Consider the following 54,670-nt stretch of genomic DNA (forward strand, 5'->3'; position numbering starts at 1 on the left):
CACGCACAATTCAGTTGCCGCACACGTGTCGCGCCTGCCGCGCCCTGCTTCCACGGTCGTTGCCGGCCGGGCCGCGTCCCCGCCCCCTACCCGATCGCCCACGCCCCTTACACTGCGCCGGCGCCACCCACGCTTGCCCGCGCGCGCCGCCGCACGCCAAAGCCCGCGACTGTCAGCACCCGCGCGCGCGCGCGCGACGGCCAATCCGCCCGCTTTACACAGGCTTATGGTGGGAGGGGCCGGGCGGGAGGAGGAAGGAGTTGATGGGTTGGACTGGTGTGATTAATTGCGCAGTTTTCATTTTTGATTATTTGGGGTTATTTGGTTCATGGGCCAGGCCGTACAGTGGCGCTCGCTGTCGCGGTGGGGCTGCGACTGTTTGCAGGCGGGAATCTGGATTCGTGCGTCGGATCGCGATTCGTTGGCTGACGACGGCTCTCGCCTGCAGTACCGGCCTGTCCCGCCGGAGCCTCGAAGCGATGACCGGCTTTTTTCAGTAAAGGCACTACAGTACACTAGTTACGAACGACTATAGTACATTGTTGTCTCCGCCCCTCGCTGCATTTCTGCATTGCATTCAGGTAAAGACACTACGGGAGTTCTGTACCGCAGTGTAATTTACGACGACCTTGTTGTTGTGCTCCGTCCTTCGCCCCCGCTTCCTCGGCTCACCTTCCTCGGCACCGCTTCCTCGGCACACCTTCCTTACCACCTCTTCCGTCGTTGAACGCGGTTTGTAGACTGAGGCGAGCTACACGCTAGCACAGTCTGGCGTGGCGCCAACCTTGCCTTCTAGAGGCGTGCCCGAGTAGGATGGGAAGGGTGTTCTCAAGGGGAAAGGAATAGCGACAACGAATAGAAAGGAGGGCTAGGCGGAGCACCTTAGCGGGCGGAGAGGCCACCAGCTTGCTGCTTTACTGTACCATTGCTACCATTGGTACAGTACTTGTCTCTCCTATTCTACCCTCATGCGATATGCTGTGCTGGGACGGCCTCTCAGAGCCCACACACACGGCTCTCACACATTTATCCTCCTCCTGTGGCAATTCTCCCACAAAAATTCAAGGAAATAGTTTAAACAGTTTAAACAGTTTATTAATGTCTAGAAGAGCCTACGGCCGGCTCTTCAAACCCAACGGAACCTCCGCGTAATCGGAGCCCTGTTCTTGGAGCGTTCTGCGTAGACACGTCTGTTCAAATCTGCCTCCGGGGCAGACCCACGCGCTGGTCGCATGCGGCTGTCCGTCATACACTGTAGCCATCGACTTTGTGGTAGCATCCGCCGACGTATCCCGTGAATAAAATGAGATAAGCCATCGACATCTATTTTGTCACCGCGCTTCCTCGGCACACCCTCCGCGGCACAGCAGCCGCCTTTGTCATCCGCTGCCAGAGTAACGATAGAACCACGCTCCTAATTATTCAAACGTTGCAGCTTGACGTTCCGGCGAAGCTCACCGCTACTGTACCAGAGATGAACGGCCGCCTCATGGTTTTTTGATGACTACAGTACCCTTGGGTACCTTCCTGATCGTGACGTGCCTCGCTCGACCAGTGAAAAACATAATGAAAAAGTAAAGGAATCCCTTGGCGACGTGTCGACGAACCGGAACGTGTTGCGTGAGGCAGCTCGACGACCGATCCTTTGCGGCAGTGGGCGTCCGCCGCCAACGGCCTTCGCTGTAAGCGGCGGCGGCCCTACACCCGCCCCCACCGTTTACGGCATGCCTTTTACAGCAAGCACCGTCTCACCATTGCAGTCGCGATCGGCAGAGCCTGTCGCCATGCCGGCGCGGCATGCATGGCGCCAGGTGCTGGTCCCAGGACCAGCTGTTGACAGCTGATGATGAACCTTACAACGGTACGCGTAGCACACGTGTACAGCATGTACACCCATCACCTGCTGTCGGAGGACAGGCGACAGTGCAAGTAAGAGAGTACACGTACTGTAGAGCAGAGGCGATCCTAGAGGGAAGAGAGGGGGATGAAAAAGGAGTACCCTTGGGTACTGTAGCTGCTCTGACCCGTTCCAGAGTCCGGGATGATTCATGCACGAATCTCCCTATCATACCACTCATAACTTGTACCTTGTTTATTGGACAGTTCGATGTTAATCTTTGAAGGAGACTCCATTTTCAACCAAACGGCTCGTTCTGTTCGGCTCGTTCTGTTCTTTCTGTTCTGTACACCAGCGACCGGTTCCCAGCGACCGCAGCCGCCCCCCGCGTCCGCGCATCACCGCCGCGTGCCTGCCTGCCCCGTCACGACGCCCGCCTGGCATCCGCCAAGGCCCAAGCCCGCGCGGATGATGCGGAGGAGGTAAACTTTCCGTGCCGTGCCGCGCCGCGCCGCAAAGCAGAAAGCCCTCGCCCCCGGCACCACGCAAGCCTAATTTACTGTAAATTACATCACTCTTGAATTTGTTCAAACTTTGAACAAATTCAAGGGTGATGTAATTTCAACTTCAAACGCCCCTTACAGTATCTCAAAGTTTGCCGCACAGCCCCAACAAACGCGAACAAACGCGAACACACGCGCCCGCCTCGCCCGCTTGCGTTTGCGCATGACGTCGCCGGTGCAGGCTGCATGCCGCCTCCCGCCGCCCGCCGCGCGCGCCCCGCCTGTGCGCGCAATACAGTACATACAACGGTACCACTCGAGGGGTGCAGCACACGGGCCGCGTGCGCGCGCGCCACGCCCGGCAATCACCTTCGCCTGCCCCCCCCCCGTCACGCGCGCGCGCGCGCGCCACGCCCGCAAGCGCCGCCGTAAGCGCGGTCATTGTAAAAAAGGTCATTGTAATCGTGATCGCGCTTCGGAGCGCGGCCGCCAGGCAGCCGTTTCGAAACTGCGACGTTCGCGCGCGCGCGCGAAGGGTGGCGCCCGCCCCCTCGCCTGGCGACTTGTGGCCCGCCGCGTAGAGCTGCGTACATACAGTGCACCCCACCACCGCATCCACAAGGCGCCGCCCGCTCGCGACAAACACCCCCACCCCAACCCCCACCCCCCCAGCTCTCGTCCACGTCAAGCGCGCGTGCTCTTGCCACACGCACCAGGCACGCCCGGCCCGCACGCATGGCCCGCTCAGCCTCGCAAGAGAAACCATACGTGACCGAATATAGAAACTGCCCACAGCCGCCACCGCTTGCCGGTGCCCCAAACATTCAGATCACTTGGCGCTCCGCCTGCGAGCAAAACGCCGCACAAGAAAATATTTATATATATATATCCCCTCAAACAGTTGCATCCCATCCCCTCAACAATTGCGTCCCATCCCTCCCCGCCCCCCTCCGCACCGCATTGCTGCACCACAACACGCCCGACGTTCTGTACCCGTGGTCCTGTACGCAACTTGCGCACAGTTGCCTGACAGTGCCGTATCGTACACCGCGGGGCAGTGCGCACGGCAAGAATACATACGTGGACAGGAGAGGGATGCGCGGTGTCAGATGCGCGGTGTGAGAGATGCGAGGGGAGAGATGCAAGGGGAGAGATGCAAGGGGAGAGATGGAGGGTGTGAAAGTCTCGGACCGACAGAGACGCATGCCTTGCGGGACTGGTGACAGTCACTGTTTGTTGAAGGGCAGGTTGCTTTTTTGCGGTGTGTGCACCAGTTTGAATTTTCTTATTGCGGCGGCGTTGCCCTTAACAGCAGGCCGCCTCCAGTCAAAAAAAGATGGGGACACTCGAGAGAGTGGGGTGGGCGGGAAAGATTGATGATTTCATTGTCTGTTGCTTGCAGGTGAGGGGACGTGTTTGGGCTCTTGAAAGTGTGGATGGGGTGTATCTTTGAAGGAGGTGTGCAGGTGAATGAAAGCCATCGTTGCCTTTATTCTTATACTTGCTTGTACCCTTGGGTACCGTATATGTGAATGTGACTGTGTGTACAGTAGTGTACCCTTTACTGAATATATACGGTGTTATTGTTAGTAGAGTACTGTACAGGGGCAGGTAAGGGTTGTCTGTGGCAGCAGTGTACACGTAGAAGAAAGGAATTAAGTGTACTGTTAAGGTGGACAAGGTGAAGGTGGTGGAACGGGAAGGTTGAATTTTTTTAAATTTCCACTGCACAACGCTTGAATGTCTATTTCAATAATGGTGGTTTGTACTGCACGCAGTAATGTTTAACCGACCGGTGGGTCTCGGTGCTTCTATTTTTTTTTTTTTTTTTTTTTTTGCGTCAGCACCCGTGAACCTCGGAGCGATCTGTGCAACCCTGTCTCACCGTCCTGCGATGGCACCGTTGGGGCGAACAGGTGGACTCATTCACTTGTGCAAGTGCAGCAAGTGTGGTAAAGTCCACTGTCTCGCGACGCGAAGGACCATTTTAAACTAATATCGTGGTAGCACGGTAGCTAGTGGCGAGGTTTAATTTTATTCGCAAAAGTCAAACACCTCTTGAGAGGTGGCCTTGTGTTTATAATGCTTGCTGAGATTTGCAAACATTATTATAAATAAACACAAGGCCACGGGTTGTCCTTTTGGAATTCTTCCGCAACTCTCGCCTTCCCAAGTGCTGTACAGACATATATCATTGCTTGCTACAGTATTTTGTTTTTGTGAATCCAGCTGTACGCCGTACGAATACTTGATTTACGCAGAGTTGTTTGTAAGCAAATTTTGGCCTGGGGCAACAACACTCGCCAGACACAAGGCAGTTTTGCAGCCCCACTCATGATTCGTCAAGTTGATTTCAAGGATGCGGAAGAAAAGGACAGTCGTGGTGAAGGGGGGGATACCGGTATCCTACACAGTGGGGAAAGTGTAACGACATTTGACATGTATTCCGTTATTATCTGGCGTTGCAAGCAGAGAAAGCGTTACAGGGTTAGAAAAAGTGTAGAAAGCGGACATGAACCGAGCACTCCGGGCGCGAACACGTGTTCTATACTGTAGGGGGCGTCATACTGATGAATGATTGTTTTGACATGAGAAGGTCGTGGTTTGAGAACGTAGTGCTTCGAGAAGGTAGAGGGCCTGCTGGTGCTGATGCATGAGAGGGATACCGTAAATGTTGACTTTTGACTTTACGGCGACCGTCGCAACGTCAGCGTAAAGGGTCAAGGTGCTAAAAAGCGGTAATTTTTGGGGGCGGTACATGGCGGTACATGCCCCCGCCCCATTACGATTGTGAGACGGAGGCACAAAGTGCCCGCCATTGGACAATTTAAATTTTGTTTTCCACAGGGGAACATGCCTCCACGCCACTCTCTCCACGCCACTCTCTACACGCATCACTGTACAGCACAGCAACAACACGAAAACCGCACACCGACAAGGCCACCTTCGACAAGAGGGAAAACAACACACACACAATCACACCCACACACACTTCACCTTCATCGCTCCTCACTTCTATACACACCACACAACCAACCTCACCTACAATACGCGCTCGCCGCCGCCGCCGCCGCCGCCGCCGCCGCCGCCGCAGCCTCCAGCGCCTTCTTCTTGGCCCCGCGCTTGCTCTCCCTCTTGGAATTCACCCTGGAATAAATAAAGCACTGGCTCCTTCCCTCGGGGCACACGCCCCTGCAATGCACGCACACCCACTCCGCCTGCCGCATCGCCTCGTCCCAGTCCCACCCAAACTTCTGGAAGCACTTGTAGCACGTCACCTTGCGGCACAGGCCCTCGCCGATCCGCGCGCACACCGCAAACTTCACCGCCTTCGACGTCCGCGCGCACACGTGGCAGTGCGAAGACGGCGTCGGGTTCGAGTAGTACTTCTTGTACGGCCGCCGCCCGCGCCCCTTCGACAACATCCTCCCGCTCTGCCGCGACTCTGTCGACACCCCCATCTGCCCGCCGAGCCCCGCATACTCCTGCCTTGCGCCCTCCTGCGAGTCCTGAGCCTGCCTCACCCCCACCATCCCCACCGTCCCGCTCGTCATCACCGTCGTCGCCGCACCCGCCGTCCCACCGTTTCCGACCATCGCGTGTCCCATTATCCCTCCCCAGCTGCGGTTCCTGTCTCCCTCGCTTGGTCTGCAATTTCCCGACCGAAACCCATTCACAGACCCCAGCGCCGGCAGCAGCGCCGGGCTGAATGGCGGCGTCAGCGGCTCCGTCATCGGCAGCGCTTGGCACTCCACCCCCAGTTTCAAGCTGGGCATTCGCTCCCACTGCGCCTGCATCACGCCCGGAAGCCGCCGCGGCGGCGACGAGCTCAGCGGCGGCAGCGGGTCCACGTTCTCCGAGAGGAGCTCACTCACGCGCATCGCGAACGGCCGTTGTCGTCGCGACGCTTCGCATGCGCTGCTGCTCGGGGGGGAGACACTGGCGCTCGCACTAGCCGATGAGCCAGAGAACTGGTCGGAGCGCCGCCCGGAAGAGTCTTCTTCGCGGTAGCGCGGGGGGAGGGCGTACATTGGAGGGGACGAGCGGGTGGTGGAGGTAAGCGTGTGTACGGGAGGGAGAATCGGTTGTGGTTGTTGCGAGTAGAAGGTTGAAGAGGAGGGCGCCCCAGGGCGGGATAAATGCAACATGGCTTCTACTGCGCCTTTTTCGACAACGTTCATCGAAGGCGGGGACAAGGTGAAGGGGAAAGCAGGGAGGAGGGGTGGAAGGGAGGGGAAGGGGGTAGTTGTAGAGAAGGGGGGATGGGAGGACGTGGTGAAGATCTAAGACTGTGACAAGAGTTGAGGAGAGGGGAGGTGGGTGGTAACGGGGGTCGGTTGCGGCGCAGCGGATGGATAAGAGAAGAAATAAATGCCGCTCACTCGGACAGGAGAGATAGAGGGGCCAGTGATGAGAAAACTCGTGACTAGTGGGCTGAGAGGGTGAGGAGGGAGTGGGGATGGTGGAATTTGTGCGAACGGGTCGGAAGGTTATGGGTGATGTGGGTGCGGTATGTATGCAGGTGACTGAATCGGTGATGGAAACGGGTTAATTGATGGAGTGGATGGACAGGGAGGGAACGTGAGGGAGGGTCACCTCTCTACAGGGCACAGGTGTAGAGTACAGTAACAGTACAGGTGGGTCGGAAGGTGCTTACGGCAAAATCAATGTAGAGCCGGGAATGAGTGCAGAGGGTGATGCGGGTTGGCGAGACGGGTTTGCTTGCGGGCGACGTGACACGTCAGTAAAAGGAGTTGCCTGTCGAAGATGCGGGAAAAATAGGAGCAGATCGACGTCTGAGGAGGGGGGTGAGCAGCAGTGAGCGGTGTGGATGTGAGGGTTTTAGCAAATTGTGAAGGTGGGGGTTTAGTTGTGTGTGTGCAGGGGCCAAATTTGTTACGAGAAAGGCAAGGGAGTGCAAGTGTGAACCCTCGATAGCGTGATTGGTAAGCAAGGATGATGATGATAAAGATGGCACAGTAGTGGTGTGTATATTTCTCTGACAGTCGCATGCACATAAAAGTATCGCAAGGTATGAGGAGAAGGATGGGCGTGGATTGTGGTCTAAGATTTAAACTAGACGAAAAAGAGCAGAGAAAGGAAGGGCGGTGGGGAAACGTGAGAAAGTCGCCAGGTGAATTCAGATATGAATACGGGAGAAGGGGGGTTGTTTTAAAAGTTGAGATCTTTGCTGCCTGGACTGCGTGGAATTGCAACGGATAAATATGGAGGCGGGGAAACGGGCAAGTTTGTAAGGCGAGGTTCAAGTTTGCTAGTCCGGATGCATCAAGCAAATGGCCACGTTTGGGACATCAAGCAAGGCGAGTTATGAGAGATGCTGAACGGAGGATGCAAATTGTTCCCCGTCTTGATGCCTCATCAAATCAATTTCCTCGAGTTGCAACCACTGACACTCACTGACACCATTCATACTTTGCCTTTTTGATATCCTTGCTCAACTTTGCTTACGGCTTTTCCACGTAAACTATCCCACCCTGCTTGATCTCTTTTGTTTTTGTCCGTTTTCCCTCTTCAAAATTTCAATCCACCCCGGATCATTTCTCCTCTCTCCTCTCCCTATTTGCCCTCACGACCTCCCCCCCCACCCCCACGACATCCATGTGATCTCCTCCACACTTTCCTCGTGTTTCATATGAGAAACTCTCCTTCCGCGGGTCCCCTCCCGACGTCATCCTACGGGATCACCCTGCCCCCTTTCTCTATTGTTCAACTACTGTACCCTTGGTACTACTGTACCCTTGGTACTGTACAAGGTGTTCTTCGCATCCTCCTCAGAGGGGGCCTCAAACACTTCGCCACAGAAGAATGAGGAATACCGCCAAGCACAATATTACCACGTATATTTTTTTATCCTTCCGCAATAACATAATCTTTTTTTTCACGGCTCGTTGAAAGTCTCTCAATAATATGCACATTGCCATCATACTCGAGTATGAGTACAAATCGTTTGGGGTACAATGGGTAAGTACTGCAGCAATTCATCCCTTCAACATTTTGCCAGCAAATGCAACGTGGAGCACACGCGCTATTGTCAGGCCATCGTCGTTTTGAATTATTCTACGCTTCCATCTTTAAACCTTCCCAACAATAATATTGTCAAAGTTCCGATTCCATGCCATGCCATCACATGAATCAAGACAGAAATGAAGATTTCCATCCCAATTCACTCCGCCCACTCGCTTCCTCCCACTCGCTTCCTCCCACTGCGGAAGAGTTGGAGCCTCACAGCCATGGGGAACATCTCGTCCATCTGCTGGAACTCATTCACAATCGCGCCCAAAGGAAGAACACTGGTGTTGACAAAATCTTAGTTCGTTAATCCGAGTCTCGCGGTTTCTGGGCTTGCTGCGTTCATCTAACGTTGTTTTCATCTATTACTGCGCTTGCCGTTCCCCTAATGCAAAAACAGAAACGTGCCGTTGTGTCAATTCACTCACCTGCTCGTGCCCCTCCGTGCGAAGTGAGGGTTTCCCGCCGACTCTTTCCATAATGCCGATTTTTTATTCTCTCGGCACAGTACAATAATACTGTACAGAACAATATGTGCAACCCTGCATGTTGGTTGAGGACAAACAATCCATTGCCGCGCCAGAACTGACGTCGTCATACTTCACTCGCAGGCCGCACTTGCGTGAATAAGGAGCCCTAGGCTAGGCTTCGAAGCAGAAACGTAGACCAGCATGCTACCGTTTCACCATACGTGCCCCTGCACCACCTACACTGCCTTGCCCTTCAGCAAACGACACCGCCTCAATGACGTCAACGTTCATTCTTGTGAATTTTCTGAGCGATGACCGCCTTGGATAGGGCGCAAGCTAAAGCTTTACTCGTCCGTTTGTCAATGCCCATCAAATGAGAGGTCGTCCACCCGGCGCACGCTCTCAGATAGACGAATCTCAACAGATCACAATCCCAGGCGAAAACCGTCTGACAGTCGCGAACAATTCCAAACCATCATTTCCTTCCGTTGCATGCCCTATCAAAAAGTAATAACCGCTTCGCGAAGGGTATGCTGCTGCTCCCCTAACGATAACAAAACTTCTGCTGCTTGGGAGCTCGCAGAGACATGGCGACCAGACACAATCTCTTCGCTTACCAATCACAATAAACAGTGACTCGGCCAGATATAAGTGGTGATCAGCTGATCGAAAAAAAAAAAGAACGTCAAACAGGGAAATTCCGACCATGCTTCGTCGTAATGTCGTTTCAGCACCATAACACCAATTCAACTAAGTCGGCAGGACACAAGCCAGGCCCTCGCCTACATGACCAATACAATCTGCCGTGCTGTGTTGCCACAATGAATCTGGTCGTCGAGGATGGTGGAATTCTATTGCCACAGTCCACCGCTTGATGCGCGTTGTCCCCCAACAGCATCATTCAATCGCTGCGACCCAGTTCCATCATCTCACGTCAGTTCCTGACCACAGACGAGGACGGACGGATATACTTTGCAACATCATTCACTCCAGCAATCGGCCATGCAGCCTTGCGAACGAGCCGGACAATCAGCCTGTAGAATGAGAAACCACGCAATGACACATGGATCGCCCTCGTGGTCTCTCTTCGCCATCGTCGTAGTCAGGTGTATCGCGATGAAGATACCTTGACGACTGCGTATCCTTTAGCCTCGTCGGGCCACAGTAGTCGAGAATTCCGACCCGGCACTATCCTTCGGTAATTCCCCCCCCGGATACGCACTGTGTCATGCCCTCGTATCATGATCAACCGAGAGGTTTGCAAACATGTGTTCACGTTGGCAGCTTACCCATTGCCACGTCCCCCGCGCTACGCTCCTTCGTAACTTACCTTGAATTGTACAATATCCCCAGGCGCGCCGGTCACATCTACAGTCAGTATTGTTGATACTATAGTTGCTGTACCTTTTAGTTTTTCATCACTTGAGCAAGGGTGAAAATCGAGCTGCTGTACAGTGCTTCTCCAATCCACCTCGCAGCCCGGACGCTCCATACGATGTCTGCCAGTCCAGTACAACTTGTACGCAGTCGCCAGAATGCTGTCATCAGGAATAGCCCTTATGTTTAAGGTTGTATGCTGTCTTGGGAGAGAAGACCGAAACTGAAGTATGTTTTTAAGTCGTCAATAAATCTGAATGCAAAAGAATACAGCGAGAGCATAACTGTTGTCTACGTTCTTTTTTTAAAAGTGCGGCGAGCGCGTACTGTATGAAGTCAGCCGCCTTCTGGTCACCGTCGATCAACATCAGGCGGAGTTACTGCCACTGCCACTGCATCCAACCAGTTTCAACCAGTTTCATCAAGCAGCGTCGGGCGCATGCGCGTGCGACGGTAAAAACCAAAACACGAGGGTACTGTCCTAGCAGTCTGGCGCTTCGCACTTGTCCGTGCCCAATCGGTTACATGACCTTTTAGACTTGATGCCAACATTAAGAAGCCTGCGCTACCGCCACCCGCCGCCCGCCCAATGCTCAGTCTTTTGAGTCTGTTGCCTATCTGCAAAGGACACGAAAGCTTGTAGTGATACTGCCTTGCACCCTGGTGTACGTAAGGGAGCGCAAGACTTGTGTGAGGTTGGGGCCCCTAGCACGAGCAACGAGGTAAGAATATTTGTGGGCTGCCAAGTTGCGAAAACTGTTCCACTCAAGTCAATGTGCCAGATCTCCTGCGTCTGTTAGTGCTCCATGCTGTACCAAACATGCAATGTCATTTCCCAAGCAAAATGGGCTCACGAAAAGTTGCTGAACACCTTTCTCTCGAGGGACACAGGCGTGCCACCTGAGCGGGAGGGCGACGTTTGTAATTAGCCAATGTCGCGAGGCACAGAATCGAAGTTGAGCCGCTCTCGAGAGTTGGTGCTGACCACTGACCAGATTGCAATCCTGTGCAGTGCAATGCAGTGTAGTGCGCAGTGGTCGAAACGTTGCTCCACCGCACATTAGAATTCTGCCGTCGCGCCTGCTGATCTGATTCATACCCACAGTATTCACCACATTTCCACATAAGCAACACTCTTACAGTACAGTATTGCGCGACTTCATGGAGGAGACTCCAGAAAGGGTTTTGCGATGAAGGTTCATGAAAGAGCATGTCTTGCTGTCTCTCTGCCTGGTGAGATCGCAGGACGCTTTATCGTAAGAAACATGCGTAGCGTGTGGTGCGGCGACTATGTTCGGTATGGATTCAATGCGTGGACCTCAGATGTACGTGCAGCAATGTGCCAGGCGATCTCCATGTTCGTCCGTTCCTAACGACGAGCACGGTGAGCAACTCGCACGCAAGGCACTGCTACAGAATTTTGCGCCGGGCCGCGGTGCGTATCACGGGGTACAAAAAGTCGCACGTGTACAGCAGGTACGGTATATTCTTCACCCCCAAACTGCGTCAGCTTGCAAAACCTCTAAACACGATAGACCCGGCGCAGATAGAGCCGCAACCCCTGCGCAGGAAGGCTAGTGGTTGACCACTGACCTCAGCTGTTATGCGGTGTTAGTTCTTTAACAGTCTTCATGAATGCAGCTATGACTGTCTGGTCATAGCGTCGCTTGGATTCACCAGTCATAATCAAGGATGCGGAGCTAGATATGCGTTCCACCTCAGCAGAGCTCATTAGCTCAGTTTGTTTGAAGTTGCTGTACAGTATGTGGAATTTACGTCTGCCACAAAAGTCCTCTTCAGCTGACCGCTTCTCCCACTTGAGCGAAGGGTAAGTAAACGTCTGTGCGTTACAATTTTCCTCCATTCAGTACAGTAGTTTTGGGCACAACTGACCTCAGTTGAGACTGTGGAAACAGGTCTATCAGCCCTCTACTGTCGAGAGATGGACTCGGAGATGAGTACAGTTCATGTTTGTCGTGAAGTGCTCTGTGGCTGGAGGACGTGTGGTGATGCAACGACATCCTGTGTGAATAAAGTAAGGGGAAAGGTAAGCGGTGGCTGTGTACCGCAGATCATAAATGTGGTAGGAAGGAGTCTTAGTCACATGTGGGAGCGAACGAAGTTGTTCACACTCTATATCCTCACACCTTGCAATATGTGGGTTCTGTCTGATCAACTGAACGCTCGTTGGCACAGTACAATGTGGTACAGTGACCTCGGCGCCACGCCGAGGTCAGCCTCGGGCCGTACTGGTGCGTTGGTGCGTTGGTGCGATGGACACTGCTCTGAGAATGTGTGGGATTTTAGCAAAATGGGCTCCGTGCCGCAAGCTTTGTGCGCACCGTATGACAGTAGACGCGTTGTGAGCATGCCCCTCTAACATGCTCACAGCTACATATCTCGGGGAAGTCAGTATTATTTATGGGTGGGCACGTGGACAGGCGACTGTTCGCTGCCCCCTTGCAAGTAAGTGAGGCAAGCCGTCTGAAAGCGACTAATCACGGCGGATTGGGCAGTGTGCTTTGGAAGTGAGAAATGAGGAGCAATAGCGTATAACATAGGGGGAGAATCTCGAGTACAGAGTGGCATGCATACACACGTCAGGCGATGGATAGGCGCTGTTTCTACTGTGGGTATCAAAAATGAGCGGGACGACTGTCGATTCGCGCGTCAAGTCGTCCGATAGCGGCGCTCGCTACGGTGTCGGAGCAAATTACATGTTAATACTGGACCAGCGCTGCATGATACACTGTAGGCGGACGAGTCGAGGGGGGGGGGGGGGGGGGGGTGGCGGGCGGGGGAACGGTACACGGGGATACCACGAGATGGGACGTTACCGCGTGGTGATACAGTAGACTGAGCAATCTGTTGGCATGGGTATCTGGGTGGGTAGCGAAAAGAGATGGAAGGTTTAGGGTTATGCCGCCTGTCCTGCTTCTGGGGAGGCCCTTCGAAATGCAATCAGTCGTTGAGAGAGAGTAGGTTGCCAGGATAGCGAGAGCATGGCAAAGGTGGCGAAACCAAGGAGTGAAGAGGTGCTGTGCACCCCCTATGCATGTGGAGTGTCTCTAGTAACTATTGGACCTTTGTCCTCATATGAGGACATTATTCGACCTATTTTTATTCTTTACTTCCACCTCCTCTTCGACAAAAAAAAAGATACCCCCGCCACCGTATTTGACTTCTGACTTGGGAACAGAACTATTTTGTGAGAATTGCATGTTCTTCGTGGTCGTTTTTAGATACGTCTGGAACCAAAAACGCCATTTTAAAAATGGAACTATGTACTCAATCTGCATTACATTCTTAATTGTTCTGCATATTCAAAGCGTGTTTCATGTGTGTGGTTTTGCGAGATGTTATTGGCGAAAACAAGTGCGTTAGGGAAATAGTGTCCAAAATAGCTTTTTTAATATACAATTTAAGTTATGAATTTTTGCAAAAAAAAGAGCTGTCCTCATAATATGAGGACAGCTCTTTCTCATATTATGAGAACAAGCCCCCCGTCGGATGCCCTTCGAAGGGGGGTAGACAATAGTACGGTAGTAGACGACAAGCGATTTGCCTCATATGGAACCACCTGTTTCTTTTTGCAAAAATATTTACATTAAATCACAAATCCAGAAGTGATTTTGAACAGCTACCGTACATGCCCTCGGCAGTAACATATTGCAAAAAAATGGGATAGCGGTTGTGAATACAAAGAAAGACAGATTCTAATGAAGTTTTAGTCCCGGTTGACATTTTAAACAGGCATTTCGGATTCGAAGATATCAACGCATAACGTTTTGAGGTTGGTCAAAAAGGCTTCTTTTTAGGCATTCTAAAAATGGCTGGGAAAGACGTGCAGATCTCGCCTAACTCGATCCTTCCGCAACGTACAAGTCAACTACTGTGGCGAGAGTATCTTTTTCCTTCTTGTTGGGCAAGCACAAGTCGAGGAAAAATAAGTTGAAAAGTAGCCTCACATGAGGACACGAGTCGTCTAAACACTACTCTCAAAAATGGTCGAGAGAGCAAAAGGAAAATGCCGACCCCCAGGATCGAACTGGGGACCTCAAGAACTTCAGTCTTGCGCTCTCCCAACTGAGCTAAGTCGGCGACACACTTCTGTCATGAAGCGGAAAATACTGAGAATTTAAACACATTTTTATAATGGAACTCGGGCCTTACAGTGGAGCGTTTTTTTAATTGAAAATAAGCGATGCGTTTAAGTGATAAATAGAGGTTATGTGGCGGGCTTAGATTAGAGACGCGCTCGATCCAGCAAGGGCAAGTTTCGTAATGTGGCCTAGTACACGTACACAACTCGCTGCTATACCCGCCAGCATACCGTCCCATCTCCCCGACTTTTTGATCGCCTGCTGATGTGGCGAGTAGTCCAGAAAAAGCGTCATTGAATAAAAATTAAGCAGCGAGTGGAACTGCAAGTGCGCATTGGTGTCGCTCGTGCTCACCCGCTTTGTGGCTGTTATTCAAACTGCATTTCAGACTCCTTGTGGCTGAGATTCAACTCGCCCGGACGCCTCAACCCTGATTCCCGCTTCTTTTTTCCATTAATTCACAAACCGCGAGCACTCGATCCGAATCTTAACAATCCCACTCTCGAATCCGTTTACCCCCGTCTCCCTCTCCCGCATCCTCAACTGCTCCCATGCCCGCCATGGCTTTTGTCCCCTCCTTGCACGCGCGTCTCCCAACGCAAACCTCGACCCTCTCCCCCCGCCGCTGCGCCCACCCCCAGCGCTGCGCCCACCCCCAGCGCCGCGCCCACGCCCCCGCCCCCGCCGTCACCATGTCCATCGCATCCTCCAAAGCCCTGATCTTCGACTGCGACGGCGTCATCGTCGAGTCCGAGGAGCTGCACCGCCTGACCTACAACCAGACCTGGAAGTCCGAGGGCCTGGACTTCGAGTGGGACTACGCCTTGTACGGCGTCATGCAGAACTCCATCGGCGGCGGTCGCGAGAAGATGCGCTGGTACTTCGACCAGAACGGCTGGCCCGACGGCTCCCCCGTCGACTCCCCGCAGCTCGCCACCCCGCGGGAGGAGCTGCTCAACCATCTCGTCAAGCGCAAGTACGAGCACTACCGTGACGCCGTCATCAACGGTGAGGCCTTGCTCCGCCCGGGCATCCACCGCCTGGTCGACGAGGCCCACGCGCGCGGCGTGCGCCTCGCCATCTGTTCCGCAGCCAACAAGAACTCGTGCGAAATCGTCCTGGACAACCTCATGGGCAAGGAGCGTCTCAAGAAGTTTGAGTTTGTTCTGGCCGGAGATGTCGTCAAGCGAAAGAAGCCCGACCCCATGATTTACAACCTGGCTCTGGAGAAGCTCGGCGTGCGCGTAGGGGACTGCGTCATCATCGAGGACTCGGAGATTGGCCTGCAAGCAGGCATCCAGGCCGGCATGAAGGTCGTCGTCACACACACCCCGTACACTGCCGACCAAGACTTCAAGGGCGCCGCCGCCGTCTTCCCCAGCCTGGGCGAAAAGGAGGGTGACACCTTCGTCGACGTCGACCTTCTGTTTCCGGATCTCGTCGGCGTCCCAGCCTCCGTATAGCCGTCCGTCGTAGCCTCAGTTTTTGCATACCTACTAGTTGTTTTGAAACCGTGCTTGTCCCTAGGTCATCGGCAGCACTTGCTGCAACACCTCCTCCACGCGCTCCTCCCCTCCAAGCCTCCCCCTCTCCCGCGCCACCTGCACCGCTTCTGCCGCCAGCATCGTCACAAGATTCTCGTTCTCCTCCCTTTCCGCGGTGGCCGTTGACACGACCACCCGGATCCCGTCCGCCCCCACGTTGCGCCGAATCGCCTCCCAGTGGTAGCGGCGTCCATGCCGCTCCCCCGCAAAGTACTCGTCGCCCGAAGGCAGCACGAGCACAACCCCCTGCGCACGGCCCTCCTCCAAAAAGCGCAGCACCACGTCGGCGCCGGAGCCGTGGCCCAGAAGCACGTCGCCCGGGGACGTTACCTCGCGCAGCGTAGACAGCCACACGCGCTCCCAGCGTTTGGAGTTGGACGCATACGGATTGGGGACGGACGCGATGGACACCGGGACGGGAAGACATGAAGACAGCCAGGCGTACCAGGGGGGGCGGTGCGGGGTGAGATGGTCGGGGACTAGCACTACGCCCGAGGCTTTGCAGGTCCAGGGAGGACGGAGGTGGGCAGGACGGAGGTGGGCAGGACGGAGGTGGGCAGGTCGGAGGTGGGGGGCGAGGGAGAAAGCCGACGACATTGCTCGGAAACGTCAATAGCCGTTTCGGGGGGTGGATGGGGGGCCGGGATTCGGCTGAACTGCAAATACTGTAGTAGGCCTTCTGTTTCTTCCTTGATTCAAAACTTGCAGGCGAGATCACAGCCCGTGGCCAGTGGCCAATGGCGTCTCTACAGCGACGTGCTGGGACCAATGGGAAGCGGCCATATTCGCCAAGTGGAAGATGTCTCGTAGTGATGTTCTGTGCCACAGGCGCCCCCCAAAGCGCTGCACAGGTGGCTTGTATGTGCGTTGTGCGGGACCCATCCGGCCGTACGCATCTCAACGCACTTTTGAACACAGACCTCTTCCCTCCCGAATCGCGCCGCAGCCACCACCCCCCCCCCCCCTCTCAGGCCATGCCCCGGAGCCTCCGCACGCCGCCCTAACGTCTGCCGCCCTCCTCTCCCGCCGCCATGGCGCTCACGTCGAACCGGTTCGTGCACCCGTACTACGCGCTAAACGGGCTGCTGTTCCTCGCCTACGCAACTCTGCGCGTGCAGCGCCTCTCCGGCGGGGAGCTGTCCGCGACGGACATGTTCGGCATCACGCGCGAGGCGCAGATCTACTTCTCGCTGGGGCTGATGCTGTTCACGCGCGCGCTCTCCGCGCCGACGCTGGACGCGTACCTGTCGTCGGCGTTTATGTTTTCGCGCGTGGCCGTGCTGGTCTGCCTGTGGTTCATGGACTCTCGGCTCGCGGTGATGTTCGCCGCGCTGTGGACGCTTCTGTACGCCGTGTGCCCGCAGCCACGGTACCGGCTGCCGGACTCAATCGCGACTCTCAACAACGTGACGTTCGAGCAGCGCATCGCGAAGAACAAGCACCAGACGATCCACGTGCTGTGGTGCCACGCGACGTGGTCGGCGCGGTGCTCGCAGCTGGCGCCTGTGCTGGCCGCGCTGGCGAAAAGCTATAGCCATACGAGGGTCAGGTTTGGCAGGGTGGACGTATCCAAGTTTCCGGGCGTCGCGGAGGGGCTCGAAGTTAGCATGAGCGCCGCGAGCAAGCAGCTGCCGACGATTATCTGCTTCAAGATGGGAAAGGAGGTGGCTAGGATCCCGCAGGTTGACGGCGAGGGGAAGGTGGATGCAAAGTGGAGTAAGGGTTTTACCGCGGCGCATGTGGCGCAGGAGTTAAGGCTGAACGAACAGTTGCAGACGGCTAAGCGGTGGGAGAAAGAGGCGCAGGAGAGGTATAAGAAGAGCAAGAAGAGGGAATAGGTGTTGTTTCGTGGTGCTAAAAAGGACAGCCCTCTACCATGCGCATTTCCGAAGCGAGAAGCGAGAAGCGAGAAGCAAGAAGCAAGAAGCGAAGCGATGACGCACCCGTGGCGCGAGTCCTGACGGGGGCGGGCACAACTCACACCTGCCCCTCACCCTTTCGCTCACGGTACAGAAAAGATGGTGCGCCGCACGCGTTGCACGTATCACATGGGTCAGCACGTTACAAGTCGTGGACTTTGTTGTATTATTCAGAGCAGAACACGGCACAAGGCACATGGCACGAACAGTGCATATTCGGGGAAATAGGAAAAAATGATGGATTAAGACGAAAGAGATTTTGCAACGTTTCCTCTCACTGCCTCGCAAATGCCGGCTACGGTTTCTCCTCCTTTCCTCCTACCCTTCGAAGGGTAGTTGCGGTACCCTTCCCTACTCGCGTAATATCCCAAAAGTGTCACACGACGAGGAGTGGCAGTAAGGACGAAGCCCGTGGCTTTACGTAAACCAGCTTGAAAGTGTGGGCGCTGCAAGATTGCAACCACCGCGCGCCACTGCCGCACGCACGCCGCACGCACGCGGCCGCTTGGCGGTGCGTGATTGGGCGATGTTTTTGCAAGCAAGGACGATTCAGCCAACGACACGTCGCCCTGCCTTCTCGCCTGTTTCATCCCTGCTGGCCCCTCACTGCTGGTCCTCACTGCTGTCGCGCAGTGACAGGCCCATCCCTCATGGAAAACGCCCCCGCTTCCCGGATGTCCCCTGCCTCAACCTCTTCAACCTCCACACTGAAGTAAGGAGTAAACATACGTTTACCCCTTCAGTGTGCAACGCGCTCACGCTCCGCCGCAGTAAACATACGTTTACCGCGGAGCGTGAGCGCGTTGAGCATCACGCTCATGTGGGAACACAGCGACATGGGGGAAGCCAAGCTTTCCACACGCCCTCCCCTCCTGATGTCGACGCCCCGCCCACCGCGCCGCACCCACCGCACCCCGCCCTCCTCATAACTCCATACGCGCCTTCGTATGCGCACCCCCTCCCTAAACTTCGCCCCCAGTGCCGCACCCCTCCCCCGAGTCACCGCCCCCGCCGTCTCCAGCCCCGCACATGGAAACCAGGGAGCGCACAGGCACACGCTGGTCTGCTGCGCGCCGCGCGCTACGCGACCTTCCCGCCGCCGTGCGCGCCCTCTTCCCGCGCTTCCGCGACGACCCAGACCCGCCGCGAGCGCCCCCAGACGTCGACGTGGACGCGGCCAGCGTCGCCGCGGACCTCGATGCCGAAGAAGCCGCCTTCCCCGATAAATCCGCCGAAGACCGCTTCGTGTACCAACCGAGCACCGTGTGGGAACGCCTTCTCGTAGGAGGGCGCGTCAAAAACCGCCTGAGTAGCAGTAAGTGCGTCCGCATACCCTACCGCGCGTGGTGTAAGTACCTGCTTATTCTTTTCCTTGTACTGCTCGGCGCGTTTTTTACCCCGCACTTGATGCCGAAGTGGTTCGGCTTTGAGTGGGCGACGCCGAAGGACTTGTGCCAGAATGCGGACGAGAAGATTGCCGCACTGAAGCAGCGCATTGAAAACCTCACCGATTTGCCGAAGCTGAAGAATTATTACGCGAGGCAAAAGTTCGATTTAGCGTGCATGAACTCGTCGGCGGACACGTTTTATCAAGCCCCAGACAGGTTCCAATGGCCGCACGAGTGCACGCCGGAGAAAGCCTCGGATAGCCTGGAGGACGAGGTTTGCGTCGGGCCGACCACGAAGAGCGTGTGCGACGACATCGGCGGCATCCGTAAGATCTTTGCAAGCCTTGCGCAGACGTGCAAAAGCATCACCGTGCCGAAAAAGTGCGTACAGACCGTCGACAGCGAGCGCACTGAGGAGCTTCTGAGACTGGAGCGCGAAGAGAACGCCCAGGTCTTCAACAAGACCGCCACGGAAACGCAACCCATCGTGCAGACGGCCAACGACAAGGTCACGGAAATCCTTAACCGCATCCTCGTCCAGGTGGACATCGCCTCTGATATCTACATCGCGTACAGCATCGTCGCGCTCATCATCGGCATGCCGCTCATCATCTACAAGCGCGAAAAGGGCTCGCGCATTCTCGGCGCCACTTTCGGTATGACTAAACTCACCTTCATCATCGTCGTCGTCGTGTTCTTGTCCATGTACGAGTCCTTCTTTCTCATCATGAAGGAGACAGACTTTGTGCGCATCTTTCGCAATTTTCGCAACGATCCTTGCTACGTCGACGGCGACTTTTCGCGCCGCCGCGTCAACCTCATCATCCACACATGCAACAACGTTACCCAACTGGCCACTAATAGTACTTATACACTTCAAGACATGGACGGAGTTTACTTTACGACGCGTCGCTTCGCACTCTGCAAAGACGCCACGCGTGAGCCAAGTGCGCATCCGCGCCAGGGCGACATGGACTCGCTCCGACACAGCTACCGAGATGGCGATAAAAAGTTTCCTGGCTCGTGCAACGCCACGTATCTCGACTCCGAAACGTCGACGGCTCCAGAAGACCCTGGTTTCTCCAAGTTGCAGGCACTGCTGGGTAGCGGGGTCGTGGCGCAACTGTTTCTCAAGTTTATCGTCACGTCGTGGCTTGTGCACATAATGGCGTACTGCGAGCCGATGATCATGCACAATGGAAAGGTGGAGATCTGGGACACCAATAGAAAGCCAACGGAGGAGAAGGGTGGGGAAGAAAAGGATGCGCAGGAGATGCCACTGAACGAAAGGGAAGCTGCTTCGGCGACACGGTTTGCCAGGGATAAGCATTTGCTGCCGGCGATTTTTATGAGTATACTGATGGTGGGGGAGGTGGTGTTGATCGCGTATAGCATGGTGGTGACGCACTCGGGGAGGAGCGACATGCTGACTACAGCAGGGAATACCGGTATGTCGACGGCGTTCACTTGCCCGTTTCCGGCGACGTAGAGCCAGAGTTGTGTGATGCTTCATGTAAATATAAATGAAAACAGGTCACCTCGTAGACTCTTATCCGTTCCTGACCAGCAATTACGCTGGTAAGGAACGGATTACGCTGGTCAGGAACGGATTACGCTGGTCAGGAACGGATTACGCTGGTCAGGAACGGATAAGAGTCTACGAGGTGACCTGTTTTCATTTATTATATCCGTGGGAGTCGGCCGATGCATTTGCAGGATCCTACTGCTTTTCAATAAGCCCCTCACCTTGGCCGTTCCGCCACGATTCAACCTCCAATACCAGGCATCCCGTTCCGCCCGCTCATTCCCAACATTTTCCGCAATCTCTACCTCTCCCAGTTCGGGCTCTTTGCATTGTCTAAAGGGCCGCAACACCCTACCGACCCGACTGTCACATCCGACGCATAAAGGCCGACTCCACCATGCCATTTTTGTCACTATCTACATCAGTACACTCACATCTCCTGTCGCCATGCACCTACCCAGCTTTCGTAGCCATGCCTCCCCGCCTCCGCCCGTATCCTCTATCGCCACCCCAGACCTCGAATCACAGACATCCCCGTCCCATACCCCGCGATTCGAATATGCGCCTGACAACTTACTTCAGCGCCTTCTTGTCAGTGTGCGTATTAAGAACAAACTCGACTCCAGCAAGATCATCCGTCTTCCCTACCGCGTCTCCTGCAAATACTTTCTCATTCTTCTCCTTTTCCTCATCGCAATTTTCTTTACGCCACAGCTCCTACCCCGGTGGATCGGCTTCGAGTGGGCCTCGCCGAAAGATCTCTGCCAAAACTCAGACAAGAAGCTCACGTCTATCCATGCGAAGATATTAAATCTTTCAAAGTTGAATGAAGGTGCTATCTTTCTCAAGGAACAAAAGGTTCATCTCTACTGTATGGAGACTAGCGCCGGGCAATTTTACCACGGGCCGAAAAAAAGCCCCCCACGCTTCCAATGGCCCGATGAATGTACTAGCGAGATCGCCCAGGTGTCTCTTATGGAGACAACCTGCGTCTCACAGGACGTCAACGTGTGCAAAACGGTGGGGGGCTTCACTGGCTTCCTACTCTCTGTAGGCGGCTCATGCGAGCAAACGCTGGGACCGGACCTATGCACCAATACGACTAACGCTGACCGCGCCAGCGCGCTGCTGCAACTGGAGCAACAGCGGGACAAAGACATGTTGCAGAACACTTCGCAGGTGGCTGAGGAGCCCATCGTGTCCACGGCCAATGACAAGGTAAACGAGCTTGTGGCGAGGCTTATGACACAGGCGGACTTGGCGAGCGATGTATTTATACTGTACAGCTTGACATCGATCGCCATTGGCGTCCCTTTGGTTGTTTATAAGAGGGAGAAGGGATCTAGAATTGTTGGGGCGACTTTTGGATTGACTAAGGCGTCGTTTGTGATGATGTTTATCATTGCTATGGCAATCTATGACTCGGTCAATGTGATTTCCAAGGAGACGGATTTTGCGAGGCTCTTTCAGAATTTTCTCAATGATCCTTGTTACGTAGATCCCAGGTTCTCCGCAAAGAGGGTTGAAATGATTGTGGAGGTTTGTAATAATATTTCCTACATTAAGAGAGAGAGTGACCATCTGCTGCAAAAGATGGACAGCGTGTACTATGATACTAGGCTGTTCGGTTTTTGCAAGGATGAGCGGCGCAAGCTTGCCAAACACCCCAATCTGAAAGCGATGAATGAGATGCGGCATCAATATCGTTCGGGTAACATTTCAATGCCCGGTATATGCAATGCAACTCGCTTGGATGAAGAGACGTCTATAGCGCCACAGGGGGAGGGGGTGTCAAAGCTGAAAGCGCTGCTCGGAAGTGGCGTCCTGGCGCAAGTCGTCCTCAAGTTTTTCGTGACAAGCTGGCTTTTGCATTTGATCGCGTTTCTAGAACCTCTAGTGATGCACAACGGCAAATTGGAAGTCTGGGAGTCAAAAGAATTACCACAGCTCACAGAGGAGGAAAAGAATTCAGTGACGAGGTTCGCTAGAGACAAGCACTTGTTGCCTCTCATTTTCTTTAGCCTCCTGCTACTTTTTGAGGTTGTGCTTATTATATACAGCATCGCAACTACGGTGAATAGCAGCGGAGACATTATCACGAGAGAGGAGTTTCCGCCGCTTGAGGTGCCGCACTTGGGGTCCTGTCCAACATCACTGGTTCAAACCTGATTGATCTTCCGTTACTTCAATCCGGGCTGGTGAAACAGCATTCTTGTGCCTGAGTTTATCGAGAAAAAGCGATTACATCATCATCGCCAGAATCTGTGGAAGACGGGGCGAAGTACGAGTCTAGTTTCCTAACGCTCTTAGACTCAATATCAGGAGTTGGAGAGTCTAGGGCGGATTCGAAGGGCCACTGGCTCTCGCTGAACATCGACTCCTGTTGGAAGAGAACTTGAACGTCTGCATCCACCGGCCATTTCCACAAATCGATTGGTCTTTTAATGTGGAAAGCGGAATGCCAATTTTCCAGCGCACAGAAGTATGCTGAAAGTTTGTGCATCGGGTGGGTCGATGTTGGAGACTGCCACCACTTGCACGTACGAATATACTCAATGGCCAGGTGACCATTTCTTGTAAAAGTAGCAACTTTGCTCACATGTTTAAACGATGTCGATATCGGCTGAGTTGACAAGCTATCACCTGAAACCACGCATCGCCATCGAAAGGGAACATGAGCTTCGAACAATTGCACCATTGCAGGGTTCATAACTTTCATTGCTCCAAACGTGTAGACACTGCTCTGACGACCTTGATCAGTAAAACAGCGCATACTGAGGTCTAGACTACAAAGTGTAGCAACCGCGCCACCTGATCCATATCCTGTTACAAATATCGGCCTTTGTCGTTGACGTAGGAGACTGGATACTTCCCGAAGAATATTTCCCTGTACAGAGCTGTAAACTGTTTCAAAGCCAGCATGAACTCTACACTTTCGAAACAAGCGATTATCCTTAGCAGATAACCCTTTCACCCGCAGCACATCCAACTCCATGCACTTTCCGGTTAGTGATCTCCCTAGAAATGTCTTCGATAAGGGAAGCAAATAGCTGTGTTTCAAGTCGTCTGCCGAGACCGGTTTGAAGGCAACAATGATTCGATCTACACCTTGAAGTAGTATCGCGCCGATATTTCCGCCCCTAGGAGCGATCACTGAGTGCAACGCATACTTTGGACGCCCAAAATCAGAAGGCTCTCGCACCCCGCCTTGCCCACCCGAGTTCACAGTTGCCAGCCAGGCCATATTGAAAAGAAGCGTTGCTGTCTCCAAAGAAAACGTGTTCTTCTGAGGCACAGGGAACTCGGTTAGAGGATTCCTTTCATCAGAAACGCGATAGACAAGGTCATTGCGTCTTCGGGGAGAATCGCCCGGGAAGATTGCCGACATAAGATCCCACATCTTTGCAATAATGCCAGACTCGTTCCATGAATGATGAACATAAAATTGTGCAAGCGCATACGCTGTGACTGTTAATGAAACTGCAGAATGACCGAGTGGTTGGGATAAGATAAGATTTTCCCTCCCCTCTATCATATATTTTCCACGGCTAGGAGCCACCAGTGCCATCATCAGACTAACAGAGAGTATGTTGAAAAGCAAGAGGACAGAGCTATGTTGAAAAAATCTTAAGGCAATGATGATCTGATGGACGGAAGTATTGGAAAGGGATGCCAGAAAATTGGTCTGCTTTCTCAGATCTCGGCCGAGGGCGAGGAAGATGGCCAGTTCCAGTATACTCGTCACTGCCACCGCTGTTACATCCCTGACATTGATATGAGTCCAATGGCTCTGCACAACCATACCCAGCAACACAAACACGTTTTGCAGTGGAAGGGGCTTGAGGTGAATCATGAAAACAAACGCAGTAACCAGACGTAGCGTTGCGTATATCGAGCATAGAGAAATATGAAAAAAGGGAAGTTTTGGGTGCTCGATATCCATGTCGACGTTGTGTACCGGAAGTGTAGACTGCCCGCATGTAAATGGATAAACCCAAAGATAGCACATAATAATTGCCACACCAAACGCATTGCTTGTGTCGGCACAAAGCAGTAAAAACACATTTGGAAGGTCATTCTCTCCCGTAATCTCGGCAGCGCTTCGCCAAGGTAAGCTCAATAGAACGGCAGCGAGGAGCGGCCAAGTGGATGCACGCTGGAGTCGAATGAGAACACATCTTTCCTCCTCCTCTTCAACCGGCTCCCTTGACTTGGCCAGACGGCAGGCTGAAGCAATAGCGGAAACGAGAAAAATTGCGCTCCCGAGCCCTATCTCAATAAATATAAGCCAATTTGGTATTGGCTTCGGGACAGCTCTGCCTCCACTTCCGCGGATTGATGGGAGCGAAAGTATACCAACTGCGGTTGCGGCAAGTATTGCTGATAAAAGCGAGGCCATAACTGCGGATGTTTTAAGGAGACTCATTTCACGCTTTGTCATTTCGAGCAACTTGATTTTTGAATCCATTGTGGGAGAGTTCCAGTTTTAAAAGGGTGGTAGGGAATACTGCAAACTTAAATATTGTCTGCGACGGAGAAAGAAAAATGAAACCACAAGAGGACGTTGCATCACACCAGGGGGGAACTCACGAATAGAAAACCATCATCGTCATGTGTTGGCAAAGCAGGCGAACACAACAGATGGTCGGTTTTCCAGACTTACGAACTCAACTTAAACTGGTTTGTTCTTCACTTTAATAAACCTGACCGTCGAACTTCAATGCAAGTCCAACCTACATTTGGCATCGCTCGAATGAAGTATCTGCTTCATTCCATCAGCTTGGGCTTTCGCAAACAGCCTGCGCGGGGATCGAAAAAGGTTGTGATGCTAGAATTTGCATTTAGAATATTTCAAATGCTGTGACCAATGACAGAATTCCCTTCGACACGTTGCCAAGAGCAGGCAACACATATTTCATGCATCCATCGTTATGCATTCCTTCACAGGCAGCAGGACTTATCGAAGTTGCGCAGCAATTAGCTGTGCGCCCTCAAGGGCGATTCCGGGGGCATCTCTGCTTAGAAGTGGGCTTCGCGTAGAGTCGCGACAAAAGTCTTTCCATGCATCCTGCCAGAAGAGGTTTGAATAGAAAACGCACATCCTGGCAGAGCTCTGACTATTTTCCCCGCGATCGCCCTTGTACGCAGCGAGAGGATCGAGAGGCTCGAAAACGCGATCCATGGAGGCGCAGAAGGTTTTAAAAAATGAAAAATCTTTGTCAAGGAGCTGCTGCCGCAGATGCACCCACTTGACACACTCACCGCGCTCGGAGTCGTGCTGCACCAAGGTGTTGAGTAGAGCGTTTATCGTGGCGCCGACGGCGGCATGCGAGGGCGGCGGAGAACCTGTTCTTCTACGTTTGCGGGGTGAAGGATGAGGTGACGGAAGGCGCGAGATGACCGGAAGTGATATCGTAGATTGGGTGCCTTTGGATGCTGTCGGAGAGTGACGAGATGAGTAATCCCTACAGTTTTTGTCAGCTAGAGGAGATCGTGCGAAAATCCTTTCTTGGCTCGTCTGTGAAGAGTCTAGCGGTAGACTCTGGCTTGCAGCTATATCTCTGAGGTCGTCTGTTACGGTGGCACTCGGGTCCGGCCAGTCGTCCAGAGAAAAGGCATCCTGGTCCGTATCATCAGGGTTAAATGCGTAGGGATCAGGACTCTGGGAATCTTGTTGGGACGGGTTGTGGCTCTTGCCAGTGTCTAGCGGTATTGGAGATTGCACGAGCTTGCCCCCGTCTTCTAAACGGGCACCCTCGTCTGCATTGACGTGGAGCACCTCCTCTACTTCAGTCCCATGCTGAAATGTGTCACTCCTCTCATGTTTCCGATCGCTTGCATCGCGAGCAATCTGAGTTGGCGACAAAGTACAAACCTGGGTACATCCATCCGGACGCCTACTCCTTCGGGGGTAGCTGGGGTGGTGTGCTTTCAGAGCGCGCAGCAGGGTTTTCAAGGAGCTGTACGGCAGCTCGTCGTTCGCTTGGGCGGCAAGGACATCGCTGAAGCGCAGCAAGGCCATGGGAGACATGGTGAAAAGATACTAGAGAGGGTGAAGTGGACTTCGATGTGCGGGAGGAGAGAGACCGCGGGATTGCTGGGATGCACTCGTTTTTTAATAGAGGGTTTGCGCGGGTATTTGATTTGTTTAAACCAAAGGCTGTGTGAAAACGAGAGACCTCTGATCCGTGTCGCAGCGTTTCGAAGTTTTAGGATTCTTTTCGCTTATTTTTTGCCATGTCCCCGGCCCCCCCATGCATCAGTCCGCCTTTCTCCCACCCCCCTTCCCCCCCCTTCCCCCCCCCCCCCCTCTTCCCCATCCCCCGCGGGATCCATCTCTTCATCCTTTTCTATTTGATCCACCTCGCTAGCCGCCCGCCCCACCCCGCCAATTGTCCATCTGCTGCCGCCATGTCGTTCGGCTTCGGCGCCGCGCCGGCAGGCGCACCTCCCCCCACCTTTGGTGCCCCTGCTCAGCCCTCGCTCTTCGGCAACACCCAGCCGCAGCAGCAGTCGGCGCCCTCGCTCTTCGGCGCCGCGCCGGCCTCGCAGTCCTTATTCGGAGGCCAACAGTCTCAGCCCGTGTTCGGGGCGCCCGCTTCACAGTCTGTTTTCGGAGGGGGCGCGTCGCAATCGCTGTTCGGCGCGCAGTCCTCACAATCGCTGTTCGGCGCGCAGTCCTCGCAATCGCTGTTTGGCGCGCAGTCCTCGCAGTCACTGTTCGGTGCGCAAGCTTCGCAACCACTGTTTGGGGCCCAATCTTCGCAGTCGCTGTTTGGTGCACAATCGTCACAATCGCTTTTCGGTGCACCAGCGTCGCAGTCGCTTTTCGGCGCGCCTTCGTCGCAATCGCTATTTGGTGCAACCCCAGCACAAGGCATGTTTGGCGCCACGCAGCCTACATCTCTGTTTGGCGTCGGACAAACTCAACAACAAATGCAGCACCCACAGCAACCGCAGCAACCGCAACAACCGCAGCTGCCGCGAGCCCTTATGGAGCTGATTGACCGTTTAAACCCCATGCGCAACGAATCAAGCATGCACGCCGCTCTCTATAATGTCGTAAGTCCATCTGACGTGTCCCGCTACGGGCGACCAGCGGCAATGAACGAAAGTCTGTGGGACGCCGCCGTGGCAAATAACCCAGATCCGTCGCGCATGGTGCCAGTGCAAGCAAATAATTTTGACGACCTTCTACGAAGATCCGAGATGCAAACGCAGCGCATCCAAGAACATGGCGCCGTGCTTTCGCAGATCGAGGAAGGACTGAGTCAGATGGAAAGTGCAGTGGAGGGCGATGTGACTACAAGGCTGGCGACATACCGAAGACGGCATCGCGAGCTGGCGAGAAAGTTGCTGCGCCTAGCGAGTGTAGTGGATATGGAGACCGCGCGGGGCGATCGAGCCACGCTCACAGTGGGTGAGGCAGAGAGGAGGAAGAAGGTAGTAGCCATTGCTAGGGCGCTAGCGGAGCCCGCCGAGTTTAAGGACAAGCTGGCTGACTTGGTTGAGTTGGGGGAGAGCCATGTGCTAGAGAGGAGGGCTAGAAAGGACGTGGAGATTAGGGATGTTCGGGCTGCTGGAGCGATCAGGAATTTGTTAGGTGAGCAGCTTAAGGGAATTGAGCATCTGGCGAAGGTTTGTGAGAAGGCGAAGAGGGACCTGGATATTGTGACGGAGGGCGTGGGTGAACGGTAACAATGCGTTCCTGGTTTGGCTTTCTCCGCTCATGGAGTTGCTGAGGCGGGAGCGGGGAAGGCGGAACGGTGGGGAGAGAAGCTGGGATGAGCAAAAAGGCATGCGGAGACCACACTGTTGGTTGGGACAATATAAGGGCGAGTGTTAAACAGCCATGCTTTCGGGCTGCGAGCACCACCTAAGAAGACGAATGGGTTATGGGCCATGCAGGTGTAAAAGATATGTTGCCGTCGCAGAAAAATTTGGCATGTCGCATACTGTACGTGTACGTACTTATCTGAGGAGCTTGCATACAGCAAGCGAGCGTTCGGCAACAGGGCAAACTACTCCCCACGCGACCCGTGTATCCTGCGTGATGTTCTCATCGGTGTAGCTCGAAAGAGGCTACAGCACAAGTTGCGAGTTTTGTCATCATAGTCACATGAGTAAGTGCAAGTTGTGTTCTGTTGCAGCAGAGGCTTGGCCATATCATCTTCTCTGTCGGCTAAAACGACAAGAGTGACGGCTAGAAAAACAACTGTTTGCTCCTCTTCGCACGAAACATTGTTGTGATTATGTGGCGGGCATACACGCAGCAGTTGTTCGTGGAGGCATGAGAGAGCAATGAAGGGCATGCGCAAGTACTGTAGTAATTTGCGAAGCAATGGTTTAGCGTGAGGGGTGTGCCCCCTCGCTGATGGGAGCGTCCAAGCAAGCATGTCAGATGGGTTGGGCTCATGATGGCCTGGCGCAGTAGTAGGCATGACTTGGGCAGTGTAGACGCATTGTGGACAGATATCTGCCGCGACCAATGCACTGTAGGCGCAGCTCTCTGCTGGCATCAGCAGTGTGGTGAGATTGAAGTGGGGTGCGTATCGGGGATATATTGATATCGGAAAGTCAATTTGTAAGTGGAGGATGCGATTGGATAGGGGCTTGTTGGACCCACGTTTCAGGTGAACTTCAGAAGAAGCTTGGATGCCCAACACTCGCCCAACAAGTGCGGTGTTGCAGAAGCATTGTTGCCAACCCGTCGCCGAAGTGGATGTATGCATGAGTGGCCCCACTGCTCACGCCTTCTGGACCACGAAGCGGCGCCCGTGCCTGGTCAACGCTGTTGGTTGTGGAACTCGACGCCCTAAGCTTATCATTTACCCTTACCTCCGAAGGGTATCATTACCACCTCCTAAGCTTATCACACGTGCACCGGAAGCGAGGGGCGCCAGGGGACAGGTCGTAACCTCCCTTTTTAGGTCTATCAGTTGTTTCTGCGTGCGGCTATTGGCAGTTGGGGAATACCCCTTGGATGTTCCCCTTCAAAAAAAAAAAAATAAGGGATGTTTCAAGGCAGGGGCGGGCGCACTCGCTGGACCATGCGCATTGCGCCCCCCTGAAATTGTGGGGACCTCGAGAGACAGACTGTCGGTGTTGATGGCCAGCCGCGCCCGTGTGATGGCTTTGGTTTTTAAGATCACAACGTTTGTTTTTGTTTTTAAGAACGACACTGGTCCTGCAAGTGCTGCATGACGATGTCGTGAAGCTGTACTTTTGCACGTCAATATACTCAGGAACGGTACCCTTGTTTTCCTCCTGCTTCAAGACTGTTACCAGTAGTAGAACTCTCCAAGCAGGCATGGAAGGCAAGCACGTTGTTGGTTGTGAAAGCTGCAGTGCTGGTCTACAGTCATCCCTGGCTGTCGCTCTCAGCACCTACCATGGACTGGGGTTAAGAATGCGATTCATGATCATGGTGATCGAAAGCGTTGAGAAGGGATGTGTACGTCGGACTTAGTGCTGTCCCCGTGTAGAAGGACGTTAGGGGTTGCTGAGTCAGGCGGACGCGACTTGCTGTACAGTAATGGTTATCGATGGATATAGACGTTGAAAGAGGTAGCATCTGCAGAGATCGATAGGACGGGAGGTCGCAATTTCGCTTGCAATATTGCAGCGCAGGGATAGGATGTTTGCGCTGCGATGCAGTGCAGCATATGTAAGAAAGCGGGATGCCAGGAGTGAGGAGTGAGCCATTACTTGTAGAAGTAATGTTAGACATTGCCAAAGACAAGCAAGTGGGGTGGGCACGACAAGCGCGGAGATGTACGTTCACGAAAGGCTGGGGATGATATTCGAAAGGATGCCGAGCGAACGGTGGCTGGCGGAGAAGGTTGGGGGGGTAACGGGGTACCCAAGGGTACTTACCCAAGGCCCAAGGGTACTTACCCAAGGGTACTGTAAGGTGGAAAAGCATGCAGTACTGTAGCCTGGCGCCGGATGTGCTGGTGAGCTTCCGTGAACGCTCGGAAAAAACAAGAAATGTCAGAAGTTGCAAAAGTGTAAGCGGGGTGTAGGCCGGCTGGAGCCCATTATTTTACTGTGTGTCGTCGACAATGGTGGGCATGATTATGCGTGACATGGGCCTCCAGAGATTCTATTGAGCACCCTTACGTCAGGCCTGTGCATGCGGATGTAAACATCGTTTTATACAGGTACAGCTGCAACCCTATCGTGACTTTTCACACTGCCCGTGTAATGCTGTAGGTTGAACAAATAGTTTGGCAGCGTAAATATATCGGCGGCTTCCATATTTAGTCCAGTGTCGCCCGCACCGGAATACGAGGTTCTCACCCACATCTGCTAACGTCATCTCATCCACTCCCGCTAACCCCTGCTGCCTACTCCGGCACTTCCCTTTTTGTCTTCATCACACACTTCCCCCTCCGGCATGGCTATGTGGCATCATAAGCCCGAACCGGTCTTCACGAACCCCGTGCCCCCATACTATCGCTCCACCGTCAAACCAGGCCGCCAGCCCACCGCCCAAGATGACGCCTCCTCGTATCGCTCCGCCATACCCGCAGCCACTCACGCACGGCCCCGTTCCGACCCCCGCCGCTCCGCTCACACCCGCCATGTACTGGGCCCGCCATCGCAACACAGTAAAACCTGTCGCGGAGACCCTCCGCCCCTGCAACATCGTTCTCACCACTACCAATACCCTCCCCATCATATCCCAGACCTCTTCCCTTCCCCGCTCCGCCCCACACGTGCTCCCACACCGTCTTTTGTCGGAACCATGTCCAAGGACAAATTTATGCGCGTCTTAGCCACATTTCTCGACATTCACGCCGGCCACAACCAAAAATTCATCTCGCTACCTACATACGCAGAGCCGGAGAGCGTCTTCTTCTCCGTCTCGCGCCCGGAAATTCCTACCACCGAGTACGTCAAACGACTAGTCACCTACACTGAATGCAGCCCTGCTGCTTTCGTCGTCATGATGGTCTACCTCGACCGCATCGCCGAGGCCAATGGAAAGCTCCGCGTCACCCCGTTTAACATGCATCGCCTTCTCGTCGCCGCCCTCACTCTTTCATGTAAGATGCTTGACGACCGATGCTTTTCTAATGTACACTATGCCAAAGTTGGAGGCATTCCCACGGCAAAGGAAATGAACAGGCTTGAGCTCCAGTTTATGAAGTATGTCGACTACCATCTGCATGTGGATCCGCACACATACAATCAAAAACATGTTTCGCTCGAGCACCAACTCCCGCTCTCTCCAGTCTCGCTGTTCGAAGGCGCTACCGCGCTATCCTCGGGCCCTGATCTGGACGACGTCCACTCCATGCCAGTTCCCGCAAACTACGCATGCGGTGTGACCGCCCCGGCCCGTATGCCCACGCGCCACAGGTCTGCCCCCCTCACCTCTCACACCTCACACATGACCACCCGTACGCATCACACCCATGCACCCGCACATCCCTACCCTCATATGCAACCGATTGCAGACCCCGCCCTGGCGGAATGGTACGGTCCTCAAGTCTCGACCACCTCCACCACCGCCTCGAAATCGTCATACGACACTCATTATTCACACCAGTCGTCGCAGCACCAAAGCTTAAAATCGAAGGAGCTCACACCTTGACCCCGACCAAGGCCCATCTAGACGCGATATGCCACACAAAATATTGTAACAAATTGAAACCTGCATTGCAGCCGGTTGGAACCCCCCCCCCCAGTGGGATCGGACGGTGGTTTCGTGCACAGTTTTTGAAGATGGATGCTACACTGTGCTGGTCGCTTGTTACACGTTCGGCAACCTATCCTAATTGCTCCAACATTTGGCGGCCGATGGTGCCCTGATCGCAAACGGTAAGCGTGGCGCAAGCAGTGCCCGTATACAGCTGTTGCTGTTGCCAGTTGCCAAAAGCGTAACACTTGATTAATACTGAACGACACACAGAGGTTGAAGATGGCGGTGAAGATTTTCTTGAAGATTAACTTCCCACGACTTGGAGAAGAGAACAATGGGTGTGCGACGTCTGGAGTGGATTGGGAAAGGGAGCAGCGGAGGAGCCGTGGAAGAAGGTACTACCGCCTGGAGTACCCGTGAGTGTGGGGAGGCAAGTTGATGGCTTGAGGAAGTGGATGAACGTGGCAGCGAAGTTCCTGAGGTCAGGAAAGAAGAGGCTGACGGAGAAAGTCGCCGTGGTCAGCGATGGAGGTGGGCTGCCTGAGTGGGGTTTGTGAATTGGCGACAGAATACGCAGTGAGTTGAGCTACATTTATAGAAACGGAGGGTGTTACACTGAGACATTGGTAGATTATGCTGAAAAAGTGAGGATCACGGCAGGAGTTAATGAAACCGCCGCCCTCCCGATCCATCCCCTTCTACATCTCTCCTCTGTGTGAAAACCAGTGTGTAGAGTGGGGGTGGTTTTCAACGCACTTCGTATGTCTTGGTGAATGAGTCTTTATTTGTATGTAGAGCATGGGGCAGTTTGACTGCCGTAAATCACAGCGCTGTCGAATAGGGGATAACGAGGGCGATGGAAATGACTGGCGATGGATTAATCGAGAACGTCCCCGCAACCAATTTCTGCTGAAATCCCTTTTGGCGCGACCTGGACGCGTAAGCTGGACGTCTGGTAAGGATAAGACAGACGAAGTCTAGGGGTAGTAAGGGCTGTCTGTTGCGACACATTTCACAACGAGACCATGCCGCAGCCAGAAGGCATTCATGAAGGTTTGACTCGTGATTTCGTGAGGGTTCACTACCGTGAAAACGACAGGCACTAGGCCGTACTGAAATACAGTAATATGTTTGTCGACGTGAACGAGGCAACGGACTTCGACGCCAAGATTCACCAGACATCGACGCCGCACCCTGACCAATAACTTGACACTTGACACTAGTAAGGTTTTGAGAGGAGCCGTAGATGTAGAAGCACCTCGGACCCATAGAAACAAAGCCCGAGTATGATTTCCCGCCACATCTGGGCGAGATACAGATTCAGGCGTCTCCCGCGGAAAAAAAATGTTTGCTTCCAAGGAGTATAGGACCTACGTCTCCGCGGAAAAAAAATGTTTGCTTCCAAGGAGTATAGGACCTATACCTATACTATAGGTATGAGTTTCGTAGGGATCATCGCGACGGCGGAAACGCTTGCGATGTATTCCAGGCTTCGTCATATCTGAGGAAAAGCCACGAAAGAAATGGAAATATAGGGAAAGCGTACTATCTCTTGGGGGAATACTCGACAACGATTGGATATCCGAACACAATTTAGGCGAAGTTAGTGGTGGGGCTTCGCTGAAAAATATAAACGGCACAATGCGGTGCTTCACGTCTGGTTATATTTGTGAGCTATGCCGGCAAGTTGCCGGCAGCAAACTCCCAAGCCCTCGATCACAACCAAGGTTTCCCAATGGCTGCTGCCTGCAGGTTTAAAGCCTGAAAGTGCGAAAGGAGGAAGTCTGAGACTTGAAGATGAACGTTGGGCACAGTGGAAGAGGGTGATGGCAAGCACTAAACCGTATATTTCGAAACGTTTCCACCAACCTACGCCATTTCGGGTGTGCTTGCGCGTCTCATATGAGGACGCTTCAAGGCACCAAGAATTTTCTACGTACCAAAGCATGAAAGGGTCCTTGAATGATAGTCAGACGGACTGTGCGAAGACATGGGAGTTTCTAACCCGAGAAACGTCAATATCCTGCAGGCGTTTGGACAAGCAATGAATTGTGTGGCAGCCTCACGACAGCGGGGCGGCTCTCAGTCTTGGTCCGCCATGATGACCTCTGTACTGTGCCAAGAGTACTGTACACAATGACCTATGTATGCATGGCGCACAGCAGAGCGGCAGATCATGATAAGTTGGCACTTTCTCGAATTGAAACAGGATGTCAATAGAGAGGAGGGAGGAGGATCCGAGTTCGTGGAACTTGAGGCGGCCACGCTATTCCGAACAGCAACGGTGGGTGTCCACATCGACAGTTCCGTTGCTGGGGTGCAGCGAAGTTATACCATTGAAATAACCTCACACAACACACAGCGGCATTTGTGCAATCGGGCACACTGAGGCAGGACTTGGCCAGCTCGTTTTGTGAGGAGTACCACAAGATGTGTGCAGCACAAATACTGCACCGTACACTCTAGGACCCTGGTTCATGGTCCAAGGTTGCATGGGAGACATGGCCATACATCCAACTTTGAAACCGCAATACCGTACCGTGTACTGTAGTACGGTATTGCGGTTTCAAAGTTTGAAAACATCAGTGGTGGCGGTTCTGTGCGAAGCATATGCCCCGATTGTGTTTTTGCCTTTTTTTTGGAATGTTTCATGACAGTACTGACTGATTTCGCAGCAAGTAACACACAAGTTGAAAGGCGTGCCCGATATTACCTAGTATCCGCATAGGTATCCCCCAGTTACTATAGTATCCTCGTGGTATCGCAGTACTGCAGCACCCTTGGCATCATGTACTGTTGTGGTAATTTGTGATTTCGTTGTGCCAGTGTCTATCCGACCGGCCCTTGTCCTCATATGAGGACGGCGGTTATTTCTTTAACGTGCCTGTTTTCGGCAATAGCATCTTGCAGAACACCGGGATAGCAGCTTTGAATGCGCGAAAAGCTTAACAATATAATGCAGGATGAGTACCAAGTTGCCTTTTTGAACTGGCATATTTGGTTTCGAAGTTATTTTACATGCGGTTTTAGGGTGGTTTAAAAAAGCTTCTTTTCCAGACAATCTAAAAACGACCACCGAGAACATGCAATTCTCACAAAGTTCTTTCTGGTCCCAAGTCAGAAGTCAAGTACGGTGGCGGAGGTATCATTTTCTTTCTTGTCGGGGAAGCGGAAGTCAAGAATAAAATAGGTCGAACACTGTCCTCATATGAGGACAATGGTCTGATAGACACTAGACGGCCGTTGACGTCTACACAAATGCGACAGAGACTGTGCTACAGTGAATCGGACTGCTTCCGATCATGTAGCTGCAACTCTGATTAGTGCAATTGAGCCAATGCAACAGAGTCAATGCCACGGCGAGGAGCCAGTAGCAACTCCGAGGCGACCGCAACTCTGATGGCAATGCAACTGCATTAGTAATGCAGACAGCTTAGGATAACAACGCCAAAGGGCGTTAGCAACCAATATAAGTAGAGCAAGTCCAATGACTGATAGGCGAGAATTGGACAAGCAAAAAGGCGAAAAGAAAAGGATCTACCTGTGGAGGAAAGGCGACTCCACGAGCCCGTTGTGCTCTCACTTATTGCCTGTAGAATAAGCTACCACCCCTTTATCTCCCCCCCTTGACGCCTACCACACATGGGGGATTCCACAACTGTACTGTACGCGCAGCTCTGCTGTCGTAATTGGGAGCATTCTGAGAACGGTGCTGCACTACAAACAGGCCGTGGCGAGAGCACAAGCAAGCCGTGATTTCCCAGGAAGTAGGAAAACCGTTCAGGCCATTGACACGACTGCAACATCGGGAGAACCCAACCCTGCAAAATGCATACTACCTTTGTCAATTCCTTCGGAGATGCGACGCTACGGGGTAGCATACAAATTGCTACTCTAACGGAGGTCGGAGAGCAAACGAAGAACGAGAGAATGGGAGAAGAGTTTTCTCTGAGAAGGTTGGCGTGCTCGTTTTAATTCTTCTTGAAGACAGCTGAGGTCATCTGCGGCATACTGTATCCCGCACTGTCGCCTTCGATGCTGTGAATAATTTACTCTATAATCACAGCATGCCCAACCATGTGCTGTACTAATGCTACTGTGCCTCTGGACAAGTCGAATTTCTACGGTATGGGGTCAGTCAAATCAGAGATTGAAAGAGTAAGATACACGGGGGGATCCTCAATATCGCACCTTTTTGGTAGTGGGCTGTACTGCAGCAGATATTCCTCCATGTCAAGACTATCTACACGTGTCAGCCTTGCTAAAGATTTGTTAACCACGACGCGAACAACCTTCCTGATCCCTTCCCCAACAGAAGCTAAGAAAGCAAAACGTGACTTCCTGCAATCAACAACGTTTTAAAATGGTACGCAAGAGACTAACTCTTTCTCGAAAAGTAGGGAGGCTTTCTCTGGTGAGCCACGCAGCCTCTGTGATTTCAAGTGCTTTGAAAAAAGTGGAACTGTATGTGGCACGTGTAGGGGAAACAGTTGTTTACGATGTCATCCGCAGAGCGAAAAAAGCCTAATTCAATGCGTTTCACAGACGAAGCAAATGGGTGAAGCGACAGACGTGTGATGCTGGAGCACTTCAAAAGTTGATATTCTTGATTCTGCATTACGTCAGTATCGCAGCAGTTGGCAAGAATGGTCGGGCGTGCGATATTAGAGAGGGGTCTACTGTATATACACGTGTGACGGGTTATTGAAATTTCTTGTCACCTTGTTACTCGTAACCTCAATATACTGCAGCAACAATGCCTTTGTTTTGCAGAAGAACATCTGCTCCTGACTTTGCTCCTGACTTTCCACATAGACACGTGAAGGAAAGAAGAAAAGCACCCAAATCCGTAAACACAGTCAGCTTTGCATTGATTCCGTTTATGTCCCGAATGCATATGTTTTCGTCTGTATACTCTTGTGTATGCTGGTGAAGCTCTACGGGCGAGTAGCGAGTGACATGTCGCCACTTGGCAGTCCACCGAGTGATGACTACAACTGTACTTCAGACGGACAGCGGCACGACGCCCCGGGACCACTCTCCAGTCTGCTACAGTACAGTATGTCTACTGTACGTATTTCTCTTTTGCACCACAACCACAGCCTCTGTCCTGTGTCTGCCGCCCTTCACGCCATGAGCTTCACTCACATGTCTATCTCTCTTTTAGTGTGAGTTTTCTTTGTACAGTACTGTACGAATAGTCGATAGCACGCTTACGTAGGCCCGCAGGTGCTGATGCCCCGAGTGGGTGAAGCACCAACGGTAGACGACCACTATCTTCAGGGTGTACAGTATAGCGACTATATTGCGAAGTGGCATCGCATGAGGCTACTTGTCGCACAGATACTTGAGCCTCGCACGATACTGTGCCCCGCCAAAGGAACTCAACTGAATCGAGGTTACCCAAGGGTGATACTCTGAGAGCTACGTATGTACTGTACGCAACCTTACTTTAGCATTATTGATAGCTCCGACTATGGCGTCAAAATTGTCGTTGAAATACAACAAGGCGCATCAACAATCCGTATTTAGGTATAGTGGCGCACTTCTGCATAAGTGTAAAAAGAGAGAGTGGTGAACTGAGCTTTTGTATCCTAAGCCAGTCCCCTTGCCTTTACGTGTGTATGCACGCCCTGCGAGCATACTAAACATGCACATCCATTGTAAACGTTGTCAGATTAACCAGAGAAAATACATCACTGGCCTGGTCGAAGCATACACTGAAAACAACAAACCATCCGAAACTAATATAGAAAAGATCGTTGAATTGAGAGGCTAAACAACATAGCTTCAGGTGAAGGTTGTGCAGGTGTAGACATGCAGGGCGAGCGAGGCAACTAGACAGCATTCTCACATGGCAGCAAATCAACACACAATACAATGTCCAAGTTCAAGACCCGATGCTCTGTGTTACAGTATGTATGTTCAAATCCCCATCCGAAAAGTTGTACGCACGAGCTGTTCCTGTCAGTGATGAGAGCCCTCCTATCCCCATGCAAGGGAGGGCGCTCATCATGCTGACAAGAACATAAAGCACCCACAGGAAAGCCATTTGAAAATGAAATTATCCTTTCCCACTTGGCCACATTCAGTAAAAAGGAACTAACCTTTTCCTCTACACACTTCAGTGAGGGTGTAACATCTGCTTCTTCGCCCCACGACGGAGGCAAGAGTGCTTGACCAAGATATAATTGCATCAATTAAGAATTAACGTCGTTATTGTTTGAATGTGTGTACAGTAGTATATGTTGAGCAGACAGTCCCAAAATGTCCTGGTCGTCTCAACAGACGGTTTCTGAGCCAATGTACAGTCTCACCAACAGCAGAATAATATGTCCCTACTATTTACTGTCCGGTTGTGACTGTGTTCAGTTAAGAGTAAAGGTTCGGTACCTGTTCGATGCTCTTTTTCTCAGAGGGAGGTTCACTGTCGCGTACTGTAGCGCCTACCGGGTCCTGAGCTACCGTTCGTAATGGCACCTAGGATAAGAGGCCTAGAGAGAGGAACTGAGAGATAAAGCATAGAGGGGGTAGAACAAGGCAAGGAAGAGAAAGTATGGTCACAGTGCCGCTTCTCCAACTGCGTGCGACTGTGCCTTCGTTTATTGCGCGGGGCTTCTCCTCACCGCCGCTTATATTCGCTCGAGAGATCTTGCGTGGAATGCAACTTGCGGTTCGCATCGGTCGCGAAACGAAACCGCGCCCTCTGGCTAATGAAACGAAGGGGTCCTCTCCGATATCGGAGGCAGAGCTTGCCACGTCAGCACGTGCGCCAAGCCGGATGCGATAGGGACCACATCCCTTGATCGCGACTCTATCCCACGCGTACGCCGTGTACACGGGGTACAGCTGTACAACAGCTGCTGGGCGTTACAGTACTTATCTGAACTCCACTACACCCAGTTACTGCAAATAGTGTAAGCGAACAATTAGTGAAACTACGCCCATTACTGTACGTGTCCCTAATTTGTGTGGAGTGCTGCCAGACCAAAATATAAATAGTGACACGCACACCTAATGACGTTCCCACGATATTAGTGTAACCTCAAAAACATTACTGTTTTTTATCGGGCCGAGTAGATCGAACTCTATCATGTTCTGTTTTGTTGCCACGCGCCACTGTAACGCGATGGACGACGACGGGTTCCTTCATGCATGCATAAAGTCAGCTCGTATTGATCCTCGTCGACTCTCACAACACAGCACTTCCCCCCCCCCCTTAAGCCATTCTCTTCACTATGCCCTTTTCGGCTTCCCCAATCGTTGCCGCATTCGAGCGGGAAATCCAAGCACGATCAACACTCCCGTGCACATCACCGGCCACCCCTCGAACTCAACAAATCTGTCAAGCGCCATCTTTGCCGCTTGGTGCCTCTACACCCGTGCCAACACGCTCACTGCAGCACGTTCTCACCCGCGCTGAACGACTCAAAATTGTCAAATGGATGATGCGCACTTCACTTACAGAAGGAGATAAACACATTCCTGCCAAAGCCGTGCGCAATTTTCCGGCATCTTTCAGGGGTACGCCAAACGCCAATATCCTGAAAGCGTCCCGATTGTGGAAGAACAAGGCTGAGTTCCTCAATGAGCATGGTGATGTACAACGTGGACACATTTCGTCGATCACTCGTGTGACGAAGAACGGACACAAGCGCGTCTACTCAAAGGCCAAGTCTGGACGTGGCCGCAAAACGTGCGGCTTGGGTCGAAGCAGTACATCAAGATCTGGTGGCGGAGTTTGACCGTCTCCGTAAGCTCGGTGTGAAGTTCAACATGAAAACAATGAAATCCCTTGCCCTTCATCTCATAAGAACAACCGAAAGTACAGAGTACAGCTCGAGCTTTATTGATCCCAAGACGGGAAATGCTATCCCCTCAATTATTTCACCACGCTGGATACAATCGTTTTGCGAGCGCTTTCAGATTGTCAGTCGCGCTCACACAGGTAAACTGCTTACTTCTCTTGCAAAGGAGATTTTTATTGAGAAGGAAGTGGCATATCATTTAGGAGTTTTGTCGCGTCAGTTCCGCAGCAAAGAACTCGATGAGAATAATGTTGAAAACGCAGACGAGACTCACTTCGTCATAAACCTTGACAACGGGAGAACGCTCGGATTCTCAGGGGAGATTGAGGTCAAGTGCGCTGATGTTGTGTCCGGGGGAGACGGAATTACGATGGTCGTTGGAATATCGGGTGGTCGGGATGCGGTGATCGAGGCACCGTTTATGGTGTTTAAAAATGCATCGAGGGGATACCCGATCAGAGGCGTGCCTGACAATGTACCAGGCGTTGCTTATAGAACGGGACCGAGGGGCTGGATGGATACTGTAGTCGTGCCTGAATAGCTGTCAGAGCCGCGTATTATTGGTCCATTACCACACGAGCGGCGGCGGATTTTATACGTCGATAACTGCAGTGTACATAATTACACAGCTGCTTTGGCTGCTGCTGCGAATAATATTCGCACCGAAATACGATATTTTCCCAAGAACGCCACGCACCTCATCCAGCCATGCGACTCGTTTGCTATCCAACAAATTAAGCGCCGATGGACAAACACGATGGGAGCAACATAAAATGGAACGCATTATGTGCAACGATTGGACCGATGGGCCCGGAAGATTAAAAATCCCGGTAAGCATTTTTTTCTGCGTTTGGCAGTTGATGCAGTCCGTGACGTGAACGCACAACGAGATGAGAACGGCCTGACATACGCCAGGAAGGCCATGATTCGCACAGGGATGGCTTGTAATACGAACGGGTTGTGGGAGGAAACGCAGCTCTTTCCTAACTTGCAAACAATAATTAAGAAGCATAGAAAACACTTTGATGGTGAGCCCGTCGTTGAGAAGGCCAGCTAAAAAAGTCGTCTGCATCAAGAATTTACAATAAAGAGAGTTTCTCGTTCTTTTTTACTTGATAAGCTTCGTTCAATACCTATTTGACCATATCCCTTTTCACAATCCCTTTTTTATGAGCACACGTTTCGAGACGAGAACCGAAGATGCCCGTTTGGTTTCCACGTGATAACAGTTGGCGGCCTCTGGCACACGAGCATGCCTCTTGTGGGATAACTCCTCTCCGCCCTGGGTTGGGTGAGAGGCGGAGGCTTTGGCGAGGGAGCACGCGGCGCGGACGCGACGCGCCAATTGAACCGATCGGACGAGCTCGCGAAAAGGGAGTGGCTCACTGGCCGGTTACGCGCAGTCGCCCCGTGGTGCGTGAACGGGAGCGACCAGTAACGGGTTAGAAGCCAGCGCGCGCGGCGGACAACCGAAAACGGACGTACGTAGGCGCAAAAGGGACGGGGGCGAGCTTGCCCCCGTTTACTGGTGGGGACGGGTGCCAGGTCTTAACCCCGCAGGGGGACGCCTCGGACACCTGTCCCAGTACAGTAGTACAGTACCTGCCGCCTAGTGCGTGCCGGGTACTGTACACAATTAAAAAACTAGCGCCATAATTGCTACTACCGCACGGACGCTGCTACTACACGTGTGCACTACTGTACACGCGTGTTGCTTACAGACTACCGCACGGACGACACGTGTGCTAACGCGCACGCGTAACACGCGTAGACTACCGCTCGGACGACACGTGCACTACTGTACACGTACGCCAGATTACGACCGCTCGGCATGCGCGCGCGCTCGCTACACGTGGGCACAGCCGCCCACGTGTATACCGTATACGGCCGTCCGATGACCTCCGCGCGCTCGCGCCGGTCATTATACTACAGACCTCCCCCCTTAGCTTTCGCTACGTCCCCTTAGCGACCCTCTACTCGAGCGCGCGGGTCCGTTCCGGACGTTTCCTTCTATCGCGCACGATGCGGGAACAGAAGCCCCTCCGCGTGGACGATCATGCCCCCTGGCTCGTCAGCGAGCTGGCGGTATATAACGCCGCGAGTTCGACCGATTCGGAGAGTGCGTCTTCCGATTCTCCCCACGCGATCCACACTGACCCCCCAACTCTTCCCCAGCACTCCCCTGCGAACTCCGAAACCTCCTCCGACAGCGACGACGACATTCCCCTACAGCAGCTCTTCAACCAACCGATGGACGGTCATCGCGACACGCCGGCTGTGCGCGCGTACAGGCAGCCGTTGAGCCCGCCTCGGGCTCCGGCAGCGACGCCGGTCGGTCCCACCTTCCAACCGCGGCGACGCCTTCGCGACGGCCTGCACCCGCCCCCTGGAGTGGCGGGGCCCGCGCAAGCGCCAATTGATTCGCCCGTACCGGTCGCTCCGCCACCGCCGGGCGCCCAAGCAACACAGTCCCCGCCGCTGCCCCTCGTGGGCGTGGCTCCAAGAATGGTCGAGGCGGACCCGGAGCTCCCCGTGGAGCTGCCGCCGCCTCCCATGTCGCCGCTGCCCGCTGCGGGTACGGCGCTCACAAGGGCCGCTTCCGAGGCGCCGTACGCGGCGCCGGCGCCGTCGAGTAGCGTAGCGCTTGCGCCGGCCGGACGGGGAGCGACAACGTCGCTGGGGCGGGTATTCACCGCCCCGAGTACCCCGGGCTGGCTGCGCAGCGGCGTTGGTTCCGTACGGTCGCTGTGGCCCGGGTCCTGGATGGACCACCGCCGCCGGCGCGCACGCCGACGCGCTGCGGGCCGCAAGCCTCCGCTTACGGTCGAGGAGTACGTTCAGCGGAACTTGCTGGACGCGGCGAGGTTCGCGGCCATTCCGATGGTGCGCGCGATCAAGACTCCGTCCGGACGCGGTGCCGTGGCGCAAGAGAACCGCGCCGGCGCGTGGAAGGCGCGGTGGCGTCACGCTCCGTGTCGGACGCCGGCCGCGGCGGGCAGTGACTTGCTCTACGTCCGCTGCGAGGGCGAGGAAAAGTACCACATCTCGCTGCTGAACCTCTTCGGTCGGTATCGCCGCTACGAGGGCCTCGCGCCCGACGTCCGCTTGGTGGCCTTTCCGCGGCCTTTCGACAGCTGGTACAGCGTTGCGAACCGAGCGCGGTGGGGTGAGGACGCAGCGCGCGAGAGTCGGCTGCGCTGGCGCCGGGTGGACGATTTCTTCCACATGTGGCACAGCACCGAGTTTTTCTCGGTGCCCAGCGCCGCGCGGCGTGGCCTGTACCCCGCGCTCCCGCCGAACTGGTCGACGTTCGAGGCGCCGGAGTACCTGTGCGTACCGACGCCGAGCGTCATGGCGTACGTGGCGGCGCATTGGTTGCCGCTCGGCCGATCGGAATCCGCGGAAACGGAGCGAACGCGCGTCTTGGTGCACGCGATCATGCTTTCCGAATGGGCGGTCTTGGCCTTCCTGTGCTTCTTGCACGCCGCTCGCGAGGGACTGCCGTTCTTCACGAAGTGTCCCGACCCGCGGCTGATCGCGCGGCGCGAGGAACCATTCGGTGAGCGCGGCCAGCTCTTCCGCCTCTCGGCGGGGCTCATCGATTTAATCCGCTCGGTCGGTATCGCGGAGATCCTCGAGGGTACGGCGTTTGACGCGGCGTACGCGACGCAGCTGTTGGCCTTCACCGAGGGTATGGATTGGAGCGGCCGGCCGGACTTCGCGTGGTTCAGCTGGAACCAGCGGTGTACCCTACCGATGCCCGCCGGAGCCGAGGCAGAGACCGGTGCCGATGGTGGCAGCGCGGCCCCCGGTCCAGCGGACGCGACCGTCGCGGTCGACGTGGACGGCGCAGTCGACACGGTCGACGCGGGTGACACGGGCGGCTTGCTTGCCGATGCCGATATCGCGCCGCCGCGCGATGCGGGAACCGGTGCGGTGAGGAGCGTCGTCGAGACCGCGGTACCGGCCCGCGGCGGGTCCGCTCGCGTGGCCTCGATCCAGAGCGACTCGCCGAAGGGGTTAAGAGAACCCCCCGGTGTCGTGGGAATTTCGGCCCCCACCTCAAGCCCCCCACACATCAGCGTGGTGACCGGTACCGAAGGCGATCATCGTCCCGTTCCGATGCCGCCTCCTCCCGTTCCACAACCGCCCGGCCGGTCTTCCCCGGAGCGCCTCCGTGAGGAGGCCGCGTTCACTGCCCTGCAGTACGCTTGCTCCTTCGAGGGGGCAACAGTTCCTTCGTCGGTTGAGCAGGCGCTGCTGCAGGCGCGCGAGTGGATGCACCAAGCCAAGCAGCTGGAGACGACCGTCGCGGCGCTCCGAGAGGCCTCCACCGCGGCGGAGCGTGAGCGCGTCGAGCATCACGAGAAGCTCCGCGGCGTGCAGGACATCCTCGCGGTCGTCAGCCAACGTCTCGCGGCGCCGCCGATGCCTGCCGCTACGGTCGGGGCCTCGCTCCCCGCGCCCGAAGATGCCGCGGCGGCTCCGCCGGCTAAGCGCACGCGTCGTTCTTGAGCCCCGACCCGTTGGTCGCCCCCTTTCGCGTAGCCCATTAGGGGCTTCGCCCACAGTAAACAGAGCCGACTAGCGGTGTTCCTTGCCTTCTCCTTTTGGCGCGTGCGGGCGGTAGTGCACGACGCGCGCGAGCGGGGTCGTCCTGGCGGTTCGGCCATGCGAGGCCGGAAGAAGCGCTACGCGAGCGCGCTTGTCCGTCCTTGGCGCGGACGCCAATATCGGTCGATGAAAGGTTGCGGGAGCCCCTCGGAGGGCTCGTAGGTATCGTCGGAAGCGGCGTACCCGTACCAGCGAACCTTGTACTCGATGCCGCCGCGGGTCATACGGTGTCCGACGATGCGGTAAACGACGTATTCCGCGCGGGGCGTTGTAGTTTGCGCGTCCGATGCGGATGGAATGGCCGAGGCGACAGTGTCCCCCGGCCCGCGTGGCATTTTTGTGACGCGGTCGATGCTCACGCGGTTCTCCACACCGTCCTGCTCGATGAGGACCGTGGTGTCCGTAGCGGAGCGCACGCGAAACGGCCCCTCTGTCTTTGGTAGAAGTTTGACAGAGAGCTCGTCCGTTCCGGTCGTACCTTGCGCACGCGTGCGTCGCTCGACGCTTGTCAACGGGCGGGGCGGGCGATCAACGTAGACAAAATCGCCCGCCACAACGACCGGACGGAAGCGGACCTTCTTGTCAAAATCGTCCTTGTACCGCTTTTGCGATGCGGATAATTTCGTCCGAGCGCGGTCGAGAGCGTCGCGAAGCTTGCGCAGCGTGGCGCGCTTGTACTGCACCGGGGTCCGCGGGTCCTCTCGATGGGTCCCCGCGTCCTGCGGCACAGTACCGGGGAGAATCAAACCGGACGGTGGCCGCGTTAACACCAGGTCGAACGGAGTCGTCTCCGTCGACCGGTGGACCTGCGTATTGTACGCGAAGGTCAGCGGCTGCACGTAGTCGTCCCAATCGCGCTGGTGCTCCTCCACGTAGTGCCGGAGGCGTTGCACCAGCGTGCGATTGAACCGTTCGGTCTGCCCATTCGACTGGGGGTGGTAGGCTGTCGTGAGATAATGCCGCACCCCCAGGAGGGCGCATACCGCGTCGAAGAATTTCGCAGCGAACTGGGGGCCATTGTCGGTTAGTACGTAGCGCGGCGCTCCGTAAACGTAGACCCAGTTGTCTAAAAACGCGTTTGCGACGACCGAAGCGGTTGTGGTCCGGAGCGGGATACTTCGCGTTAGCTTGGAGAACCGGTCGGTAATTACCAACACGTGTTGGTTTCCGTGCGCGGTCTTGGGTCGGGGCCCCAGGAGGTCCATCGCGACAAACTCCAAGGGGCCCGCCGCGGGGAACAGCTTGAGATCCTTTTGGTTCTTGACAAGCGTCCCGCGGGTCGCAGCACACGAGGTGCAATTCCGTACGGTCGAAAACGCGTCGCTGGCCATGTGTGGCCAGTAGTACTCCCTGCGAAGGGTGTAGTACATACGCGTCGCTCCCGGGTGACCTGCCAACCTCGGATGGTGTGCCAGGTACAGTACCCGGGGGCGCAACCGAGTCGGTACCACGCGCTGCAGGGTCCCGTCCAGCGGGGACGTCCTCACGAGAAATCCCTAACGGTCGATGTCGAACTTCGAGTTCGGCGTCCCGACGGTTTCCGCGGCGAAGCGACAGAAGGCGTCCTCAGCTTGTTCGCGTAAAAATTCCTCAACCGAGATGGACGCAGCGTCGCGTTCCTCGGGAGTTATCGCGAGCGTGTGACAACCGTCCGGACGGTCTTGCGGCGGGTCCCAGTGCACATTGTCCAGGAGGGCCTCGCTGCCCTCTTCGTACTGGACCGCGAAGCACGGGACCTCATCATCGACCGGTTCGGTGTCTCCTCCATCGGTACGTAAGCGCGATACGCCGTCCGCGAGTTGGTGCTTGACGCCCGGGCGGTACTGTACCTCGTAGTCGTACTCCGCCAAGCGCAGGCGCCAGCGAGCGAGCCGACCGGAACTGTCCGCTAAATTGAGGACCCAGCGTAGGGCCTCGTGATCCGTGCGAAGGTTGAACGCGCTTCCGTATAGGTACGGCCGTAGGGTGAGGATGCTCCACACTACGGCCAAGCATTCCTTTTCGGTAGTCGTATAATTGCGCTCCGCGTCGGTCAACGCACGACTCCAATATCCGATCGGTCGAGTACCTCCATCGGGTTGCTCCTGTAGAAGGGCGCAACCCACTTGGTGTCCGCACGCGTCGGTGTCCAGCGTATATTTCCGTCCGTAGCGGGGTAGCGCGAGGATTGGCGGCGACACGAGGCGCCGCTTCAATTCCTCAAACGCCGCGTATTCCGCATCGGTTAAGATCTCGAACTCGTAGGGCTGATTCTTGCCGGTCTTCTTATTCAGCGGCGCGGCGATCTTCGCGAATCCTTGCACAAACCGCCGGTACACGTTGCACATCCCGAGAAAGGATCGCAGTTCCGTTTGGTTCGTAGGCGCGCGCGCGCGCTCGATCGCGATGACGTTGCGTCGCTCCACTTCCAACCGTCCCGGACGAATGACGTGCCCGAGATAGGTTACGGAGGTGTCGAAAAACGCGCACTTCGCCAATTTTAGCGACACGCCCGCGGTATGTAGAAGCCGTAGTACCTCGCGCACGTGTGCCATATGTTCCGTAACGGTTCGCGAGTAGACAATGACGTCATCGAGGTAGACCAGCGCGGTCTCCCATTTCACGCGGGACATGATGATGTCGACCGCTCGTTGAAATGTCGCGGGCGCGTTTTTGAGACCGAACGGCATGCGTAGGAAGCGGTAGAGGCCCGAATGCGACGCGAACGTAGTTTTGTCGCGGTCCTCCTCGGCGATCTCCACCTGCCAATACCCGCTATTACAGTCTAGCGTGGTAAAGACAGTGGCATCGCCGAGCGAGTCGATACATTCGTCCATGCGCGGTAGTGGGTAGGAGTCGCGAACCGTAACGGCGTTTAGCTTGCGATAGTCCACGCAGAACCGCATGGTCCCGTCCTTTTTAGGGACGAAGACCACGGGGCTCGCCCACTCGGCCGCTGTCGGTTCGATGACTCCCGCGCGCAGCATGCGGTCGATTTCCTTCTTCTCCTTCTCGCGCGCGATGGGTCCGGCTCGGTAGGGTGCTTTGTAGATCGGCTTCGCACCGGGCTTCAGCTCGATGCGATGCTTCGTAGCATCGATCTTACCCAAGTGGCCGGACCACATGTCCTTGAACTCGGACAGCATGTCCATAATTTCCGACCGGACGGTACTGTCTTCTGCACCAATATGGACGTCTTCTTCCCACGAGCGGGTCTTCTCCGCGTCCGTATCGGTCCGCTCATCCGCGTTAGCGGGATTGCCACTGCGGGCTTCGTCCGTTTCCGGTTCTTCGCGTCGCGCGCCTCCTCCCGTAGCGGTGGTGGATTTAATTCTGCCATCGTCCGTAACGGGTCCTTGTCGTCGCGCACATTCCCCCGCGGGTGAGGAATTAATCCTGCCTTCGTCCGTAACTGGTTGTTCGCGTCGCGCCTGTTCCTCCGTAGCGGTCGAGGAATTATTTTTGTTCCCTCCCCCTTCCTTAGCGTCGGCCTCTCCGGGGACCGGCACGCCAAGTGTCAGGATGTGTGTGGGGGATGGCAACGCGAGGCCAACAACGGTATGCTTGGGGACGTGGGCCGCGCGGCTTCCGAAGTTGCTAACAAGCACCGTAAACGGCTCGCCCGGGAAGAGGTCCATGACCCCCTGGGCCATCAGGCATAAATTCTTATGCGCCGTTCTGGGGTGGTTTTGCAGGAAGCAAAGCCCCCCAACCGGTGTTGCGACGCGTACCATCGCTTGGGTCATCGGGGGTATCGTGACCCCCTTGACCACGCGAATTTTCCGTGACGGTACGTTCGTCGGGAACTGCGCGCGCTTCCGGTTGGCCGAATTTTCCTCCTGCGGGAGCTGCTGCGACGGTCCCCTCGAGGCCATCTTGCGGTCGTGCCTCGAGGGCGTGACTCCCGTCAGCGCTACGGGCGCCGCATGATGGAACAGCACCTTCCTCTGCGGTGGCAGGATCGCCTTCACGTGGCGATCCAGGAACGTGGTCCCGAGGATACAGTCCACCGCGAGGTTGGTGACGACCAAGAACGGCACGCGCGCGACGAACTCACCAATCCGGACGTACAGTTTGAGCTCGCCGAGGGCCTTCATCGACCTATTCGAAGCGTCGATGAGAGGCGGGCTCCGCGCGGACTGGATGGCAGCGCGCCACGGTTCTGCCACACAGCGTAGGTGGATTAGATTCGGGCCGGCGCCCGAATCTAGAACCGGCGTGATGGCGCGCATCATCGCGCGTCGTCGTCCGACCGTTGCGGTGACCTTATAATTTTGCTTCTTGAAGAAGCAAATTGCCGCTTCGTCCGTTCGGCTCTGCGATGGCGCGCGTACCGAAGCGGTCGACGGGGTGCCTTGTTTATTGAGGCTTGGCACGGGGAGGATCGTCGACGCCTCTACGCGTCCTCCCCGGCTTCCCCCGTCAACCCAAGGTCCTCGGGCCCCTCGTCCGTCAGCGGTAGCGCGGGTTCTTCCGATTGGACGGCCTCGCGCGGCTCGACCACGTTGATGCCCGTGGGAGCTTGCGCACGCGAATTTCGCCACGCGGTCGGCGGTTGGCGCTCGAACGGCGAACCCGGGCGGAGACCTTGACGGATCCGAAGCTTTTGATAATTGGCCTCGCGGGCCTGCAAAAGCTTCGAACGCAGCGCGCTATCCGCCACCACAGGACATTGCTCCTGTCGGTGGGTCAGGTCCAGACAGAACCGGCACGGCGGGGGTCCCGGTAATCCTTGGTTGAAGAACCGGACCCGCTGGTTCTGTGCTGGCCTTCCGTACGGATGTGCGCGCGCGTCACCGTGTTGGGCGGGCGCCATCGGCGCGCCCGCCGGGGACGAGGCCGGTGACGGATGGTAGCTAGTCGGCGGCGAGCTAAGCGAGCTCGGCGTCGCCGACTGGTCCGTCACCGCCAGTATCTCCTCCGTTTCGGTTCCGCGCGCTGTCGGGAGTTCAGATAGGGACTCGACCGACAGCACAGGCCTTGTCCGCGCGTTGCGCGTGAATCTTCTCACCGAATCGGACGGTGCTTGAAGCGACGAGAGCGAGGTCGCCTGTCTTCGAGCAGAGCGGTGCGTCTCGCCTATCGCTTGCGCGTAGCATGCCACCGTTTGGTAGTCCACGCCCGGATGCGTCGCGAGAAATCCTAGCACCGCGATTGGATCTTGACCACCGAACGTGTGGGTTTTGAGCTGGACGTCCAACTTCTTCCGATATCGGTTAACTCGCCGCGCGGTACTCGCGTCGTAGCGCGCGCTGCGATTTTCCAGCCTATACGTGCGGTAGTCGACGGCCTTGGTGAACAGGTCGTTCAGCGGCCTGATCACCGGCAACCGTTTCGGATCCCGCCTCGGGGCACACCGGCGGTCTCTGCCCCTGCGATGGCGGTCTTCTTCTCCGCCGGGGCTACTGTAGCCGTTCAGGTCGGAGTCTTCTCGCCGGAACCGACGTCGGTCGCGCGCACTGCGGCCTCTGCCGTCGCTTCGCCGCGATTCGTCCGACTCGGTGTCCTCGTCCTCGGAGGGGTATCCACCTCCTCCGGCATCGCGGTATCGCGTATAGCGTCCTTCGCGGTTATCATCGGAGGGGTATCCACCTCCTCCGGCATCGCGGTATCGCGTATAGCGTCCTTCGCGGTTATCATCGGAGGGGTAACCGACCCCTCCGGCATCGCGGTATCGCGCGTAGCGTCCGTCGCGGTTCTTGCGCGTCGCCTTGTGGCGACGTCTTGTGTCTTCTTCCTTGGAGGGGTTTTCTGTACCCTCCGAGGTGTAGCCTTGAGCGCCGGGTGCGCTTCTTCTGCTCGACCGATACGGCTGTCGCTTTTCTGTCGCGAAGCGCCCCAGGCGGTTTTCTGTCCCGCGGGGGCCAGCCGTATCGGCGAGTACGGGAGGGCCATTTTCTGTGGGCCCTCCTGCAGCACCATAAATTGGTGGGAGGTAAATGGTCTTACCCTCCGGGTGAGGGGCCATTGTACCGATCCCGGGTGCGGCGCCGATCAGTTCAGCGTACGTTAGCGTAGGATCCGGAGCGGTTGAGTCGCGCTGCTCGCGTGCGTCGACTCCTGCTCCGGCGAAGGTCGTGGCCAGACGATTGGCCACGGCGGAGCTGATCGCTCCCTTTAGAGCCGTGCCAGACGGGGATTCTTCATCCACAGTGGAGAGCGCCGTCACCACCTCGCATTGGACTTGAGCGGGTAGAAGTTCGTCCAAAAGCGGTGGTATCGCGCTGCGTACGTGCGCGTCCACGAGCGCGAGCACCGTTCGGTCGAGGCATACGCGCGCTACCTGGGGGAGTTCCGTAGCGAGGAACTCCTCGACCCAGGCCTGGATGCGCGGCTGAATCGCGTCGACCATCCATTGGACGCGATTCTCAGTGCCTGCCGACACGGCCGGCGTAACATCCGATGCGGACGCTCGCGTGCGGCCCGGTCGCGGTGGCGGTCGCAGTAGGGCTTCCGGGTTCTCCACCAGGGGGCGCGGTGCGCCACTGCCACTGCGGGTGCTCAGACGCCCGGAGGCGGAGTCTCCCCCTTGATCCGGTCGGTTCATCGTCGAATACGCTTCGCGATCGACGCGGTGATTTCTCAACCTTTTCCGTCCGTACGGTTCTGCGCGCGATCGAGCGACCACGCGTGCTGCTCAACCTCGAGAGTTATCCCCTCCACAAGAGTACCAATGTGGGATAACTCCTCTCCGCCCTGGGTTGGGTGAGAGGCGGAGGCTTTGGCGAGGGAGCACGCGGCGCGGACGCGACGCGCCAATTGAACCGATCGGACGAGCTCGCGAAAAGGGAGTGGCTCACTGGCCGGTTACGCGCAGTCGCCCCGTGGTGCGTGAACGGGAGCGACCGGTAATGGGTTAGAAGCCAGCGCGCGCGGCGGACAACCGAAAACGGACGTACGTAGGCGCAAAAGGGACGGGGGCGAGCTTGCCCCCGTTTACTGGTGGGGACGGGTGCCAGGTCTTAACCCCGCAGGGGGACGCCTCGGACACCTGTCCCAGTACAGTAGTACAGTACCTGCCGCCTAGTGCGTGCCGGGTACTGTACACAATTAAAAAACTAGCGCCATAATTGCTACTACCGCACGGACGCTGCTACTACACGTGTGCACTACTGTACACGCGTGTTGCTTACAGACTACCGCACGGACGACACGTGTGCTAACGCGCACGCGTAACACGCGTAGACTACCGCTCGGACGACACGTGCACTACTGTACACGTACGCCAGATTACGACCGCTCGGCATGCGCGCGCGCTCGCTACACGTGGGCACAGCCGCCCACGTGTATACCGTATACGGCCGTCCGATGACGTCCGCGCGCTCGCGCCGGTCATTATACTACACCTCTCATGTAGAGTGCCAACCTTGTGCGAGAGCGAGCACGCAGGGAAGCACCGGAGTTTCGGCCTTGCATGCTCAATTAACTTTTGAGCGGTCCTCTTTCATTTTAGCTGTCCTGACGCTCAACACTTGAGATCTTTTCGTTTCGCTGCCACTAAGATGTTCCCTTCATATATTTTGCACCACGCAGGAATTGTTTTGTCCGTCACGCCACAGATCTGCCACTTTGTGCCTGCCCTAACGGCCAGCCGCCGTGCGGCGGCTTTTTGACAGTCTCAAATACAGCGCGCAATACTCGTTGGCCAGCGCATTGGTCCTTCTACTGTTGCTTCTCAATAAAACATAGCCGTAAAGCTGGAGATGCTGTCCATTGCTAGAGAGATGATCGTAAAGAGTTCCGAGTCAGGCGGGTCGACCCAAGAATCGACGCAAGCAAATGGCTGCAGCACCTCAACGAAAGTCGTGCTGCTCTGCATGTGGTTCAAATTGCCCATTATGCGACTACATGCGAAGCCTGAGACACCTTGTAGCTCTACCGCAACGTCGTTCGGGGGTGAGGTGAAAGAGGAGTACCCAAGGAAGGGTACGGCAGGAAACTTACAAAATAAAAAAGGCACGTAAGAAAAATTCTCTAAAATGAAATGCAGATTCCTTTCGTTTTTTGAGGCCTGCGAGAGTGTCACTATTTCTATCAAACGGAATTATTGTAGGTGTCATCATATACCGTTGTGGGTTATATAGTGAAACTACGGCTTTTAGGGAAACTTGCACTAATATATGTGACTCTTGTCAAAATCTACCTCACCTCTTTACTGTGCGTGTCACTAGTTGCAGTAACTGGGTGTAGTTCGCGATACTGTAAGAGCACGGACTGTAATACTTTACCTACAAGGTAAACAGTGGTCTATCCAGCAATGTAAACCCAATTGGTAGTTGCGCAGCGAGGTAAATTACAGCCGGCTACAAGTACCTTGAATGGTCGACCTTTATTGTAACTAGAATGGGGGAGCCAGGGCGCAGAATCGGCCGGCCCTTAATGGAGAGGTGCAAGAGATGCGTGAATCCGGCGGCGATTGACGGATAGGGCGGTGTATTGAAGGACGAGAGAAGTAAGAATCGTGCTAATTTGAAGACGAGTAGAGGTGGGGCAACGTCCAGTACGACTGGATAGGAAATCAGAGACGAGTTGGAGCCCTCTGACCGTACCCGAGCCGATACGCCCGTACACGTCCCAGATCATAGGGTGTAGATGGACGGATGTATGCGGCGAACAAACGTCGCGGTATGTACGTTTTTTTGTGCTTGCGGCTTGCAAGATTTTTTGAGAGGAGGAGCGGGAGCGCCATCCAGTGTTACGAGAGTGAGGACTGACCACTGAAACATCGAACGCGTGGGGATGCTCATCAAAACTGGGATCGTGAACATAAATGTCAAAGCGTTGTTGATCGCCTTCCGGCTTATGGGCATCCTGTGGAACGCGCCATTCCGAGCGAGCGTTGATGCTGTAGTATTGCGGGGATAGAAGCTTATAGAGCCGGTTGCGGAGGGCATTCTGGCGCCTGGTAGAACCGTCGTCGCAGGAACATATCGTCGCGTGATGGCCGTAGCTATCGAGTAGCGGGAGTGGACGAGTCCGGTACTGGGTACGGAGGGCACTGACAGTACAACTCGGGCATTCTTGTGTGCCATTGAAAATAGGGGTACCGAGGCGAGGTTCGATCATTGTGATCCAGATCGGGGGAGCGATGCGCGTGCCAATGTCGGACTGTGGCAGGGCTGAAAAGGGCCGAGCCGAGCTAGCGGCGGAAAGAGACTGAAACCGTACTCGGGTTCTAACAGCCACATCGGAACGGTCGCCGGGGTCGGGCTGCAGGCGTTTGAATTTAATATACATAATTCGCTCTGTGAGCCGGTGTTGCAGTTCATGAGGTGAAGCAGAGCCCGGGAAGCGGTCACGCCCGGTAAGGGAGTCCAAAGTGTAGTCGGGTCCCAGCGGAAAGCGATCGTTAAGGGCAGCGAGGGACGGGGCGATCAGGTCGCCAGCCAGGAGGTGACGGGCAGGGAGCAGGCCGCGGATCGGAGGGAGTGTAGACAGCAGGGAACTAACATAGGCTGCTTCTTTCACGTGAGAGGTAGCGAGTAGGCCGAGCCCACCAACTTTGAAAGGAAGTTGAGCCAAGTGCCATGCAGCATCAGAGAGGGAACGGTGGACGTCCTCGAAAACCCTTCGCAGCCCAGTGTCAAAGAGTTGACAGGCAGGGGCGGTTATATGCGGCGGGGTAGCTCGGAGAACGTACGTCAAGCGGCTGGCGCTGGCGCTAAAGCGGAGGAGGTGGTAAGCAATTTGAGGGTGTTGTAGTTGCCTGATGCGCTCCCACATGCACTGCACCGCAGTAATTTTGTCCCGGAGATGAGCCAGGCAGCCCGAAGGAGCACCAATTGGTGCACCGAGAACGTCGATGGCGGAGTTCGTGTTGACAGAGCAGGGTAGGGGGCCGATGTCCCTACCGCACCACCAGGCTTCCGTCTTGCGGAGGTTGACGTGGAAGCCTCTGCGGGGACCATGGACTTGTAGAAACT

The 54,670-nt window shown here is 55.1% G+C and overlaps 7 protein-coding genes; 6 read left to right on the top strand and 1 right to left on the bottom strand.

The window, feature by feature from the left end:
• Positions 1 to 5,193: 5,193 nt before the first annotated feature.
• Positions 5,194 to 5,546, top strand: CHC_T00000187001 (hypothetical protein). XM_005719114.1 is given in 2 exon segments: positions 5,194 to 5,496; positions 5,497 to 5,546. 1 exon segment carries the CDS (start codon positions 5,194 to 5,196, stop codon positions 5,494 to 5,496), a length of 303 nt encoding a protein of 100 aa, XP_005719171.1. The 3' UTR covers positions 5,497 to 5,546.
• Positions 5,547 to 14,773: 9,227 nt separating this feature from the next.
• On the bottom strand, positions 14,774 to 14,857 carry CHC_T00000188001 (hypothetical protein). Its single transcript, XM_005719115.1, has one exon. The coding sequence runs from the start codon at positions 14,855 to 14,857 to the stop codon at positions 14,774 to 14,776; it is 84 nt and encodes a 27-aa protein (XP_005719172.1).
• Positions 14,858 to 15,012: 155 nt separating this feature from the next.
• Positions 15,013 to 15,783, top strand: CHC_T00008449001 (HAD-like hydrolase family protein). The gene has a single exon (XM_005719116.1). The coding sequence runs from the start codon at positions 15,013 to 15,015 to the stop codon at positions 15,781 to 15,783; it is 771 nt and encodes a 256-aa protein (XP_005719173.1).
• Positions 15,784 to 16,663: 880 nt separating this feature from the next.
• Positions 16,664 to 18,055, top strand: CHC_T00000189001 (hypothetical protein). XM_005719117.1 is given in 2 exon segments: positions 16,664 to 17,398; positions 17,399 to 18,055. 1 exon segment carries the CDS (start codon positions 16,664 to 16,666, stop codon positions 17,396 to 17,398), a length of 735 nt encoding a protein of 244 aa, XP_005719174.1. The 3' UTR covers positions 17,399 to 18,055.
• A 254-nt stretch (positions 18,056 to 18,309) lies between these two features.
• CHC_T00000190001 (hypothetical protein) lies at positions 18,310 to 19,068 on the top strand. Its single transcript, XM_005719118.1, has one exon. It carries the CDS (start codon positions 18,310 to 18,312, stop codon positions 19,066 to 19,068), a length of 759 nt encoding a protein of 252 aa, XP_005719175.1.
• Positions 19,069 to 19,346: 278 nt separating this feature from the next.
• On the top strand, positions 19,347 to 20,704 carry CHC_T00000191001 (hypothetical protein). XM_005719119.1 is given in 2 exon segments: positions 19,347 to 20,660; positions 20,661 to 20,704. 1 exon segment carries the CDS (start codon positions 19,347 to 19,349, stop codon positions 20,658 to 20,660), a length of 1,314 nt encoding a protein of 437 aa, XP_005719176.1. The 3' UTR covers positions 20,661 to 20,704.
• Positions 20,705 to 27,575: 6,871 nt separating this feature from the next.
• CHC_T00000192001 (hypothetical protein) lies at positions 27,576 to 28,394 on the top strand. Its single transcript, XM_005719120.1, has one exon. The coding sequence runs from the start codon at positions 27,576 to 27,578 to the stop codon at positions 28,392 to 28,394; it is 819 nt and encodes a 272-aa protein (XP_005719177.1).
• Positions 28,395 to 54,670: the final 26,276 nt, after the last annotated feature.

This window comes from Chondrus crispus, genomic scaffold, assembly GCF_000350225.1.
Source record: "Chondrus crispus Stackhouse genomic scaffold, scaffold_463, whole genome shotgun sequence".
NCBI lineage: Eukaryota > Rhodophyta > Florideophyceae > Gigartinales > Gigartinaceae > Chondrus > Chondrus crispus.

What these genes read in the sequence shown, in the direction of transcription:
- CHC_T00000187001 (XM_005719114.1), top strand. Translation starts at nt 5,194, where the DNA reads ATGCCTCCACGCCACTCTCTCCACGCCACTCTCTACACGCATCACTGT.
- CHC_T00000188001 (XM_005719115.1), bottom strand. Translation starts at nt 14,857, where the DNA reads ATGCGGGAGAGGGAGACGGGGGTAAACGGATTCGAGAGTGGGATTGTT.
- CHC_T00008449001 (XM_005719116.1), top strand. Translation starts at nt 15,013, where the DNA reads ATGTCCATCGCATCCTCCAAAGCCCTGATCTTCGACTGCGACGGCGTC.
- CHC_T00000189001 (XM_005719117.1), top strand. Translation starts at nt 16,664, where the DNA reads ATGTCTCGTAGTGATGTTCTGTGCCACAGGCGCCCCCCAAAGCGCTGC.
- CHC_T00000190001 (XM_005719118.1), top strand. Translation starts at nt 18,310, where the DNA reads ATGTTTTTGCAAGCAAGGACGATTCAGCCAACGACACGTCGCCCTGCC.
- CHC_T00000191001 (XM_005719119.1), top strand. Translation starts at nt 19,347, where the DNA reads ATGAACTCGTCGGCGGACACGTTTTATCAAGCCCCAGACAGGTTCCAA.
- CHC_T00000192001 (XM_005719120.1), top strand. Translation starts at nt 27,576, where the DNA reads ATGTTTGGCGCCACGCAGCCTACATCTCTGTTTGGCGTCGGACAAACT.